Raw genomic sequence first — 59,283 nt, forward strand, 5'->3', positions numbered from 1 at the left:
CATCTGCTTGGTTGAGTTGGGTCCTTCTTTTCCTCCCTTTCGTTCCCTGCTTCTCTGTCTCCTGGAATGTACAGAAATGTTACCATACACGGGAAAGATAATGTGTCCTGGAGCCTGGCACACAGTGCTCTTTCCTATACATAGAAGGTCAGTTTTAAGCCGTGCCACCCCCTTCTCGCAGCTCCCGCCTGCCCTGAGATGCATGTGCGCAGCATTGCTCCCCAATGCCCCCCAAATAGACTACCACACATGGCTGGTGTTTCAAGCATTCCATGTTCCTCTGTAACGCTGACACTGGAGGGGACGTGAGATTCTGGACGTTTCCTCTGGTATATTCAGCTTGCAGTGTGCAGGGAGCTTCTCTTCCAGATAGAAAGTGGGACCTGGACCAAGGAGTCTGAGAATAGTCAGTACCCACAGTGCACCCCGTGCCTGCCCAGCAGACGAAGCATCACCCAGAGGAATGTTCCCTGACGATATGCCGGCAGCCTGGGCAGCTCTTAGGGCATTAACAAGGTGGCGCTCTCAGGAACTCAGCACTTGCCCGGTTCAGTCAGAGGACTCTAGAAAACTGACAGTTGGCCCGGCCAGTGTCGCTCAGTGATTGAGCATTACCCCATGTATCAAGAGGTCACTGGTTCGACTCCTGGTCAGGGCACGTGCCCAAGTTGGGCTCGATCCCTGGTGGGGGCATGCAGGAGGCAGCCGATAGATCTTCATGTTTATCTCTCCCTCTTTCTTCCCCTCTCTCTAAAAATCAGTAAAAACTTATAAAAACAACAACTCAACAGTGGTCTGGCTCACAGAAATACCCCCAAGACTTGGCAAAAAGGTGAGCCTCAAGCCACTCCACCCAGCAAAGAGGAAGTCTGCTGGTTTAGTGAGGGATACTCTGAAAGCTCACAAAACTTTCTCCCAGACAAGAGGAAGGGCAGCAGACATCACCCAGTGTGCCATGACCTAGGAGTCAGGCAGGGTGGAGAGACCGGGACCTGTGTGGTTGAGACACCTGGCAATGGGCTGAGAAAAATGTAGTTTTCCTCTTCACCTTAGTTATTCAAAAGTCCTGAGATACCAGAATATCTTCTGAGATCAGCCACCAGTGTTAAGTCCCTCCAAGGACAGAATTATTGCCACTCTATTCATTTATCTATTGTGAAGTTAATAGTTTGAGTATGAATTCTTTTGCAGTTTTGTTTTTGCTTCTGGGGGGATTTCAAAGAACTGCTGAATCATTAATTTTTTAGCTTTGCTTGCTTGCTTTTATAACTGCCTCTGGAAGCCCATTTTTTCCCCCTTGGAAGATCCTGTGTAACAAAGACTGCACAGTAGACAGGCTCCAGGAATTGGCTGCCATTGACCTAACACACCTGATGAGAGACAAGACACACCTCGACCAGCCCCAGGGAGCACAGCGCTCAGGATGCCTCTGCCACCTGCCAAGCGTGGAACCCAGCCCAGGGGGCATGAGCCAATTTCAAAGAAATTACTAAACTAGTTAAAAGACATATTTTTAATCTAGTTTTCCCATTTTATACTAAATCATTAATACAGGTCACAAATTGCATTTATTCGCAGACATCTATAAAACAATCAAAACTGTATATATCTCTCTATACAGATCTTATTAATAAATTTTATTTGGACAAGAGAACTTGTGCCACAACAGTTTTAAACAGCATGATTAAAGACTGCAGCACTCCTAAGAGTGTCACAGATATGTACAGTATGGGAAGGAAAAGATGCACCTCAGGGCTGATCATGATCCAGTTAAAAACACCTGACACACAGTATACGTGCTAATATATGTCATTCAGGTCATGACCAGCATGAAAAAATTCAGGACATAGATAACTCGGCACACGTAAATGTGTACAGCAATATGCTGCATTTATGAGTTAAAATCATAGTCTACTTTAGTGTTAGCATCAAGCCCTTATGAGAAATTAAAAAATCTCCTTTCCCATTAACACACGTCAAAAACTATTCACACTTAGGGCTGGACTGGGCGGCTAGCCACAGGCGCACAGGTCCTTGCCTGTGTGGAAACAGTGAGGCTAATACTGAAGGTCTGTCTCGTGTCCTGGCTCACAGCCGCCGTCTGGCTATAATTCCATCTATCGGTCATTAAATAAAACCAGGGGAAGAAACGCAGGTCTCTGGGAATCTCGTCCCTTCCATAAGGAAAATGCTCTGCAATTCAAGTTTCATTCAGTCAGGAAGACAGAAGGATTTAAGGCTTCGGTGACAATTACAATCCTCTGAGAAATTATTTTCCCTTAAAGTCAAGATAAGATAATAGTGTTTACTGTACTTTCTCTTGACTCTTAAAATCCCTGGTGTCGGTGTAAGCAACTTGCATCTGCAATTAAGTCTGCAAGAGAGGAAGGTCTCTCTTCATCCTCAAAGTGTCCAGCTCACACGCGTGTGGAGCACGTGTCGAACCTCGGCTTCCTAGGAAGCGGGAAGGACACCGAGGCTGAAGCTTTCTAGTAGGTTGAGGAAGCTGTGCTCATAGCATCTTCAGAAATTTTGGTGCTGGCAGGGTGGATGCTTGCAAAGTACTTGACGTCACTGTCATGATCCATCTGAAGAGCCATGATGGTTTGTTCCACAGCTTCCTGGTGACAGCTGGCCGAGGTTAGGAAATAATCTGGAAACAAATGCAGATTGCAAACAAAATCAGTCTAACTTTCAGTTTTGTTAAGCACAAGTATACAAAGTACTTAGTCATTATAAAATGATTTTCTACAAGTATAAACACAAGCTATATTGAATTATAAATAATCCAAATTGATTTTATATAAAAAAATCCCCAAGCGTAAGAGAATTATCAGATATAATTTGACTAAATCTCATGTCTCATGATGTTCAATGGCAGCGAAGCTAATAGATATATTAAAAACTTACGTGTTATAGCTATTAATTAGCTCAGTAAAAGGAACACTTCCAAAATTCCAAACATATACTGAAAACCAGTCTTCTCTAGCTGTTTTATTGTAATTGCTATTTTAAAAAATTAAATGAATTCCAAAGGAGAAAAAAGCAATATTAATTCACCCATACTCTTTGAAGTCTATTAAAAACGTCTTTCTATGATTCATTCATGAGTTCATGCATTTTAATGATATTTATGAGACATTTTGGGGGATTGTAACAAATAAAACAACCTGAATCTCAAGGAGTTATAATTTGCATCAAAGCAAATAATACGGGGCATATGTCTTCTGCATAAGAATGAAAATGAGGCCGAAACCGGTTTGGCTCAGTGGATAGAGCGTCGGCCTGTGGACTGAAAGGTCCCAGGTTCGATTCCGGTCAAGGGCATGTACCTGGGTTGCGGGCACATCCCCAGTGGGAGATGTGTAGGAGGCAGCTGATCGATGTTTCTCTCTCATCGATGTTTCAAACTCTCTATCTCTCTCCCTTCCTCTCTGTGAAAAATCAATAAAATATATTAAAAAAAAAAAAAAGAATGAAAATGAGGAGGAAACACAAACATGCCTCCTGGGTCCCAAACAACATAACAGATGTCAAGAGGGTGGGGGTGGGGCTCCAAGGGCAGTGATTTTTCAGAGTCATAAGTGAATGTGCAATATTCAAACTAGTAAGTTTTAAATTATAAAGAGTTCACTAGCAGGGCAATAATTAAAGGTCCCTTTCGTTGGCCTTATCTGTTCACATAGTCTATGAATCTCCTCCCCACCACAGACACTTTTCCTGAGTCATGTACCCACCTTTTTCTAGTAGAGTTTGTCGTAGTGTCTTTGCAAGGAGCACTCTAACATTTGGAACCCTATCGTTTGCTAAGGTTAGCAAATGTGGCATCAGATGCACAGCAAACTGTTCCATGGGAAGGCAATCATCTTCAATGACAGTCTGGCGAAAGGAAGTAACTGCTTTAGAGTTGCAAATTTAGTCTACTTAAGCCATAATACTAGCTAAGAAAAGTCTTTTAATAACAATATAATTGCTACAGATTTTAAACCAATATTCCAGGCACTTGGGAACTCAAAACAAAAATGACATAATTAAGGCCCCACTGAGAGTTTTTAAACTGCTCCACAGCCCTGGAGGTTCTCGGTCACATTCATTCTCACACCGTGCCCTACTCCACAGACCCCGAGTGCCCTCTTGGGGACAGCTTTACAAAGAGCTCGGCGGGCTTTATAAATGATTGGTGAACCAGGCAGATACCCAACTGAGGAACAGGGGATCCTATAAACAGCCAGGTGGCAAAGTTGTCCTTCAAGAATAAAGAGGGTGTTGAGAGAGATAAAGAGTAAAAGAATAAAACCTAGTTCTAGATTTTTAAAAAAGTGTCACAAATGGCTGAGTCTTTGTTTACCTGGCAGACAAAGACAAAGGCTTGACGACCAGACCACTTGGGACATCTACCAAAATTTTCTACAAGCTCATGGATGAGGTCCACGCCAAATGTTGGTGGTGTCGCCATGTGCAGCTTCTTCACCATCTCACTGACCTAGGAGAGTGAACATGGAGAAGTGAGGAATATCTTCGTTTTATGATCTTATTAAATACTTTGCTGACCTAAAATTGTAAAAATCTTAAAACATACCAACTTGTAGGAAATCCAACGAACAGAAGAAACTTTATCTGCACATAGATTCAGAGCAATGGGGCGTAAATAATCATAAACATCTCTGGCACTGTATAACTCTAGGAGTAGGATCAGCTGTCTACAAAAGTGAGTTATAAAAATACAGTTACAATTTTAAAACAAGACAAATGAAAACAGGTTGATCATCTGAATAATTTGTAATACTGGATATTACTTGTAAGATGGACACAGGCAAAGACTAGTAATTAACATGGTCTCTCATGCAGAGCATCACCTCCCATCTCTGTATGGCTGTGTCTGCAAAGCATTCCCTAGTATGTTCAATTGGAACACAAAACACATTTTTCTCATAGTAACTGTTTAGAATGTGCTGAGAAACCTCCATCTACAATCAATTATGTAAATAAGAGAGTTCTAGCCCAGCTAGTGTGGCTCAGTGGTTGAGGGATGACCTATGATCCAGGAAGTCAAGGTTCAATTCCTGGTCAGGGTACATGCCCGGATTGGGGGCTCGATCCCCAGTGTGGGATGTGCAGGAGGCAGCCAATCAATGATTCTCTCTCATCATTGATGTTTCTCTCTCTCTCTACCTCTCCCTTCCTCTCTGAAAATAAAAAAATATTTAAAAGTTTTGTTTGTAAATAAATAAATAAATAAATAAATAAATAAGAGTTCTAGCAGTGTATTACTTATTAAGTACAGCTTCTGAGGCAATGATACATTTACTAGGGATAACATAGTAAGTGGTCCTCTACCAACTTTCCCATTACGTCTGATGGGAACTAAAGACTAGCAGCATTCACCAGGCTAATTTGAGTAGATGCAATAATACTCATGAAGAAATAACCTGAACATGAATAAGAATTTTGCCTTTCAGATTTTATGTTTAATATTATTTACATTTGTAATCAACAGGAAGTGAATTGTGGTCATGGTTTCAGTAGCCAGATGTCAATCATGGTCCAAAAATATTAAATGGAAAATTCCAGGATTAAGGAAACCTTAAGTTTTAAATTGCACACCGTTCTGAGTAGTGTGATGAAATCTCGAGCCATCCTGTTCCTGCCTGCCTGGGACTGAATCATCCCTTTGTCAGCGTCTCCACACTGCACACCCTGCCCACCTGTTGTTGGTCACTTGGCAGCTGATTCTCACCCTGCCTGCTGAGGCATCACAGAGCCTGTTGTGTCCAAGGGACCCTAACTTTATTACTGGTCCCAAAGCACAAGAGTAGTGATGCTGGCAAATCGGATATGCCAAGGAGAAGCTGTTAAGTGCTTCCTTTAAGTGAAAGAGTGAAAGTTCTTGATTTAGTATGAAAAAAAATTGTATGCTGAGGTTAAGATCTACAATAAGAACAAATCTGTGAATAAATCTTAAAGACATTATGCTGAGTGAAGAAGCCAGACACAAAAAGCCACATGTTATATAATTCTATATAGAAAATGCTCAGAACAGGCAAATCCAGAGACAGAAAGTAGGTTAATGACTGCTAGAGGATGGGCATGGAGAGGGGCGAAGGTTTCCTTTTGAGATGATGAAATGGTCTAGAATTAGAGAGTGGTAACGGCAGTATAATACTGTTAACATACTATATGTCACCAACTGCAACTTTGGTTATGTGTATTTTACCACAATTAAAAAAAGAGAGAGAGAAACAGACTAAAAATAAATAAATAAGAGCAAAGAAAATTCCCTGCATTACAAGAAATGTTAAAGAGCAGGATACCAGACAGAAAATTGGATCTACACAAAGTAATGAACCCAGAAAAGCTAAAATAAATACACACCCTTCCAAAACATAGTCTAATAAACTGTGAGAACTTACTCAGCCAGTTCAGCTCGAAAACGCCAATTTCTACTATTATCTGTCACCAAAAACTCCTGAAGTTGATAAAGATATTCTCTTCTTTTGTCAATATGAAGAAGCTGAAATAACAACAACAACAAATTCACTAGGACAAAGCACAGACATTACTTCTTTTACTAGACTGCTTAAAAATGACTATAAATGTTATGGTTAATTCTTTTACAGAATACATTCAGTAGATACATTTAATGGTCTTAAAAATAGGTATTAGGTTCTTTTCCCTGATAATCCCATTTACCTTTACCTTTAAGAGTCATTACTCTCTTTTCAAAGGTTTCTTGAGCCAGCAAGTGACTTCCACTGAACTCTACAGTACCACAGCATAGCTTTATTACAGCACATCTACTTTATTCACATGACACCCTCATTATCATGAACTCTCTGAAGACAGAAATTATGTTCTTATTCACATATATATGCCCAGCAGATGGCACTATGATGGCACATAACAGGTGTTCAATAAATACAGGGTGGTGGCAAAAGTCGGCTTACTGTTGTTCATATAGAAAAAAATAATTTAATCTAAAAAATAAAAGCTTAATATGCAAATCAACTGAATGGCAGAACGACCGGTCGCTATGATGCGCACTGACCACCAGGGGGCAGACTCTTACAGACTCTTAACACAGGAGCTGCCCCCAGCCCGCAGGCCCCAGGCCAGCCAAGGCAGGTGCCAGCAGGGGGCCCCCGAATACCCCCCTGGTCGCCCTGCAGTGGGGGGCGGGGCTGGCGCCAGGCCGGCCAAGGTTTGTGCCAGCAAGGGCTCCCCCGATTTCCCCACCCGTTGCCCCACAGATCGGCCCTGATCGCTGGTCAGGACTAGGGACTCTACCCGTGCACAAATTTTGTGCACTGGGCCTCTAGTATAAGAATAAACTGTTTTGTGTATTCACAACTGTAAACCTACTTTTGCCCCACCCTTTCCTGATAGTTGCTCTACAAATATTTAAAAGTAGGTTTATAGTCAACATGGGGGAAACCCTAAAATTTTATATAAATAGAAGCAAATAAACATAAGGGTACATAAATAGATAAGAATCACAGAGTGAACTTAGTACTCTGACCATACATCTTCATGGGTTATGTTCTAAGGATAGAAAGTGCTGAAGGAAATCTTAAACATGACTTAGTTGATTTCATGCTGCAATTATTACTAGTGGAGTAATTCTGAAACTATTCCATATATGTAGTGGAACTGAAAAAAATGACTAAATATATTAACGTTATTAACAAAAGTTTTTATCATGAAAAAAATATATAAAGTGAAAAAAGGTATTAGACTAGAAGTAGAGATAACAATATCAAATTAGTCAAATTTAACGTTCAAAACAAATGACAAAAATGGATTATATTACATTACATAAAAAAGTAATTCTAGAGATCACACAAATACTAAAATATTTCCAAAAAGGGGAAGAAATAAAAAGGTTATCTTTACATGAGAAAGGCAATTAATAAATCTAGAAGGAATTATAAAAACAGAAAATCAGTCTTTACAGCCAACACAGTACCAACTGATTCAGGCAAGAACCTCATTTAGATGCATGGATGAAAAAAGCACTGGGTGAAAGATTTGGGGGAAAAGATGTTCAAAGTTTGAAAGATCACCTCATCAAGAAGTTACTAATCACAAAGGTGAAAGGTTGTTTTACAATGGAGGAAGTGAGCCAAAACTACCATAACCAAGTGACGGGACTGTGTCACCAGTAATCACAAAAGCTAACATCATGTTAGGCCTGATATGATGCATTCAGAAAACACCTGCTGACCTATAGAGATGAGTAATATTCCTGCAAAGGAAACCTGTTTAATCTGAATCTAATTGTGTAACAGTAATCAGACAATTTCAAATTGAGGGGCATTCTGCAAAACAACTGGCTTGGCCTCTTCAAAAATGCCAATGTCATTAAAAACAAAAAGTCAGGGAAACTATTCTAGATTTCAGGGGGCTAAAGATACATGATATTTAAATTCAATATGCAATTCTTAATTGGATTCTGAATTGAGGAAAAAATAGCCACGAAGGACATTAATTAGGAAAATTAGAAAAATTTCAGTATAATCTGTATAAGATACAACAACATGGTATCAATGTTTTTTAAAAAGTAGGATTACAAGGTAATTCCTCAAACCTTAGAACTACAAGAGAACCATACACAGAACAGACTGTTGGTTGCCAAAGCGGGGGGAGGGTGGGGGGGCTGACTGGGTGAAAAAGGTGAAGGGATTAAGAAGTACAAATTTAGAGTTACAAAACAGTCATGGGATATAAAGTACAGCATAGAGAATACAGTCAATAATATTGTAATAACTATGTATGTCAGCGATTTTCAACCTTTTTCATCTCATGGCACACAAATTAATTACTACGATTCTGCAGCACATCAAAAAATAGATTCTGTGCCAATATGACAAAAAAAAATGAGTATAATTTTGATTCATTCACATTAGATGACTACTGTTGTGTTGGCTACTGTCATTTTTTTATTTGACAATCTAAGGCAGCGGTTCTCAACCTGTGGGTCACGACCCCTTTCGGGGTCAAACGACCCTTTCACGGGGGTTGCCTAAGACCATCAGAAAACACATATATAATTACATACTGTTTTTGTGATTAATCACTATGCTTTAATTATGTTCAATTTGTAACAATGAAATTGGGGGTCACCACAACATGAGGAACTGTATTAAAGGGTCGCAGCATTAGGAAGGTTGAGAACCACTGATCTAAGGGAAAAGAGGTCAGTGCCCTTGACCAAATAGTAATGCTTTTAATTTTCAGTACATAGGTCTTTCATATTCTTCGTTGATTCCTAGGTATTTTATTCTCAGTGCCCTTGACCAATTATGTAATGTAACATAATTTGCATGTTTTAAAAATTCTTTGTGGCACACTGGTTGAAATTGCTGCTTATGTGGCTAGGTGGGTACTGGAAATACTGGAGGAACACTTTATGAAGTATTTGATTGTCTAACCACTATGCTATACACCTGAGACTAATAAAATTTATATTGACTATAAAGTGTAATTAAAAAAATTTTTAAAAAAAGAACTACGAGAGTGCCAATTTCAAGGCTAAAGTCTAACAACAGTATGCCAGTATCAAGCAATTTGTAAAGTTAGGGCTGTTCACCTCAGGCACCAAAGATCCCACATCAAAGGAGTGAGGACTAACCTCTAAACTTAATGTTAATGAAAATCTTTTACACATATTTAATTCATTAATTTTGAAAAAGTACAAATATTTATAAAATCTTTAAAAATGAAATTTAGCGTATTTATTTAAAATGGATTTTAGAGACAGAAAGTGGGAAGGGAGAGAGGAGAGAGAGAGAAACATTGATATAAGAAACATCGATTGGTTGCCTCTGCACTTGCCCTGACCTGGAGGACGAACTCATAACCCAGGGATGTGCCCTGACTGGGAATTGATTTCACCACCTACTTGTGTATGGGAGGACACTCCAACCAACTGAGCCACACTGATCAGGGCAGCACAATTTTTTTTTTTAATTAAAAATTAAAATGACACCAGCAAAAATGATTAGAATGGGATTTTTTTTTTTTTTAAGTCACAGCTCACCATCAACTCCTGGATGCATTTTCTTCTATAGAACGTACAGAAACTAATCTTGGTAGTAGCAGAAAATTAATATTTTAGATTTATAGTGGAATTTTAGTGTGTTTTTATGCAAAAGAATTTAAAGTTACCTTCAAAAAATCATGCAAGTGTTTAAGGACACCTATCCTTACTTCATCGAGGTCTTTTAAAAATCCATTAAAAATTGGAACCAGATCTATAGCTGTCAATTGATCTCCGAGAATAACTGCAAGCTCATGGATGGAGAAGGCTAAAGTTCTTCGAACTTTCCACTGCAGAAATAAAAATAATTGCATTAGTAAGCTAAACACAAAGTACTTAGTACTTGAACTTTTAGACAATACGGTAGTTCCCCCTTATCGGCAGTTTCGCTTTCTAAGGTCTCAGTTCCTCTGGAAAACTGTGGCAGAGGAAGTTAAGTCAATAAACCCCCGAGCCACAAAAAGTCACAGATATCCAGACACATTACCAAGGGTCAATGTTTCACACTCTGTCTCTTTCCAAGGGTGTGGTGGTGTGTGGTGCAGAGAAGAGCATGCACGCACACGTTGTTAACCTTCTCCCACTTGTACAGCGAAGCTCATAGCACTCCAAGCTCAAAACTCTGCAGTGTTAGTAATACTACAGTTCTACCAAGGTTTTTATTTTTTATTTATTTATTTTTTAAAAATATATTTCTTTATTGATTTCAGAGAGGAAGGAAGAGGGAGAGAGAGATAGAACCATCAATGATGAGAGAGAATCATTGATCGGCTGCCTCCTGCACGCCCCCTACTGGGGATTGAGCCCGCAACCCAGGTATGTGCCCTTGGCCAGAATCAAACCTGGGACCATTCAGTCCACAGGCTGATGCTCTATCCACTGAGCCAAGCCGGCTAGGGCTCTATCAAGGTTTTTAAATAGAAGCATTTATAACACTGCTTCTATGGAGAAAATGAGATCCTATAGTTTTAAGGATTAATCTACACATAAATTTTAGATAATAATACATTTATAAATCAGGAACTTAGACATGTCAGATGTGATCATTTCTAATACTTTAGATAAAAAAGAAGTCACCAAACTGTGCAACTTGAACAATGTAAAAAGAAAGTGCTTTGGTTCAAGCTCTTCTGCAGATAATTTCCTATAATACCAAGTACCTGCTAGAACATGAACAGAAATTCTATTGGGTTTTGAAGGGCAACACACTGTGCCTTCTATATGCACATGCTGTTAATGCCTTGGCTGTTTTACTCACCTGCATGTCTGATGCCAGAGTCTCGTAAGTCTCTCGTAGGCAGTGCCAGTTCTGCCTGCCAAGGGTCAGCGCCACGCCTGGAAGACTGTATGCACAGTGCTTAGCAATTTCAGTGTCGACTGTCTGTGCACGAGAGGGGTCAGTCATAGATAAATACTGATCTAATAGAGCCTGAGGCACAACGTCCTAATGAAGAGACAGGACAGGGATGCATTTTGAGCAGTTTAGATATAAGTTAGGTGAACTTATTTTTAAATATATGAATTTAACATAGCATTTGAAATAGTAAAGGAAAAACAATCTGAAATTTTCAGTTATATAACTGAAAAGAAACATGCTGAGGAGAATGCATATATAAATAAAAGCAACTCTAGAGGAAAAACAATGAATAAGATCTTAAAACAGAAAACAGCTTAAAGGACAATTAGAATTGATTTCTAAATTTAAAAGAAATATTAAAAATATGACCAGCACCTTTCAATGTTAGCAAAGATTATAAAGGTTGATGTAACCTAGTGAATGTGGTTACAGGTACTTTTATACACTATTACCAACATGTATTTTTTTAAAAAAAACACCACCACCACCTGCCTTCAGATGGAAATTTACCAATTATCTACAAAAATTTAAAGTGTATACACAGCTAGCCATTTATATAAATGTGAGACAAAGAAGAATGTATATTCAATCTTGGTTAGGTACGTATAATATAGCTTTGGAAGGATATACAAAAGAAAGGTGAAACTGGTTGGTTTGGGGGAAGCAAAATGGATGGTGTAGGAGAAACACTGGGAAGGAAAAAAAATCACTGAATGCCTTTGTACCTTTCAAATTTTGAACTATGTAAACTTATCTACTTTTAAAAAATAAATTAAAATGGAAATAAATTCATTAAAAGAATGAGACAATCTGCATGTACTGACTTGAAAATATCTCCAATATGTGGTAAAAGCATACTTAAAAGACTGAACATTTTTAAAAGACCGATTCCATTTTTAATAAACAGAACCAACAAAAATAAAGAATATATACCATTTGACCCAGGAAATCCACCTATAATAAGATTTATAGCCCTAGCTGGTTTGGCTCAGTGGATAGAGCATCACCCTGCAGACTGAAGGGTCCTGGACTCTATTCCAGTCAAGGGCACATGCCCGGGTTGTGGGCTCAATCCCCAGTAGGGGACATGCAGGAGGCAGCTGATAAATGATTCTCTCTCATCATAGATGTTTCTATCTTTCTCCCTTCCTCTCTGAAATCAATAAAAATACATTTTTTAAAAAAAGGTTTATAGTCCTAGAAGGAAATAACATGCATAATCATTATGAATGTAACACTGCTTGTAATATGACAGTGCAATGAGACCTGGAAGCATGTGAGGGACTACTGAAGTTATAGCACCTGCTCCCAATGGAGTCCTTATGTGCTCAAATGCAAAGATCTCCAAGATACAACTAAAAAAAAAGAAAGAAAGAAACAAACAAACAAAAGGCAAGACATAAACTATCATGTTCTGATGATTCCATAAGCATATTTTCCCACATTTAAAATCTCTACAACTGGAGTGCCACTTGTTATTGATGGCACTTTATTAAGCCCCCCCTCCCTTTTTTTTCATGTTTACATCTCTAAAATCAAGCTGTATCTTAGAATTCTTGGCAACTTAGGCATGATGAAATATCTTGGTATGATAATACGATTCTATTTTTCTTTGAAAAACAGAAAAGGATACATATAAACCCACAATATTTATATATCCACAATAAATTTATGAAGGAATACAGAAGAAACTGTGATTATTCTGAATGAAAAATGGGGTAAGAGGTGTGAGTAGAGAAATATTTTTGCTTATATTTTATTCTTATTTGAATTTTCTTATTGAAAGCATGGGGGCAAACTGTAATCCAGTTTTATTCTTTTGCATGTGGCTGTCCAGTTTTCCCAGCACCATTTATTGAAGAGACTATCTTTACTCCCTTGTGTGTTTCTGGCTTTGTCAAAAATCATTTGTCCATATACATGTGGATCTGTGTGTCTGTTTCTCTGCCAATACCATGCTGTTTTGATTATCATAGCTCTGTAGTATAATTTGAAGTCAGGTAGTGTGATACCTCCAGCTTTGTTCTTTTTTTCTCAGGATTGTTTTGGCTATTTGGGGTCTTTTGTGGTTCCATACAAATCTGATGATTTCTCATTCTATTTCTTTAATAAGTGACATTGGGATTTGGATGGGGATTGCATTAAATATGTATTTTGCTTTAGACAATATGGCCATCTCAACTATGTTGATTCTTCCAATCCATGAACATGGAATAATTTTCCATTTTGTTGTGTCTTTTTCAATCGCTTTTAATAATGCTTTTAATTTTCAGTACATAGGTCTTTCATATTCTTCGTTGATTCCTAGGTATTTTATTCTCTTGGTTGCAATTGTAAAAAGAATTGTCTTTCTCTGAAGTTTTGTTGTTAGTATTCAGGAAGGCATGGATTTTTGCACATTGGCTTTGTATCCTGCAACTTGACCATAATAGTTTTTTGGTGGAGTCTTTAGGGTTCTCTCTCTCTCTCTCTATAGAATCATGTCATCTGCAACAAGTGACAGTTTGACATTTTCCTTCCCTATTTGGATGCCTTTTGTTTCTTTCTCTTGCCTTATTGCTCTGGCTAGGACTTCCAGAACTATGTTGAATAAGAGTGGTGAGAGTGGACATCTTTGTCTTATACCTGATCTTAGAGGAAAAGCTTTCAGTTTTTCCCCATTGAGTATATTAGCTGAGGTACTTTATGATATTATGTTGAGGTACTTTCCTTCTATTCCTATTTTTCTGAGTGTTTAATCATAAATGGATGTTGCATTTTATCAAATGCTTTTTCTGCATCTATTGGTAAGACCATATGATTTTTATCCTTTCTTTTGTTAATGTGGTGTATTACACTGATTAATTTGCATATGTTGAACCATCCTTGTGTCCTTGAAATAAATCCCACTTGATCGTGACATACTATTTTTTTGATGTACTGTTGTGTTCTATTTGCTCGTATTTTGTTTAGGATTTCTGCATCTGTATTCATCAGAGATACTGGTCTGTAGTTTTCTTTTTTGTGTGTTACCTTTGCCAGGTTTTGCTATCAGGGTTATATTGGCCTCATAAAATGTGTTAGGAAGTATTGCCTCTTAATTTTTTGGAAGAGTTTGAGGAGGATAGGTTTTAAGTCTTCTTTGAATGGTAGAATTCACTGACGAAGCCATCTGATCCTGAACTTTTGTTTTGGGGAGGCTTTTGATGGTTGTTTCCATTTTCTTATTACTGATCAGTTACATAGAAGAAAATATATGTGCCAAATTTATAAACCTTGGTCACAGAGAACATTTTATGAACTTGACCCCAAAGGCAAGGGAAGTAAAGGCAAAAATAAATGATGGGACTATATCAAACTAAAAAGCTTCTCCACAGGGCACATCCCCAGTAGGAGATGTGCAGGAGGCAGCTGATCGATGTTTCTCTCTCATTGATGCTTCTAACTCTCTATCTCTCTCCCTTCCTCTCTGTAAAAAATCAATAAAATATATTAAAAAAAAGAAAGCTTCTGCACAGCAAAGAAACTGACAACAAAACAGAGAGGCAGACAGCCAGATAGAAGATAATATTTGCAAACAGTAGCTCTGACAAAGGTTTAATTTCCAAAATATATAAACTCAGAAAACTCAACAAACAAACAACCCAATCAAAAAGTGGGCAGAGGACCTGAAAATATACCACTCCCAAGAAGACATATGAACAGCCAATAGATAGAAGAAAAGATGTTCAAACTTACTAGCAATTAGGGAAATGCAAATCAAAACTAAAATGAGATACCACCTCACACCTATTAAAGTGGCTATTATGAACAAGATAAGCACTAACAAATGTTGGAGAGGTGTGGAAAAAAGGGAACCCTCATTTACTGCTGGTAGGAATGAACTGATACATCTACTATAGAAAACAGTATGAAGGTTCTTAACAAAATTAAGAATACAGCTACCTACCATATGACCCAGCAATCCCTTTCCTGGGTATATACCCCCAAAAACTTGAAAATATGTATTTGCAAAGATAAATGCAACCCTATGTTCACTGCAGCATTACTCAGTGGCCAAGACATGGAAACAACCAAAGTGTCCTGCAATAGAGGACTGGATAAAGATGTGGTACATATACACAATGGAAGACTACTCAGCCATAACAAAGGATGAAATACTGCCATTTGCCACAACATGGGTGGACCTTGAAAATATTATGCTAAGTGAAATCAGTCAAAAAAAGCTAAGAACCATATAATTTCACCCATATGTGGGACATAAAACTAAAACTCGTGAACACAAACCGCAGTGTGGTGGTTGCCAAAGGGAAGGAGACCCTAATATATGATGACAGGAGAAAATCTGACTTTGGGTGGTGGGCACAAGGTGCAACATACAGATCTTGTCACACAGAAATCCACACCTGAAACCTATACGATCATATTAACCAATGTCACCCCAATACATTTAATAAAAAAAAGAAAAAAGAAAGCATGCTATATTAGTCTTAATTTTTAAAACAGAACAAATTCAGTGAAAAGTAGCTTTACAAGAGGAATTAACAACAGCCACACCGAAGAAAGCACCTTTGTCACTTACTTGTACTTTAGTTCTTCTTTCCTCATCAGGGCTGAAACTACTACTAGTGCTCAAGTCTGAGTCATTATGAATGTAACGAAGGGTGGAGTCCATGTTCTGTTAGGAAAAAATATTTACTTAAAAAATTGAACTGTCTATAAGTTTCCTTCATCTAAACTATCTTACCTTTTGAGACTGCCAAAGATATAAATACATATAAGTTCTTCATGTTTTTAAAAGTTTATAAATATACATAAGGCTTCATTAAGAACTTCCCCTGCCTTAAATCAAACTTGCTGAATAGGATGCTACATGTATGAAAAAGAATTTCAGAATAAAAGTAATTAAACATTTAGAATTAATTTTGAAATGTCCCAAATACTTAAAATTAGCTTGTTTATAAAATAGTACATAGAGGACTTGGGATGTCATATGAAGTTCTTCCACTGTTTCTAGTCCTGGCTATTTCTAATTTCACAAATACACATTTTTAACAGTAAAAAAAACCCCACACAAAACAACCCCAAAATAAATGCAAAGATAGCATAGTTTTCAAATCTCCAATGATAATCGTGGTTAGGGATTCATTCTGAACCAACGATATTATACAAAATTTCTAATATACTAGATGTCATCAACCAAAAAACAAAACAGAAATCCACTAAAGTTTAAAAACCCTCTTGCCATCCCCACTGTGTGTACGTAGGTACTCTTGCCTGAGCTTTTCATCAACCCACTCTGTCTGTGACCATTTGATTCTGGCATTCAGGGGTGTAGTTCTTCTCTGTTTATAAAAACAAGGGATCAGAAATACTGATACCAAATGATGCTGGCTTGGTGGGATGTGGTAGGAAATTAAGGAAGGATCATATAGAACAGCTCCAAGTATACAGCAAAAATGATGCTAGTAACAGTACCCACCCTCACACTCCAGAGTCCAGATAATGCCACTGGCCCTCCGCAACATGGCCTCAAGTCCTGATCTTCTGCTCAGAATACTGTGTTGCTTGCTGCAGTGAAATGGTCCGATCAGAAACAAAGCACCTCTCCAAAAAAAAAAGGGAAGAGTTAATTATTCTTGATAAAGGGCTTTGTTTCCAGTAAGACTATTTCACTGCAGTAAGCTACATTAACATTGAAGCTACTAAAATGGTCATGTAGACAGGATTAGGATTTACTTTCTAAGCACTGAACATATCACCAGTCACAAAGATAGGATGTGGTGACATTTACTTTTACTTTATGCAAAAGGTAGAGCTAAGAAAATCAGCAACAAACAGAATATACTAACTAGAAAGTGATTAGCTACAACTATTCCCCAACGAACACTTCTAATTCAAACTACTCTCACTTGATAAACACTTTACTGAGTTTGTTACCTCAACAGCATCGCTGATTAAAGGCACGGAGGCATCATGATTTATTTTACAGTTTGGTTGCTCACTGACACACAGTTCATCTTGCACATCACTTCTCTTTTCTGTATCACTGGCCTCTTCGTGAGCATCCAGATTGGAAGCTCGCAGCGCGGCAGACAGCACGTCCACTTGTGCTACAGGCAGAATAGGGAAAGGATAGTAAGTGGCAGAATTACAATGTGCTTGCAAGTGTTTCTCCATTTGCATTATATATTATCAATGAAATGTGTACTTTTTGACACTGCCACCAAAAAGCTGGAAAAAAAAAACCTCTACATGGTAAATCATTAGTCCTTCAAGAGAAAAAGTAGAAAACTAATATGCTTTCATGAGATTAAAAATGCTTATCCACTACTGTACATTATTCTGCGTTAGTATGAAAAGAGAAATGCTATCTACTTTTGGAGGTGCCTCCAGTTTATTAAAAGGAGTCAATTTCAGTGTGAGTTAACTATGTTTGGGTAGTGCATAAATCGAACTTGTAAGACTTACTTACTAAGCTATTTTAGCAGAAGAGCAGTCACTTTACAAACCCTGCCAACATAAAACAATCGCAATTACAAAGATTTTTGTTGCAGTTACATTTAAACATCTCATATCTTATTCCAGTTTATTTTTCTCTAATTCTTTTTGAAAATGAAATCAATGACTTGCCCCAAACACAGATCCCAAATGAGTACTGTCTTGTTTACAACAAACCAAACTGACAACTTACCAAGTTCTTAAATCTGGCAAGTAGCACTAAGTTTTGAGTTATACCTTCTTTATGAAAGTGACTCAAAACTGAGATAAATCATTTTTTTCTGACCATGACTGCCAAAAGGGCCTAAACTGGAAAGAAATGAGATAAATCATTTTTTTCTGACCATGACTGCCATTGGGCCTAAACTGGAAAGAAATCTGTATTTTGTGAGCTTGGGCCATTTTTCCTTTTGTAGTCTATGAACCTAGCTGTGGTAACTCAAGCTGGCATCAGTAATTCTACTTGGGCACTGCTGAAATTCAATCCTGGATCAGCTTGGCAATCCCAAATGTCCTGGACAAAAACAGAAAAGCCTCAAATTCCCTGGGTAAGTATTTTGGAAAAGAGGATCTCTTACACCTACTTCATATTTTACTACTTCCCTTTTTGGCCTTTCATGTAGGATCTATTTCTGTTATAACTAAGAAAGGGCTTTCTTTTTCTGAAAAGGAATATCTCATTATTGTCCATGGAAACATTTAAAATTTTTGCTCAAAAACTTACAAGGAAGTTAAAAATCATCAATGCTTCAAGGAAGGTGAGTTAAATTGGGAAGCAAGGGCTGCTTTAAAATTTTAAAAAACCTAAGTCTTGCTCCCCCCTGACCCCCCCCTCCATGACATGCCCCACCCAACAGTGATAAGGGGAAAGAACAAGTGGCACAGAAGCTTGTAAAGCTGAAGTTTAGCCCCTGGTCAGAATTTAGTTTTCAATTTTGGCTTAAAGTTCTGCCCTTCCAAAAAGTAGACATTTTCTGCAATTTGCCACGATGGCAGATTAGAAAAGAAAAAACATCCAAAACTAAGGTATATGCCTTTAAAAACTCAAAACACCTCCTAACATACAGAAAATTAAGGCATAGTAAATTTTCAATTAACTATGAAATTAACATGGATTAAAAATGCCCTCAGATTTCAATGAAATCAAATGCTTAAGAATTCTGTAGCCAAAGCAGAAAATCCCTAGCACTGCCTAGCTATGTTTTACGATAGACCATTTGATACAGGCAATTAATGTATTGTCCCAACCTTCTGTGCTCTCTGAGGCTGGGATTTTTGTCTGGTTTGTTGCTGCTATATATTTAGTAACTAGGGGAGTATCAGGAATATAGTAAGTGCTCAATAAGTAATGATAAAATAAATAAATAAATAAATAAATAAATAAATGGCTATATTATAAAAGTTATCCTTATAAACAGAAAGAACATGATAAATTTGAAACTTTTTTGTAATTGAATTTTTTTAAAGCTATGTTTTTACTGATTTTTAGAAACATAGGAAGGGAAAGTGATAGAGAGGAACTTCATCGATCGGCTGCCTCCTGCCCGACACCTAGTGGGGATTGAGCCCACAACCCACGCATGTGCCCTGACCCTGACCAGGTGACTGGGAATAGATCTGGTGACCTCTTGGTTCATGGGCTGACACTCAACTGCTGAGACACACCGGTGGGGCAAGAACATGACAAATTTAAAACATGGTAGGTTTAAAAGGTAAATCAGAAAGAGAACTGATTAAATCACAATATAGTATTTGTGTTGAAATCTCTCAATTACAGCCTGTAAATTTACAATACAATTTTAAGCCAAACATGATAAGTATTAGCCATCTTCTGAAATGCAGAGTCATATACTGAAGCTTATATGTACATGTAGGTCTTTTTAAAAAGCAAACTATGCATATCATTTTTAGCTTGTTAAAAAAATTAAAGTAGCTATTCAATATTTCAGTATTTGTTAAGTACCTACTGCATGTCAGAAAACTAGAAGGTACTATAGTAAACACAGCAAGAATTCCCAGAACAGGCTTACAGCCTTTTCCCATAAAAATGGAGTGTAAGAAAAACAAAGTATAAAAGTTATTGAAGTTTGATCAACTGAATAAAACTTAAGTTATTAAATGATAATGAAATTTATTTAAACAAAAAGCTGAAAGCTGTAAAGACAAACATTTATCAAGAGTTGACTATCCTCAGCTATGAGTATCCTTAGTTTTAGGTGTAATTCTTTGTGTCTCAATTTTCCTCATCTGGGGGTGGAAGAGTGTAGAGAAATGGAGGGAGAATACAAAGACAAGATTTTGGTGAATATTCTAATTTATCAAACAAAACAAAACTTGATGATGCAGTTCTTGTTACATCATCAAGTTGTCGTAAAATGCAGAATGCTGGTTCAACAGGGTAAATAAAATCAACAACAGAAGCTACAATTGAGGAATGAACAAAGAAAGTGAAGCTGTAATTCTATATAATAAAAGGCTAATATGCAAATAGACCAAACAGTGGAACCACAGGTCGCCATGATGCACACTGACCACCAGGGGGCAGACGCTCAATGCAGGAGCTGCCCCCTGGTGGTCAGTGTGCTCCCCTAGGAGGAGCGCCGCTCAGCCAGAAGCCACCGCCGCTACACTAAGGATGTCCGCAGGGAGCAGGTGTAAGCTGTCAGTCAGACATCCCCCAAGGGCTCCTGGACTGAAAGAGGGCGCAGGCCGGGCTGAGGGACCCCACTCCAAGGGCACAAATTTCATGCACTGGGCCTTTAGTGTTTTCATAAAAAATAATCTACCAGGAGAGATAAAAAATAGGATATGCTATTGAAAATATTCACTCCTCGGCTCTTGCTTTTGTTTCAGAATATAACAAAAAGGAATGAACTACTGATACATGAAACAAGGATAAATTTCAAACACATTATGTTAAGTGACAGAGTAAAAAAGATGTTACTGCTTGATTCTATGTATGTGGCATTCTACAAAAAGCAAGATCATAGGGACAGAAAACAGATTAGAGGTTGTCAGAGGCTGGGCATGGAAGAAAGGACTGACTATAAAGGGGGACAAAGAATGTTCTGGTGATGAAACTGTTCTGTATCTTGACTGAGGTGGTGGTCACACACAACTGTATGTGTTTGTCGAATCTCACAGAACTGTCCATTCAAGAGGCCAAATTTTACTGATATAAATTATGTCCCAATAAACCTAAGAAAGAATGAAACTGACCATTTTCCAATTAAATTAACTTTGAACAATCAAGGATATGAATTTGCCTTTAATCAAATTATTTTCCTCCAAATGTAAAATTATAATAGGAAATCATTTAAAAATCATGATAAATTAAAGCCAAATAAAGATAACTGCTAACTTAACCACTATAATGCAATTTTCAAAGTTTGAACACAAGGTTTTGTATGTTTTAGAAGGATACTGAAGGTTATCGCTTTAGCTGCTTTAAAAATGGGTATTTACTAACATTGAGCAAAACAATAGTTTATAAATTTTAGGTTTTAGAACAAGGCCAAAAAATATCCACAAAAAGATATAAGTTCTAAAGACCTCTAATTATAGGATTTGTCAAAATTGTTTTAAATAGTATCTCAGATTTCACTGAGTAAAGTTATAAGTCATTAGGAAGCCTTAGTCTTCAAAGCGGCAGAAAGATAACATCTGCTCAGGTTCTGGACTGATCACTTCCCAAGCCTCAGCAAGTAGAATAGGACTGCTTCAGGATGTCTGGTTCCCATACAATGAGAACACATATTCCACTTAATAAGAGGCAACTTTTGATTTGAACACAGAACAACTTTATGGCTGCATTCACAAGGAAATAATGTAGATGATAAATATGTAATCCAATGGAAAAAAGTCAAAACTGAGAAAGTAAGCTAATTGACTCTTATAGATAGACATCTACAGCTCTTAAAACACATCATATTCCACAGAAAAATAGGTAATTTTTGTCAGCTGTTAATAACGCATGGTCCTTCTTTTAAAAACACTGCGTCCTCTGCTATTTTATGAAAAAGCTAATGAGACCTAGAGCAAAATAGTTAAGGCAGGACAATATTTAAAACCGCAAATGTAAAACACTGTTTGAATGACTGTGAAAATTTTAGAGATTTATGAATCAACAATTCTGTAAATACTAGTTAGGAACACAGTGATGAGCTTATCTAAATGAAATTACCTAAAAATATCGTAGTTATCAAGACAAGACATGATGACAATGATCAAATTTTTGAGAAGGCATTTTTTATTTTTTCTGGAAAAAAGGTAAGCAAACACTTTATACCAACTTTAGAATAAAGAACTTGATTAAATATTCCATACCTCTAACATCCGGATCATCAATATGTGGCTCTAGATTTTCTATCATTTCTTCAAGTTCCTTTCTGGTGGCCATAGTGATGTTTGAAGAACCTGGTATGGTTGCTTCAGGTGTTTCTTCTGGTCTCTCTGGGTTGAGTTTATTCCCAGAGCCCTGCTCAAGCTCTATATCTAGATCTATTTCAGGAAGAGGAGTCCTCCAGAAATGGAAAGAGTTGTATAATTCCTGATCTAAGAGAGCAGAATCTTGTGAACTGGTGCCAATCTCTGGCCGTAATGTAGATTTGGAGTTACCAGGTTTTTTATCATTTTCATTACTAGCTGCTTCCTGATGAGAGTCTGAGGACAAAGTACAAAGTAAAGAACTGTCCATTGGAACACTTATTTCACCTGGAGATTTCCTAGTTGTTTCAGTATGATCTTCCATGTTTTCCAGTTTGACACTGGAATTACTAATACTGGGATCTGAAGGAACATCCTCTGGCCTGATTTGTACATCCTCTGGGACTTCTTGATCTCTGATCCTTTTATTGTTTCATTTGGGGGGGAAAAATGAAAGTATAAAAATAATTACTGGAAAAAAATCAATGACAGATACTACATAAAGCATTTAAACAAGCTAAATATTACAAAGTACAGAGCATCCATACATATTGAGTAATTTGCATAAATTATTGATAATGCTTCTTTTTCCATCAGTTGTTCTGTGTTCAGAGATGTAAACATCTGTTAAGCCTAAGTCTAGATATTAAAGCATTAGATATTAGTTGGAGGCGATAACATTTAAGAATCCTGGAATCCTACAATACCATGATAATGTCAATAATTAAAAAAATAGTAGGAAGGTAAAGTCCTACAATGCATTTTAAGATAGATACATTTTTAAAGTTATTTGATTTTTAGGATTATGGCACTGCCACTCTGCTCCAATGACATAATGAGAAGCTGAGAATTAAAACCTATTTGCTTACATTAAAAAGAAAAGAAAGCTTGACCGGCGTGGCTTAGTGGTTGAGTGTTGACCTATGAACCAAGAGGTCATGATTCGATTTCTGGTTAGGCATATGCCCGGGTTCAATCTCCAATCTTGGGCGTTCAGGTGGCAGCCGATCAATGATTCTCTCTCATCATTGATGTTTCTATATCTCTCCCTCTCCCTTCCTCTCTAAAATCAATTTTAAAAATATTTAAAAATAAAAAACCTCTACACAGCATTACAAAAGGTTTTATTTACTATCTCAGAAAATATATAGAAATCCACTCAAGTGTTTTAAGTTATTTTTATTTCTTCCAGCTCTTTTCACTTTCCAGCTCTACTCCCATAGGTTTTACCAAAATGGAGCCATGACTTAATTGATAAAGACGGATGGTACAAATTCCTAAAGACCACAGATTATCGCCATTCATTATGTAAACTAAAGCACTACATTAATGTTTATCCCCTACATTTTATTAGACTCGATTAAATTTACTAATATCTATTGAGCACCTACTAGGAACCAGAAATAAAATGGATATTGAGGATTCATATGTGAAATGTAGATCTTATTCATGAGACTACAATTAGAAGCAAATAGAAAAAAAAAACGTATAAGCAAGTAATAGTCAGGTAGCATGGTAAATATATAAGTATGCACAATGAACACAGGAGATAGAAATGAGAGTTGAAATTAAAAGGCTTCAGAGGAAATGATATAAGTTATATTTAGAAGAACCAATAAATGTTTATGAGGCTAAGGGGAAGAAAATGTATGGAAAGAAGAAACAGCATATGCAAAGGTAAGGGTGATAAAGGTGGTAGAACACATTCAGAAAAGAGCAATGAGTTTATTATGGCTAAAAGAAAGAAATGATAGATGACAAGGATGAAAAACTTTGCAGAGATCACTGTATTCCATACTAAATACCTCTGGAATTTATCGTATGGGCTATAGGAAATAAGGTAGGAATTAAGAAATATACATTTTTTAGATGTTATTTTTGAAAGACCATTCTGGAAGCAGTACAGAAAATTGGTTGGAGGTGAGACAAGAGGCAGGAAACATAAAAGAGTAGGTGATAGGCAGTGATAACTTTCTGAATGAAGGCACTGTCTTTGGGGTTACAGTAGAAGTAAACACATTCAATGATGACAACACCAATAGGACTTGTTCATTTACTGCATGCTGGAGAAACAAAGGGAGGAATCTGGGAAGATATCCAGATTTCCGGCTAGAGCAACTGATTAGATACCGGTAGCACCAACTAAAAGTGGAAAATGCAAGAACAATTCAATGAGAAAGCTAATGAGTTCCAGTTTGGATAGACTGAGTTACGTGTCTATGTCAAAGGTGGTGGTGATGTCCATGGGAAACTGGTCAGACGCTGGAGACAGATTGGGAGGTCATCAAGTCAGAGGGACATGTGTAGGGCTTAAATGTAAGGCAAGAAATCTGAATGAAGGAAAACACAGCAGTAACATAGAATAACACAGAGTGAAGGCATTTTTCTTGTATAAGGGATGGTAAAGATGAGTATATGTTTAGGCTTAAAGAAAGGGTTTTAAGAGGTGAGGGAACTGGAGACATAGGAGAATGATGAAATAATGATAAAGCAATAAGAATAAGGGCTCAAGAACACAGATGGATAGATGAAGAGAAAACTCTAAGAAACATGAGAGAAGGATGGATATGTAGGTAATTTGTAAGATGAGTATGTATGTGGGGGGTGGGGGGGCAGAATTAAAATTGTTCCCTTGAAACATCATGTGCCTTTACATGCACACAATGAAAGATATTAAACAGCAGGCCTGCCAGAACTATGCAAAAGTGGAAGGTGACATTAACACCTACGTAAATCCCATACATGTTTAATAGTCAACCATACACAGTCTCATGAAAGTATCAACTTTCCTCTGATGCGGCTTTATCTAATAGCAATGTTCACATTATCAGAAACACTTTTAAAAAACACATAATTATTTTTAAAAAGTTTTAAAATAGAGATAAAAATATCTACTAAGTCATCTGAAAATATGCCACACAGTGACATTTTAAATTCTGGTGCTGCCCTCCCATTCTTTTTTATTTTTCCCCCTTCCACTCTTATTAACTGTAAAATATATAGTATGCACACATAATAAAATTCTGTTACAACTGTGAAAAGACTGAATTGCAAGTTCTTAGATACTTATCCTAGTATTGGCACTACATTAATCTAAAACTCCAAGCCTTTTAGGGACTCACATTCCTCATGTACTCCTTATTCATAAAAATGAGGAACTGGCTTAGATGGCTTATAAGATCCTTTCCCTCTCCAAAAGAGTTCTTAAAGCTAGTGCTATTAAGCAAAACAAATGTCTTCTATATGTGTATGAATTATGTAATATTTTCCAATTATGTTGTTCTTATTAAAATATATTTTTTCTTTTGTTTTAAAGAACATTAGTGGCTCACTAATGTGGCTCACTGATTGTCGACCTATGAATGAGGAGGTCTCAGTTCGATTCTTGATCTGGGCACGTACCTGGGTTGTGGGCTCAATCCCCAGTAGGGGACATGCAGGAGGCAGCCAATCAATGATTCTCATCATTGATGATTCTACCTCTCTCTCCTTCTCCCTTCCCCTCTCTGAAACCAATAAAAACATTAAAAAAAAAAAAGAACATTAGTGGAATAATTGGTAATATCTGAATAAAGTCTTTAGATTAAGACGACAGTATTGTATCTACACTAATTTCTTAATTTTGGTAATTAGACTGTGTGGTTATATATTAATGTCTATGCTTTGAGGAAATACACAGTAAAATATTTAAGAAAGTAAAAAAAGTAAAACAGTTTTCACATGTCTAAAATTTATTTTCAAAAACTCAGAAAAAATGAATAATAAAGCAAATATGGTAAAATGTTGACATTTGGAGAATCTGAGTAAAGGGTATATGAAATTCTCTTTTATTTTTGCAATTTTTCTGATATGCAAACTAAATTTTAAAAATTATAGTAACAAGGTATTATTTTGTGGGGGTAGGGAGCAAATGAGTAAAACTTATAATACTTCAACTATTATCTGATGAATTTTAGAAAGTTCCATTTAAAATATACAAAAAGAATGCAATTAAGTATATACAACTATTCCAAGGGCATGAAGTTCCTTGATCTTTATTTTTACCTTAGCATTCAAATTAAATTTTAATATTAAAATTAATTAAGGATATTAAATTTTGCCCTGGCTGCTGCTCGATCCCTGGTTGGGGTACATGTAGGAGGCAGCAGATTGATGTTTCTCTCCCCCCACCCCCCGCCCCTTCCTCCTTCCTCTTTCTTTAAAATCAATGAAAACACATTTTTAAAAAAGGAATACTACATTTTAATATCCTTAGCCTAAAAAACAAAAAGAACAGCCAAGTAATTCTACTTGACTAATGTAAAATTACTAGTTTGTACAGTTTTTAAAAGAAAAAAAAAAGATTTCCTAGTATTAAATTGGGAAGAATTATACATGTATGAATTATAGTTGCTTCAAATTGTCAAAAAATAAAAGTTCTCTAAATACAGATTTTCCTGCCTGGCTAGAGTGGCTCAGTGGTTGAGCCTCAACCTATGAACCTGGAGGTCATGGTTTGATTCCCAGTCAGGGCACATGCCCCAGGTTGAGGGCTCTATCCCCAGTAGGGGTTGTGCAGGAGGCAGCCAATCAATGATTCTCTCTCATCATTATAATGTTTCTATCTCTCTCCCCTTCCTCTCTGAAATCAATAAAAATATATTAAAAATAATAATAAATACATATTTTTCCTAGAACTGGATAAGAGTCAATGCAAGATCAAGCTGCTAGATGCCAAAATTCTGATATTCTGAATTATCAGACTTCCAAATGCCATTATACAAGCAAACATTTTTTGAAAATTGAGGAGACATGGTTCTGCATAATGAGAATTATTTCCCAAGAGATCATAGGCAATAAGAGCACCAGAGAGTAAGCCAGAAATTTCTCTCAAAAAGAACCTTAAGTTTCCTTTAGTTTATGATTAATATTCTCAGAGTTCCTGACTAGAGACCGTGGGCCTAGAAAATGAGTACTTGTACCCGTTTTTCAAGGAGAAAATGACCTATAGAACAGATGGTTAAAGAAACACTGTATCCTAAGATAAAAGCAAAGAGCACTCTCCAAGATACATCTTTCAAGTGCTGTGAATTAAATAAATGAAGTTTTAACTGTGAAATATTTCCGAATTTGTACCAATAACAATATTACTTTCATATAGTTGGCATTAACCTAAACTGACAAAAACTAGCTTAAGTGGCTCATTATTTAACGATTTTTAAAATTAAATATATTTCCTTATAATAAGTCACTCAAAATTTATTACGTGCCAACTATGTGCCAGACCAAAAGAAGGTGTTAAGAGTACGAAGATAAAAAACCACATTGCTACCCAGGATGGACTTGTAGTCTATTAGATGACATACTGAAATACACAATTAAAAAGATAGGAGTGTGTAAGAGACTGGGAGGAGGGTGGAAGGGGGGGATGGGAGATATTTGTAATACTATCAACAATAAAATTACATTTAAAATTGAAAGAAAAAAAAAAGACCTGACTAAAAATTATTCTCATTCCAGTCCTACTGACAGCCAAGATGCAAAAGCTATGAATTTCCTGAAAAAATGCAGGGATATATTCTTGGAGGTAGTGAGTCTAGAGATAGCAAACACACCGACACGGACTTTGTTAAATAAGGTACAAATGGAACAGCAGGTCTTCCCAAAAAGAAAGCATGGAGAACCAAAAGAACAATGTGTTCAAAGAATAATGTAATTGTTGGTTTGACATAATTTAGAAATGCAAGTCTGAAAATAGCCTTCTAAAGTAGCTTTTATTAACACCTTTAAAGAACCATTGAAATAGCCTACTCTGGGGTGAATGAAAGATAAATTTTGTATATAAAGTTAGATGTTTATAATTAATAAATTCTTCAAACACTGTTAAATGATATTAAATGTTTCCAGGGTCAGATGAAACAATATATAATAAATAAGTAGTAATGGAAATACATTGCCAAAACCTTATTTTGTAACACAGTTGAGAAATCTGAATTCTAGGAAACTGAGAGGACCATGAGAACAGGTATCAAGTTCTCTATCTACAGTAGCTGGTTGTTAGTAGGTGCTCAATTAATTTTTGCTCAATCGATCAATCCTAAATAATAAAACATCAGTTTAAAACAAAAGCCAGTGCAGTATTTAAGAGAGAGCAAACAAACTAATGGTTATGAGACTAATAATATATAGGACGACTCTTTTTGAAGCTAGGAAGTAAAACTATACAAAAGTTTTTACAATGTTTTTAACAAACTTCCTTAGTCAGGAATTCTTTCTTCTCTCCCCTACACCATTAACACATTTCAATAAAGTCATATAAAATAGTGAAAATCCAATATTACAAATAGTATTGGCTTGACATTAAGACATACCTCAACATACAATGGAAGAGAAATTAAGGTTTGTAGCTAAAAGATAACTACCTTTAAATAGCTCTTCCAATAATGTCCAATACTGGCAGTGAGCAAAACTATTGGCCGTGATAGCCACAGCAACTATTTTTGCCAATGAAGTTTTATTGGAACAGAGCCAAGCCCATCTGTTTATGTACTGCCTATGGCTGCTACACACTGCAAAGGCAGAACTGAGTAGTTGTGACAGAGACTGAAAACATTATTTGGCCTTTACAGAAAGTTTCCTTATCCCTATGTTATGCAATTTTCTGTAAATTTTTATTTTCACTTACTAGACTGTCTCCAGTTTTAAAAATAAATAAGTTACATCATAGCCTTTGTACAATTAGATAGGGAAAATACATACTGACTTTAAAAATGAAAAGCAGATAACAACCCCCACCCCCAATCAGTATTTTTGTCAAATTCCTTGCAGCAGCTGTTTTCGAAAGAACTGATTGTGCTTGCTAGGAAGGCAGGTTTAGAGTGATTTTTCTTCCTTTACAAAAAACAGTACCTCAGGTTTGTTTGGCTATTCAGCAGGACAGTAGGAGAACAGGCAAAAAGGTAAAACAAGGCAGCAGAGAAGAAAGGAAGAACTGCCAAATCAAAACACCAAGAAAGCAAATATCACAGTATCAAGACCTACAGAAGAAAATGTCCATTAGCATTATGACAAGGGAGGGACAAAGCACTATGGTAACTCAAGCATTATAGTAGGGGCTGTTTCAAAAACAGGTATTCAATTATTTCAAATGTACACCTGCAAAAATTTGTGCTTAATTCCCATGCACTAAGTAATGTTTGAATTGTTTTTCCCTAAGTATGTAATATAATTTAAAAAAAACTATACTCAATTAAATTTTTTAAATGCAAAAATTTTAAAAATAAAAATGAGTTGTCCTCTAAGTTTCATTTAAAAACCTGTTGCCCTATTAGTTTAATACACTTAAAATTGATATTCTAGTTACTAAGTACAGAAATTCGGTGCTAATCATTAGAATATTTTCCTCCTCAACTGAGATTACAATCATCATTCTGTAGACAGAGAATCCAAGATCCACAATTAGATAACTGATTGGAAGGAAAAATAATAGTAAGAAATGGACTATATACTAAAATATATACCTAAGTTAGGATTTATTCCTTAAAAAAACCAAACCCTTTAAGTTGTACAACCATTACCTCATATATTCTAAATGTCAACAGATTATTTCCTAGGTAATAATTTATTAAGTAAACTTATTCCAAACTATTATTGAATCCATCATTTATAGTTTTCCATGTGACTGGCTTCAAACTAAGTGTGTCACGTGCATCTTCATTTACTCATTCAATATACAAGCAACCAAAACGTTTAACAAATGTATTTAAAACTAGAACTATAAAAATATTTACCAATTTGTATAATCAAGAGAAACAGAAAATTCTCCAAAAAGAACTTATTATAAAATAGTGAAAATGAAAAAGAAAATGTTCCTAAGCAGTAAAACTGGAAGCAAAGTTTTAAAAATTTATACCTATTTTTGTCTTCTACTGACGTATTTTCTGAACTTTTGCTTTCTTCTTTAAAATACTGGCCTGAGCTTGATGGATTAGCAAAAGTAGATATGAAAGGTCCCAGAGACTGAAAAGCTGCTTGGCGAACCTAGAAGAAAAGAAAAACAGTCATGAAACATAAAAATATGGGATTATTAACAATCTACTTTCCACATACTTAATGAAGTATGTTTAAGATAATAATAAAGTTTCCTAAAAGAAACACAGATTCAGAACTATAAATCATTCCTCAGCTAGAATTTAATGTTCTTTATAAACTACTTTCTTTTTTACTTTCAATTTTCTTTTTTATCCAGGCTTGAATATTTAAACCATGAGAGTATGAATATGAGATCCTATAAAACATTTACATGGAACAAAACTAAAGAAAGTCCTGTTGTGTTCTCAGGAACAATAAGAATGAATAAAATCAAGATGCCAAACAGAAAATATAAAGCTATAAAGTCCACAAAATGTGATAAATCTGTTTAATGTTTTAGGATAGGAAAGACTGCAATTTATTCACTACAAGGAAGCAAGGCAGATGTATGGGAACTATATACATACTCATCAGAAATACAATATTGACTTAAAATATTTTTCACAAAACTCTGGAAGCATATATTACTGTTATCAATAAATGTCTCAAGTAGGAGAACTGAAAAGGTTATAGAATTTTACTTCATACTGTGTTCCTGTATTATGTCTGTAAATACGATTAAAAACCACAAGCATTTGTAAAGGAGATGTTCATGGGAGGAAATAGAAGGATGGACACAATCTGACAAAAACAACTATGATGGAGAAAAACTATAAACCAATTTCCCTGAGATTTCACCTTTTAGGCAGAGCAATACCTTTTTCAAGTTTTAAAATAAGGATTACATGAGATGTATAAATTTTACAAAGGCAAATAAATACATGTTGGTATTTAAATATTGGTATTGACCTGCTTGGAGAATTACCAAATTATTAAATTGATTTTTTTAAAAGGCTAGAATTACACTCATGATAGCAAAAAGAATAGTGTGAGCTAACTTAGATTTTTCTTCTTCTTTGTATTTCCATAAAAGCACAAAAGTAACTTTTAAAATTATATGCACGCATTTAGTCTACTCTGGATATTAAAACTGTGAGCTTGTCTCAAATAGGCATAGATTTATAGATACCTCAAATGACTGAGATTTAAGGAATCCTTCACTTTAATATATACCTCTTCCCAAATTAACAGGAAATACCACATGTTGCTCTAACATAGTAGTTAAAATTTCAAAATAAAAACTTCAAATAAGCTACAAAGTCCCTTCTAATAATCTTATACAAGATGATAATAAACACATTAAAATAGTACTAAGGCTTAAGTCTCTTCCTGTATGTAAATTTTGTTTTGAAAATGGATGTGGTGAGATCCTGAGATCAACTTCTGGCATGACAGCATAAGGAATTCCACTGGCCCACACTCTCCAGTGAAATGGGAAAAAACTCCTCCATTCAACACCTCTGGAAAAGCCCTAAAGGCAAATTAAGTAATATCCAGTCAATAAAATCCACAAAAGCTCAGTAAAAAAGTTGAGAGTCTGAGTATATGAACCAAGGCCAGCTCAGGGAGGCTGAGCTGCCATTCCAGACTGCTGTAGCCAAGAACAGTGGGCTCCCTCTCCTCCAGCTCCCAGCTGGAGGGCTTTCAGCATTTGCACCCCTGCCCTCAGCTACCTGTTGCTGAGAACAGGTCCTGGGCAAGTGCAGTGGAGTGCTGGGGGTTCCCTTCTACCTGAGGCCCATTAGTGGAACAGAGGCTCTACCTTGGACGGGGATCAGAATCCTGAGGCCCTCAAAGCCCATGCCCGAGTTGGTGAGGCTGGGAGAGATAAGACAAGGGAACCTCAAGCTGGTGAACCTCCCACTCCTACCAAAACGTTCTCATCCCAAGGGTGACTGTGGGCATGCAGACCCAAAGTTGTGCCTCCTGAAGGGGGAAATGAGAATCCACTAAAGTATTCCCTCAGTCACTAAACAAACAAATAACAATTACAAGCTCCCAAGAAGGGTATCAATACCCAAATTTGCTGCAATACATTATCTAACTAAAATGTCCAGTTTCTAACAAAAAATTACAAGGCATGGAAAGGAACAGAAAAGTATGATCCATACACGGAAAAAAAAAAATTAAGTAACAGAAACTGTGTGTGAGAGCAATAAAATGCTGGACTTAACAACAAAAAAACCACTTCAAAGCAGCCATTATAAACTGTTCACAGAACTAAAGGAAAGCATGATTAAAGAAGTAAAGGTATGAGGATAATATCATATCAAATAAAGAATACTAATAAAGAGACGGATATTTAAAAAGAGAACCAAATGGAAATTCTGAAGTTGAAAAGTATAATAGCTGAAATAAAAAATTCACTACATGAATTCAACAATAGATCTGGACTGGTAGAAAAAACATTAGTGAACTTGAGGTATATCAATATAACTTATACAAGATGAAAAACAGAGAAAAGAGAATAGGAGGAAAATAAACACGATCTCAGAATAATGCGAGACACCATTTAAGCACACCAACATATGTGTAATGGGAATACCAGAAGAAGAGAGAAGACAAAATATTTGAAGAAATAGATAATATGGATAGACCTATAACAAGTGAAGAGATTAAATTAGTAATAAAAAAGACTATACCCACAAAGAAAAGCCCAGGCCCAGATGACTTGGCTTCACTCCTGAATTCTATTAAACATTTAAAAGAGAATTATTACCAATTCTTTTTTTTTTTTTTTTTTTTTTTTTTTTTTTTAAATATATTCCATTGATTTTCCACAGAGAGGAAGGGAGAGAGATAGAGAGTCAGAAACACCGATGAGAGGGAAACATCGACCAGCCGCCACCCGCGCATCCCCCACTGGGGATGTGCCCGCAACCCAGGCACATGCCCCCGACCGGAATCGAACCCGGGACCCCCCAGTCCGCAGGCCGACGCTCTATCCGCTGAGCCAAACCGGCCTCGGCAACCAATTCTTCCCAAACCATAGAAGAATAGGAAATACTTCCCAACTTGTTCTGAGGCCATTATTACCCTGATAGCATAAATAATAAAAAGCCATAGAAGAAAAAACTACAGACCATTACCTCATATATGAATATAAAAATCCTTAACAAAATACTAGCAAAATCCAACATATAAAGAATTATTACACTATGACCAAGTGAGACATGCCAGATATTAAAGGTTAGTGTACAGGGGTAGGGAACCTTTTTTCTGCCAAGGGCCATTCATGGGCCATACAAAATTATCAACTTAAACATTAGCCTGCATATTTGGTCACCCCTAATGCCTCGGTAGGGCCAGACCAAATGACTTCGTGGGCCTTTTTTAACCTGTGGGCCAGATGTTCCCCACCCCTGGCTTAAAACCTGAAAATCAATAGATACATCATAGCAATGGAATGAACATGTTTTATATTTGAACAGAAAGTCTGTCCAGTTTAAAAAAACAAAAGTTAATACAGCTGTCTATCTATTGTCTATTCCTAGAATGAAAAATAACATGCCTTAAATAACAAATTATTACTTGAATTATGAACTCCAAATCATGTTTGCGGTAAAACGTATTATTTACAAAAATAGTAATTAAAACAAAATCCTACCCAACGTGAAGGATCACTGATCAAATTAATAAATAGTGCTGATAATTTAGTCCGTCGGATTTCTTGACATGTTGCACATGAAACCGCCATGAAGCATTCAGCACAAGCTTTCCGGACTCCCCATACGTTATCAGAACAAAGTTGAAAAAACCTAGGCAGCTATGCAAGGACAGTGTTTCGTTAGGCAGACAAACAGAGTGTAATACAGGCATACCTCATTTTATTGTGCTTCGCTCTGGCAACCCTGCATGAAGCAATTCTATTGCCACCATTTTTTCAACAGACTCAGACGATGGCTAGCATTTTTTAGGAATAAAGTATTTTTATTTATTTATTTATTTATTTATTTATTTATTTATTTAAATTAATCCCCACCCACGGATATTTTTCCCATTGATTTTTAGAGAGTGGAAGGAAAGGAGGGAGGTTGGGAGGGAGAGAGAGAAATAGAAACATTCATGTGAAAGAGACATATCGACAGTTGTCTCCCACATGCACCCCGACTGGTGCCAGGGATCAAACTTGCAGCCCTCTGACAGGGATTGAACAAACGACCCTCTGGTGTGCGGTCTGATGCTCCAACCACTGAACAACACAACACTGGCCAGGGCACAATAAAGTCTTTTTAAATTAAGGTATGTACATTTTTTCTTAGATAAAATGCTATTGCACATTTAACAGACTACAGTATAATGTAAACATAATCTTTATATGTACTGGGAAACCAAAAAATTCACGTGACTCTCTTTACCGTGACATTTACTTTATTGTGGTGGTATGGAACCAAACTCGCAAAATCTCTGAAGTATTTGTGCAGTGTTATTTCATTATCTACTTTTAAAGTGTTTTACAGTATTAGATTTTAACAAAATTTAGAAGACCTGTTTAGCATTAATACTCAGTAATTTTAAATGAAATACATCTAATTCACAAACTATTGGCTATGAAAAAACAAAATACTTCCAATAAATATAGCTTAAATGTTGTTTTTCAAGAGCTTATACCTAAACTTATTTTGCATAACAAATATTTTCAGAAACTCTCAAAGTATGTTAACTTGTACATTAAATATATATATTTTATGAATTAACTATTTAAAAAGAACCAGCTGTTGATTTGTCCCTGAAAGACTTGAGGATTGCTAATAAAGATTAATTTGAATAAATAAGAATTGATTTGTTTAATAAAAATGAGAGAGGTAAAAATTGATCAATGGTCCTTACACATACTTGCTTTTTTTTGGTTAATCGTTACCCAAGGATATTTTTTCCCATTGATTTTTTTTAGAGAGTGGAAGAGAGGGAGGGATGAAGAGGGGAAGAAAGAGAGAGAGAGAAAGAGAGAGAGAAACATGATGTGAGAGATACATGGATTGGTTGCCTCTTGAATGTGCCCTGACCAGAGCTGGGGATTGAACGTGCAACCCAGGTACACACCCATGACCAGGAATCGAACTCAAGATCCTTTGGTATGTGGGCCGATGCTCTAACCACTGAACACACACCAGCCAGGGCCATATTTGCATTTTTAACTGTCTTTATAAAAGCACAGTTCAGATTACAGAAATTTAAACTCCTAAACTCAAAGTCCTACTCCCCTCTGGTTTATATTTGTGAAATTGTATTAATAAAATCTGGGAGTAAATGTATGCACTTTAAACTTTATGTGCTATTTTGTAATGCACTACTTACTCCTTTATTACTCCTGTTTCTGTAATACTTACCAGCATTTCTTCAGTAGCTTGCTGGCCAACTACACTGCAGATATCTCCAAAGTTGGCAGCACAGACCTGACAACAAAAGCATCACTGACATTTCAAAGTATATAAGGTTCTTTAAAAATAACCCTTTATTTTTATTTTTTTAATTTGCGTTTTCTTAATTGATTTTTTTTTTTGTTTTTAGAGAGAGAGGGAGGAAGAGAAAGAGAGTCAGAAACACTGATGAGAGAGAAACATCAATCAGCTGCCTCCTGCATGCTTCCTACTGGGGATCTAGCCCGCAACCTCAGCATGTGTCCTGATGGGGAATCTAACCAGTGACCACTTTGTGCGTGGGACGATGCTCAACCAACTGAGCCACACTGGCTGGGCTAAAAATAATCTTCTAAATTTCACATATCAATATAGTAAACACTAGAACCAAGTGTTCTTAAGCAAACAAACAAACAAACAAGACTAAAAAAATACCTTTCGAACATGAAACATTCTGCAATCACAGCACATCTCACAAAACCTAGGCAGGATAAGACGCTCTGTAATGTCCTTCCCAACCATGGGAGCCATTTTGCACATTATCTAAAATAAATAAGAACAAAAATACACTGAAAATATCTTTAAACAAGGCTTTCCCAGTTAAGTTTGCTAACTTATTAGAAGCATATAACTTAAGAATATATAACATATGATATGGCATCATTATACCATTACAAAAAATTCATCTTATCTGAGTTGAAGACAGAAAAATAGATAGTAATCCCCAATAGTTACTTAATGCATAGTAAACCCAGAGAAAATCATTAAAACTTCATTTTCGTCTACAGTTTCAATCTTATTAATCATTTTTCCTGATAACTTTAAAATCAGTAAAACCCTACATTTTCTCAGTAAGAAAATAAATGTTGACTATTTAATTTAGTGGGAAAGAGTATCTATAAGAAGGATCTGGGTTTAGTATATCTATATTGCTAAGAAAGACTGAACAGAGGCAGTCCTTACTTTACAAAGTACTATTTTAAATGAAACTTGTGCATACTGGAACGACATCATTACTCTGCAAAGCCTAGGTTCCAGGGAAGGCATGTGTCAATTAATGCAGTGCTAGGCAAAGTGAGGATGAACTGTTTGAAAACCAGCCCAACAGTCTTTAAATAAATTTGCCCCACAGTTGATATAGAAAGATTTCTGATGATTTCTCATCGTTTATCTATTCATATATTCTATCTACTCCCAGCCATACAATAAGACAAATAAAAGGCATACAGATTGGAAAGAAAGCTCTACTCATATGTGACACAGTTGTCTGCATAGAAAATTCCACAGAATCTACAAAGAAGTCACTAGAACAAATAAACAAATTTAGGAAGTTTGCAGGATACAAACATGTCAGAATACAAAAATCATATTCATTTCTGTAAGTTAGCAATGAACAAGTGGAAATATCCTTAGAACTGGGGATAACACCTACATCTCCTAGACCCCAAAGCCAGTTTTGTTATTTGACTCTATGCTGTTTCTAAGAATTTCCAAGCCCTAGGTTAAAGATCCAAAGTTATACTGTACCAATGATCTATAAATATTAGAATAAATTATTCCCAAGATAGAGAACAGCTGGGAAGTCAGGGAATGAAAAACATGACAAAATAAATGTGAACCAATTGTAAGAGCATCACAAGTTTCATCCAGTGCTGTGTATAGTCTTTTTACTGTCATTACAATATTTTACTATTATTAAATCCTATCACAAACTATAGCAGAGCAAGTTAAACTCTGCTCAATACAAACCAACAATGATGCTGAAATTGATTTCCCTTCATGAGGAACTTGTGAAAAAAAAAAATCCATGTTTTAGAACCTGACAGAGGTGGTATATGTACAACATTATGAAAATACTAAGTGTTATTTAACTGGACACCTTAAATGGCTAATTGTATACTATGTGAATTTCACTTCAATAAAAATGGGATTACTGGGAAAAAAGTATCTAAACCTTAACCTATACCAGAGTATCTAACCTTATTAACTAGTACTTGAGTATATAAAAATAACAAAATCAAGGAATTTCTAAGGGAAATGGACTAGAAAGATGATCAAATTCGTCCTACTAATGTTTCAGAAGTACCATAAAATTTTGGTTTGATTTTTTTTTATATCAACAAAGATGTTTATTATTTTATTTTAGGTTTAAATAGTAAACTCTATTCCAAACAGATTTGAATAAATTTTCAGGTGAATTTATCAGTTTCCTAATTTATAATCAGAATTCTTACTATCTGAACTCAGGAACCACAGATGTGAAGTGCAACAGATATTACTATATATGCTAATTCATACCCTATTTTTTATGGTTCTCTATAAAAATATTTAACCATGTTAAAAAAAACCCAGAAAATTTACTATTATGCTTGACTTTATTATGTGCATAATGAATTAGTATCTGTATATCATTAATAACCATAATTTACATCAAGTAAAATTACTTGCTTGACTACCCTTCCCCCAAAAACCATAGTATCAAGGGCAGGATCCAAGTATTACTATTTTTTTCCTACTGTGCTTACACAATGCCTAGAAAAGTGTTCAACAGCAATTAAAGGGGGTCAAATGTTTCTTTATTCAATACAGTTTTTTTAACTGCACTGTTTTTTTCTCCCATCTTATTTTTCCATTTTGACATAGTAATATCTTACAGTTACTTATTTTCCTGCTGTATATCTTGCTTGAGCCCAGTGACAGAACCATCTAATTTCCAGTTGCTTGGCACAATATGGGGCCCACAAAAAATACACCTCTTTTCTTGTAAGCCTTTATCTCCTTGTTGCCAGTCATTCTATTTCAAATTCTAATTATTTGTGGCTACTTTGATACCTAATATATGTATAAAACCCTATAGCACATAATGTAGCAAAGTATTTATTGAGCACCTTCTATTAGTTAATATAGGACTAATTTTTACCTAATTTAAAAAATCACATTCTACTTACAGCCACAGCTTCTGTCTTCACATCGTCATTGCTATCTGGGGCAGTTAGCTCTATGAGGACAGGGCACACTTTGGTCTCCACATCAAATCGCTCAATTAACTCTTGCTCCAACAGAGCCAGCAAAGCTGCCTGACTTGTTTTTCTTACCTAGGAAAAAATTAACAGTATACGGTAAACAAAGTACAGACATGACATAGCAAAGTACATACATGATATAACTCTCTTACTTGACTTTACAAAACTGAAGACTTCTCATCTCAACTAGTAAAACCATGCAAAGAAAAACGTATGGCTATTTTCTTCAAGTACTGCAAAGACAGAACCTGGTAGATTGTGTTATAACAGAAGTGGAACAAAGAAGCCATCTTGTAAAATGTCTCACAAAGAAACTCTCTGAGGGACACCTATGAGGGAGCCAAGTGACCAAGTGAGGATACAGCTAGGAGGCATTGTCTATAATAGCATTAGGGAGACCTAGATTTGCCAAATTCTCAACACAGCTTGTCTAAGACAAATAGTCTTTTGAAAAACAGAATAACAGTGACAAACAGGAAAAAATATTTAAATGAACAGATCATTCTACATATATCATACTAGATAAATTTCCATTAAGAACATAAATGGCACTCTTACCTGATTATTCTGATCTGCAAGATATCTAACCACAATAGGTAGTAAGTATTTGGAAAAAGCATATGGGATTGAAGGCCGGTTTTCTTGACAAAACAATGCAATATGAGGCACCTGTTCCATCAGCTCTGCTCTCACAGTTGGTTCTATTGAAATGATAAAAACGTGAGCAACATTCCCCACAATAATAAAATCTTTGCCTGGGCTTGAGAGTATTTAGGAAAGGTTTACTTTCATCCTCATTATAAAAGGTCTTACAAGATGTTCTCTAACTCTGCAATCCTTTTCACAATCATATACTGGTACAGGTCAACCCTATGAGTTAAAGGAGGACCTTACCCCCAACCCAAGCTTGTATCTTCATAGTATGCACTTAGAATGCAATCATTTCCTATAGTGACTGAATGAGTTTATTCATTACCTACATTGTGCCATACTGTGCTAAAGATTAAGTATCCAAGTCACATCAACTATAATGTGGTATTATCTATAAACTCTATTTAAAAACCTCCTCGGGCCCTAGCCAGTGTGGCTTAATGGATAGAGCATCAGCCCTCGGACTGAAGGGTGCTAGGTTTGATTCCAATCAATCAAGGGCACGTACCTCAGTTGCAGGCTGGATCCTCGGGCCCAATCGATGTGTCTCTCTCACATCGATGTTTCTCTCTCTCTCCCCACCCCCCACCCCAATTCCAGTCTCTCTAAATATCAATGGAAAAATATCCTCGAGTGAGGTTTCACAAAAAATAATATATAAAAAATAAAAAAATAAAAACCTCCTCGGACAAGTCATAAGAACTGGCTTCTAATTTAGGTTTAGTCAATGAATGGAGGATTTCTAGTTAGACTTAACTAAGACTAAAAAGGTATATGATATTAAAGGAGACTATTAAAAGATTTTTTTACAAAACCAAAAAGTCCTGAAAAGACCCAAGTATATATGGCATATTTAACTATGACAAATATGGCATTTCAAATCTCTGGGTTTCAAAAGAATGAACTATTCAATAAATAATGGTAAGAAAATAAGCTAGTTATATCAGAAAAAAAGATTCCTATACTACACACCTCACATTAATTCTAGGTAAATTTAAAACCCAAAAGTTGTGTTTATTTTTAAATCAAAAGCAATGAAAGACAATATTTTTAGTGGGAAGCCCTTTCAAGGTGAACAAATCCAAAATCAACTAAGTACCAGCTCATGTCACTTTATAAAGGCTTCATTATAGGCAACAGATGCTACATTCTGAATTAAAAGGCAAAACCGCCTAAAACAAAATAATGTACAATAAAATATTAATAACTAAATATACCCCGAACCCATTGTTCAAATGAATACAAGAAAGAAAATGAATAGACAATTCATAGAAGAGATGCAAGTGACTGACAAACACACAGACATGATGGATTATCAATACAAGTCATTACATCAGACCTAATTAGAACTTTGGCACCTATTACTAATATTATTAAAGTTACCTAAAGGTAATTATGCATGAATACGTCCAGAAGAGTTTTGGATTTCAACAAACAGAAATTAATAACACATTTACTATATAAAATCATAAAAATATAATGCTAAATTTAGGGGAACAAAAAATCAAGATAAAAGTTGATAAAATAAGGCAGAACAAAGATTTAAAGATTCTAAGCTCCTTATTTGCTTAGGAAGATGGATTATATACATTAACTTTAAAGTTGTATATTGGGTCCATTATAAGATGTTTGGATTTTAATAACAGGTTTTTATTTTCTTGCTACTAATAGGTTAGACAATTTACCTAGGAAAATTTTTAAAGAAATTTCTTATTACACTAAGTTTTTCATTAGTTTTAAAAACACAAATTTGGTAAATGAAAACTTTCTCTGCATAAACATATACCTGAATCGTCAGCTAATCTGCTAATTCTTTCCAAAACAGCAATACAATCTCTTTCATCATCGCAGACTTCCCTCAATGTATCCAGCAAACTCCGGGCCACCATTTGTCTACACACACACAAAAAAAATTACATAGTGTTCAGTGGCATCAATAGTTAACATTCAGAATTTCAAAAGGCAGAATCTACATAGTTTCAAAGAAATTTTTTCATTATACATTTAATAGCATATATTAAGTCCCTAATTTCCTTTAGTGATATATGCCATCATGGATTTTATTTTAACAAGATCAAATTGAATATTCACGAAAATATTTTTCATCTTTACCCGATTTAACAAATTTCTAAAGTCACTGAAAATTCATATCAGTAATTTTCAAGTACAACAATGGGAAAATTTATTCATTCTTTATTATATAAAACATCTTTACATATTTTTACTAAATGACTTTTATACATCTATACTCAAAAAAAATTTAAGCAAAGACTTTCAGATTTCCCAGAAAAGTCTGATACAGGTGGTCTTATGACCATAAGAGAAACAATGCATTAGAAAGAGTGTTATCTTAGTCACTTGCATGTCACAATTCCCTTGAACATCATCTGGCACAAGGTAAGTATACAACATCATCTGCTGAAAGAATAAGGCACTCCTTAGGAATTTCTTTATACGAATATCAAAATTATATCTAATAGCAAAAAGCAACGGTTTCTCTTTCTTTTTTTCTTCTTCTTCTTCTTTTTTTTTTTTTGCCAAAAAGCAAAGAAAGAGTGCTATATGCTTTCTAGGATCAAGGAGCAAACAACGATAAAAGAGGCCGTGGCTATGATTATTAAGAGAACTTGGAGACTCAGACTGCTCATGTTAATAATACCTACTTTAAACTGGGTAATTTTATTTTCCCTCCTGAAATTAATGTAATAAAAACCATCCTTCCATTTCTACTTTAGTGAAAAAAATATGCACATACCTGTTAAATACGTTCTCACTTGCAGCATACTTGTCCAATCTCCCCAGTGGCGTCAACATTTCATCTTGTGAGACAAAGTCCAGGGCTGAAGGTATAATAATCACATCAGACTCTGAGCTGTAGTCATCCACACCAACTATCAGAGACATCAGAAATACTCCTTATAATACTCTGAAACTAAAAAGCACCCCTTGCCTGTCTGAAGCAGCTTAAGTAAAACTGCCCTTTATGAGTCTGGAATGGTACAAAGAATCACAAGAGAATCTTGGAATCAATTCAGAAGCCATGAACAACAGAAGGATGCTTTCTCTGCTTTTTTTTTTTACAGGTATGTTCTAAATTGCCTCTAGAAACAAAGGAGTCAAGAGGCTGTAGAAACTCTAAAGTTTGGTCACAGAGCAGTGATCAGAAAAGAGTAATCACAGAGACCTGAGAACTTACACATTCAATTAGAACACAACTTGTCCTATATAATAAAAAGGTAATATGCAAATCGACCAAATGGTGGAACAACCAGTCGCTATCACGCACACTGACCACCAGGGGCAGACACTCAATGTAGGAGCTGCCCCCTGGTGTTCAGTGCGCTCCACAGGGGGAGCGCTGCTCAGCCAGAAGCCAGGCTCACGGCTGGTGAGCACAGCGGTGGTGGCAGGAGCCTCTCCCACCTCTGCGGCAGCGCTAAGCCGTCAGTTGGACATCTCCCGAGGGCTCCCAGACTGCTAAAGGGCGCAGGAGGCTGAGGGGACCCCCCCCTCCAAGTGCACAAATGTCGTGCACCAGGCCTCTAGTAAATAAATAAAATGTCAAATACTGATAGTTAATTCTGGAATGCAGTCAAAGAAAAACATTATACACAGAAGAGAAAGACAAGAATTACAGCAAATTTCTCATCAGAAACAATACAAGCCAGAAGACTGAAAGAAAAAACAATGTCAACCTCCAACTCTATATACCCTGTAAATAGAAATCTTTCAAATATCTTTGAAATTCATATTGTTCAATGCAAAGGTGAAATAAAGATTTTTTCAGGCATACAAAAACTGACAGATATTATCACCAGCAGACCTGCATTATAAGATTAAAGAAAGTACTTCAAGAAAAAAACTATACCAGATGGAAATCTGGATTTACAACAAAGAAATGAAGAGCAACAGAAATGGTAAGTATATGGGTAAATACAAAGGCCTTCTTATTTTAAAAAATCTCTTTAAAGGATAATTAACTGTTTAAAGCAAAAAATATGTATTATAAAATAAAAAGATTAAAAATGTACTGTGAGGGCCCAGCCCTCAGTGGTTGTGCATCAATCTGTGAACCACGAGGTCACTGGTTCCATTCCCAGTCAGGACACATGCTTGGGTTTCAGGCTCGATCCCCTGTAGGGGGTGTGCAGGAGGCAACTGATCAATGAGTCTCTCTCATCATTGATGTTTCTCTCTCTCCCCCTCTTCCTTCCTCTCTGAAATCAATTAAAAAAATGTATACATTACATTGTGTGTGTATAAATTATTATAGAGGAAAATATAGAAAATTGGCAAAATGCTAACAAAGGCTGAATGTTTTGTGTAGGGCTGAAGGTTTTGTGTAGGTCTGAAAGTTTTCAAAGTAACAGTTTAGTTTAAAATAAATTATTTCATTATTTGACTGTAAGTTAGATTTATGTCCTTATTTAGTGTGGCCAGAAAAATTAAGATTCATCTCACCCAGCAAGTATGCAATAAAGGCCTACTGTGTGCTGGACACTGTGATGGCTAAAGAATAAAAATGTTACAGACCTTGAACTTACCACAATATAGTGCAGGATCGGCAACCTGTATTCAACAGGTTAAACTAGCCCATGTCTGTTTTTGTAAATAAAGTTTATTGGAAGACAGCTATGCTCATTCATTTATGTATTGTCTATGACTGCTTTTGATACCTTGGTAATAACTTGGCTATTACTTAACCAGTGGTTGGGATTGAGCCTGCAACCTGGGCATGTGCCCTCACCAGGAATTGAACCAGCAACCTTTTGTTGCACAGGAAGACACTCAACCAACTGAGCTATACCAGCCAGGACAACAAATGGTAATTTAAACAACAACAACAAAAATACAGAAATGCCTCCCATCTTCTTTTTTTGCAGCAAGTTAAAGAGCTATGTTAGATGGTACCCAGGAAAAGAATATTAAAACCTGTAAGGTCTGAGTTATACTCTAGCTTCTGCCAACATTTCACCTTTATATCTGTGACATATTGTAACTAAACTTTCTCATGTTTAACATAAAAAAAATTAATATATTAATCTATCCTCCAGTTCTTGATTTCAGTAATTCTGAGATAACTGGCTCACCAAAGGTGTAGCAAACTCAAATTTTAAAGTTTATGTGATCCTATAGAACGATATAACAAACCAATATAACATTAAACTTTTGTTTACCAATATTCCTTTGTTAGCATTAAGGCTGACCCAAAAAAGGTGAAATGTACTTTAACAAGATAAAAATAAGCAAGATTTTGCTTCTCTTAATCTGGTGATCAATATGATTAAAATGAAAGTGGGTTTAGTAATTATACAGATGTGCTTTACTACAGTAAAACCAGCAAGGCAAATGTCTAAAGAATTTAATCATTTAAACCATAAATCATAAGTTCATAAATTACTGCATCTTACCATAACCTTAGAAGTCCTTCTGTTTATAGATTGGAACATGACACTTCCAAGTATATCCCTTGTGAAACATTTATAGTTAAAATAAAGTAACACCTGGGATGTACTTAGAGTACTCTAGCTACCTCTTCCCTCACTCCCCCCATAGTTCAGATGTTATAGGAAAGGATAGATGAAAGATAAAGCTAAGTAGTGGGTATACTGAGTATATGTTGACTCATTGGCTTTTGTGTGTATTTGAAATTTCCCACTGAAAAATTCACAATATCTACTTTAAAAAGTCAACATAATTCATTTTAAACTTATAAAACAAACATCATAGATGCAGAAAAAGCAATGACAAAATCCAACATCCATTCCTAATTTCAAGAAAGCTGTCAGTAAATTCAGGGAACTTTCTCAATCTGATAAAGGGCATCTGTAAAAACAGTAAGTTGAATATCAAATTCAAAACTTTTGCTCTTTGAAATACACTGTTATGACAAAGAAAAAACAAGTCACAGACTGGAAAATATTTGCAAATCACGACAATGAAAAGACAAGTCACAGATTGGAAAATATTTGCAAGTCACAAGAGGAGACTTGTATCTGGAATATATAAAGAACTCTCAAAACTTAATAGGAAAACAATTAACCCAATAAAAAAATGGGCAAAAGATCTAAACACTTCACCAAAGAAGATATATAGATAGTAAATGAACACATGAAAAGATGAACAATATTAGTCAATAAGGAAATGCAAATTCAAACTACAGAAAAAAAAAAAACCACTACACATTTAACCAGTTAACTGCCATGATATTTTGAATTTAATTTAAAAAAGGTCCGCCTCTTGAGTCTATAAACGCTTATGGCATACAAATGGTTAATAGAATGGCTAAAATAAAGACAGCTCGCACTAAGTGCTAACAATGGTGTGGAGCACCTGGGACTCTTAAACAATGCTGGTGGAAGTGTAACATGGTACAACCACTTTGAAAAAGTTTTGCAGTTTCTTAAAAAGATAATCAGCCATTTCACTCTTAGGTATATACCTAAGAGAACGAGTACATATATTCACACAAAGAATGCTTATAGCAGCTTTATTTTTAATAGACCAAAACTGGAAACAATCCAAAAGTTCATTAACATTTTAAAGACAGAAAACAGCTGAGAAAAGCAACTTGCTCAAGATCACACAATGAATAAGTGGCAAGGGTCAGAATTTGAACCCAGGTCTGAAGATTTACAAAGCCCAGTGCTCCTTCCCCCTACACAAAACTTTCCTGGGACATATTTCAGAATTATAGAATGATAAATGCTCAAATATCAACCAAACTGATATAAAGTAGGCCAGAAAACAAGTCTGCTTCTAAATCTAAGGGGATAAGGAGCTAAGACTTGACGTAGGAGAGTCAGGGGATGGCTTTGGAGAAAGGAAATCTTAGGTGATGGGACAGAAAGATCAGTACAAAAACAGCTTCTTAGAAGTTATAGGGAATGCAGGCCTTTCAACCTCCTTAGTCAAAATTCCATAGATGTGCCACCTCACTCTTCTCCCTAAAACATTAAATTAGGTTTATTTTTCAGCTCTGGTTAGGTAGCTCAGTTGATTAAGGAGTCATCCTGATGTGCTAAGGTTGAGGGTTTGATTCCTGGTCAGAGCATATACAAGAATCAACCAATGGGCTGGCCGGTGTGGCTCTGTTGGTTCAGTGTTGTTCCATGTACCAAGAGGTCGCTGGTTCAGTTCCTGGTCGGGGCGCATGCCTGGGTTGCAGGCTTGGTCCCATGGGAAGCAGGAGGCACCCAATTGATGATCAATGTTTCTCTTTCATTGATGTTTCTGTTTTCTGTTTTTCTTTCATTGATGTTTCTATCTCTCTTCCTCTCCCTTCCTCTCTCTCCAAAAAAACAAACAAAAAATCAATAAAAACATTAAAAAAACAAACACAATCAACCAATGAATGTATGAATAAAACAAATTGATGTTTTTCTTTCTCTCTCTCTTCCGCCCTTTCTCTCTATCTAAAATCAATCAATAAAAATTTTTTAAAATTAGGTTTATTTTCAGATCCAAGCTAACAGCAAAACACCCTAATTTAAGTTTAGGGACTGCCCACCATGTAGCTGATGGCAAAAATTGTTTGCCATCAAGAAGGAAAAATCCAAAATTCCAAAATATAAGGCAAACATAGGAGTGAAGTAATAATAGTTTAATAAATATAAATTCTTTATTTTGATGAGAAGACGAACTGAGATAAAAGGACCAGAAATAAAATAAACCGGTGATCAAACATATGTAGCAGACGAATGAACTTTATCTAATAAGAGGTATTTATCTTTCATAAGCAGGAAGAATAAACAAAAACCTCTGTATTTAGATGGGTTGGTTTCTTTGTGTGCAGCTACAATCCCAGGCAGCCAACATGTATATTTTTACAAAGGGTTTCCCCTGCTTTTTCCTTCTGTTTTAAAAAAAGTCTACACGGGGAATTGTTACTCAAGGCATCATTAACTGATTCTATACACATGTGGGTATCATTAAAACCATCTTAAGCAATCTTTTCTTGGATATCAAGTATATTTAATCTAAATAAAGATTTCTCCTGTCCAGTCTTGTTGGTAGCAATTAAAACATGCTACCAAGTCCCATGACTCACTTTTCCAAATCCCCATTTAACATCATTTATAAATATCATGACTTCCAAGGGCACCTTCCTAGGATTTTTGACTGATTCCCTGGCTCCAGCACTTCCCCAGGTGGCAAGGATTTAAGAAGTTTATCAAAACTAGTTTCAGGTTTTTAAAAGTAGTTAGAGTGCAGTATAGGCAGTTACACCCAATTAGTTGTGATTCATGTAAAAGGATTCCAAAGCTTAAAGAAATATGGAAAATTCTGTGGTATGGCATATTCCATAATATAGCTCCCAAAGCTCTTTAACATCATGCTAATTACAGCTGAAAGAAAAGTTAACATAAAAATGAAATAAGCTACATTATATCCAACATCCATTCTAATTATCTCTAAATTAAACCACATGCAGCATACTAGATTACTCTTCAAGGGTATTTTAAACATGATTCAAACAAACTGCCTATGTAAGAAACTTGGGCTGCTCGATGTTATAAACTGGGCAATAAACTCTTCTTAAAAGAGACAATATTTAAAATACAATATTTTAGAATCAGGAGGCCTAGCTTAAAATTCTGGCTGCTACTTAGGAATTTTCCCCGAGAAAATAGTTTAGTCCCTTTGCATATCAGTTTACTTACTTATTTAATTAATATCAGAAATACCACAGCCTACACATCACAGGGTTGCTATGAATAATCTGTTTATGAAAGCTACTAAAAAATATTCAGTGTTCTATCATTCTTTTAAAATATTCTTCAATGTATTCTTTTCTTAAAAATGTAAATTTTAATCAAACTCCTTCAATGAAATTATTTTTATAAGCATTAACTTGTCAAATCTTACTGTATCTCTTTTTAAAATTTCTGTTTTTGATTGATTTGAGAGAAAGAGAAAAGGAGAAAGAGGGGGGAAAATACTTATTTGTTGTTCCACTTATTTATGCATTCTTTGGTTGATTCTTGTATGTGCCCTGTCCAGGGATCAAACTGGCAACCTTGTCGTATTGGGAAGACACTCTGATGAACTGAGCAACCTGGCCAGCGCAAATCTTACTATATTTTAAGTATATCTTACCTCTTTTAGAAATCTAGCAACTATTGGAAAACTGACAATAAATATTTTAAATATCTTGCCCTGGCTGGTGTGGCTCAGTTAGTTGGGTGTTGTCCTGTGCACTGAAAAGTTGCTGTTCCCATTCCTGGTCAGGGCACAGGCTTGGGTTTTGGGCTTGATTCACCCCATGACAGTACAGGGCATGTAGGAAGCTGCCAATCAATGTTCCTCTCACATCAATGTTTCTCTCTTCTCCCTTCCCTTCTCTAAAAATCAATAATCTATCCTTTAAAAAAGAAATTTAAAATATCTTTCTCTGAAAGTCTACCTGTTATTTCGCATTGCTTCCCATTATTCAAGGAACAAAAAGGGTTTACCCAACTTTGAAGTCACCTATTCCAATGGATCACTGGCTTGCTTTCACTTTGAAATTCAAAGTATGTTTCATGTGCAGTACCGAAAGTATTACTTTTAAACTAAAACACACTTTTATTGCATTATTTTCCTAAAGTTAATACCTAACAATAATTTTATTTACTTACCTTTATGATATTTTTATATGTACATACAGGGTGGGGCAAAAAATAGGTTTAAAGTTGTTCATGTGAAAAATACAATAATTAATACATAATAATACAAAAATAAACTCTGGGTTTCATGTACTCACAATTATAATCCTATTTTTGTCCCACCATGTACAATGTACCATTTTTTACATACTAGAACTTTGTTTCTTTTTCTCCCTTGGGGTATCAGTCAAGACAGTCTTTGACTAACCCTTTTACCTGTTCCACCCACTTTTCTACTGACTCTATACATAGACTTTAGGGCTTAAAATAAAACAAATCAAAACAAAAGACCTGAGACTCTTACCAAGGTCTGGCAATTCACTCCTACTCAAGATATATAGACCCTACCTAGGTCCTCTCTTAGTCCCCACAGCTGCAGATTACCAGTACAATAGCATTTATCCTCCCTTCTGCCTTAGTCTAGGTCCTGGAGGTGGTTCTGCATTTAGGAAAAACAATCAAGATTGTAGAGCTTGGCTAGAAAATAATTTCTTCCCATTTCAAGGCCAACTCAGACCTAGCTTGGAAGAAGTGGCAGGACCTGGTGCACAACTACTCTGGAGGCCGGCCTCCATACCAGTCTTGCCTGAGATAGAAAGTGGGTTCATAAGATATAGCCTAGTTGTAAGGGGAGCCCAAGCTCCATTCTTGCTGACATCTCTGGTTCTCTACCTTCTCCAGATTCTCCAGGATGTGACACGCTTTTTCATCCCCTTACCAAACATCTTGCCCTCGATCTAGGCACCATGGGCAAATTTCTCTCATTCTTTCTCCCTTCACAATAGAAGGCAAATGGTTCTTCAACTGGCCATATATTCAAAGACCCCTTGTTTCTGAATATTCTGGGTAAAGGTATTGTCAGGGTAGGGAGCTCTCCCTGGGATGTGTCACCCTGGCATAAAGATTATTTTGAGCTGCAAACAATTAAAGCCCAACCAACTCAGGAAGTGGTTTTTGTGTGTGTTTGTTTTATAGCCTCCCCCTTTTCTTCTCTAAGGGATTCAGATGGAAAAACCTGCTTCAGAAAGGGAACTCTAGGATTACCACTTAGCATACTCACTTTTGCACATATAAATTAAGTGTGGTTGACAGAAAGGATCTGTGAAAAAATCTGTTCCCTAGATTTCCCTCTGTCCTGTTGTCTCTGAGTAGCATAACAAGAATGTATTTGCTACTTTCTCAGTACCTATGAGTTGCCCTTACCTACTTCACCTTTATCCAAAATGACATCTATACCCCATTTTGCCTCATTGTCTTTGGAATTTTTATGCTTATGAAAAAATGCACATGTAAAAATCTGACTTTCTCCTGTTGATCTGCTTGTATGTTGTTTGACTTATTCGACCAGCCAGAAGAACCAACGGAGTAAGGGAAAGTTTCCAGGGCCATGAGAGTATCACCTATAAAAACTAACTACTGAGAACAATAAACAATTATTTTAATAAAGTCTTCAATGAAATTATACATATGCAAATAAACTATCTGTGCCTTCAAATGTCTAGCATTTTATCCTAAACTAAAACACACTGGAAACTAACAGAACCTTTAAAAAATTAACTGTAAGCATTAAAAGCACTTGTAAATATATATTAATTCTATACTCAACATAAGTATTTTCTTTTCTGCTCTCTTTTAAGCTTCCTTATACTTTATTCGTGATGAACATAGAATAGGCATTATTTACCAGGTACTGTTATTATTATTATTTTTTTTAGAGAGAGAGGAAGGAAGAGAGAAACATCAGGCATCGATGTGAAAGAATAACATGGATTGGTTGCCTCTCATTCGGAGATCGAAGCCGAAACCTGAGTATGTGCCCTGACTGGGAATTGAACCCACAACCTTTCAGTACACGGGACAACACTCCAACCAATTGAACCACTTGGCCAGGGCTACCAGGAACTATTCTAAGTGCTTTACATGCATTCATTTACATAAGGCACTGAACAACTCAAAAAGGTATGTAATATTTATAGGCTATTTACAAATAACAAATCTTAGGCATAGACAGGTTGAGTTACAGGAGTCTGTCCAAAATGACAATGCCAAGATTGGAACAAAGCAGTCTGGCTCTAGCATCTTGTCTATTAACTACTGTGCTAGGTTGCCTCTGACGCCTTCACTATCACACTTACATTAAAATTGCTTATAAACCACTAGAGGGCAATGGACTGGGACCATCCTTTGCACAGCTATATCCTCAGGACAGAGCAGAAGTCTTGAGGCTCATGAATAAATCATTGTTGAGTTCTTCACAGGTATGCTTTCCCCTCTAGACTATGTCCCCTAGGGTCAGACAAGACAAAAGTGATACTGCAGCTCATCCTGTAAGAGTACATGGCACAGAAATAAAAATAAATTAATATGCAGAAGTTCTTGCTCCAGACGTTCCTAAATCTCTGCTGAATGAATACATCTTCTATTTACAAAGTCTTGAAGCAAAATACAAGAATGAGAAGCCCCTGTTTCGAGACAACCACCAGAAGCACCTCTCTAAACCTAACTTTGCAAGAAATCAACAGCTGCCTTAAATAACATTATAAACTCACTCATAGGCAGGTTAGTGGACTAAGGTAAAACATGAAGTGAAATATAAAAACTGTCTACTATATGAAGACGGCTCCCTTTAGGAGCTTTCTACTGAAGAAAAAATAAAAAAGACCAAACAAAAACAAATCCATACTTAGCAAAAGGTAAGTGTGAATACGGTTCGGTTACTCTAAAAACAATCCCTCTTTTTATAGAATCCTTCTAAATAGTGAATTCCCCTTAAATCACTCAAAAAAACAACAACGACATCCCAGGAATTTAAAAATTAAGCTTGGTTTGGGCAAGGAAAACCATACTAGACAATACTAAGGATGAATTACACAGTATTTAAAAGAGCGATTTCAAACTGTAGCCATCTCTGAATCACTTATCCAAGTAAATCTCAGCATCCGGCGGGCTTTCCTCTCGCTACATCAGAAATCCTACCGCGGTCGTCACGTCAACTCGGAGCAAACCCCCCATCACCTTCGGAGGCCAGGAGAGCCCAAGGGAAACGCACAAGTCCTTCCTGACGCTATTCTGGAAACAAGGTCCAAGTGTGTCTTTCTTACACAAAAGAACCGATTCTTTTAAAACTTCCCATCTCAAGGAAACGCTGAAAATGTAATATGTACGGAGGGCTGGGTGATGTGCGAACATCTGCATGCAAGAAACTCGCCCTCCGAACAGTCGTTCCCGCCGGGGCCACAGGCCTTCTAACCGCCCCCGGGGCCGCAGGGGCCGCAGGGGCCGCGGCGCCCCAGGTGAGCGGCCCCTAGCCGGCCGGCCAGGGGGGGGGGGGCGCGGGGCCCTGCACCCCGCACCCCGCGGGCAGCTCCCGGGAAAAACACCTCCTCCATCACAGCCTCTTCCTTCCTCGGAGGGCCGAGGGGAGGAGCGCCCCCGGAAGGCACTCCATGGAGGAACGCGCACCCCAAATTCCGATTTCCAATGTCTGCCTGCCAGTTTCTCCTTCCAAAACGGGCCGCGGGGCGCTCCCGAGCCCCCGAGATGCGAGCGGGGTGGGCGCTGGGGCAGAGCCCGAGCTGAAGCGCCCCGCGGGGCACCGCTCTCCCACGGCGGCAGAGGGGGGCGCCCCGTGTCCTCCAGGAAGCGCCATGCTCCCCCCAAGCCGCGACCCCGGCCGGCCCCGGGCCACGCCTCGCCGCGCCCGTCCCCCCGCCGGGCCGGGCCCAGGCCGCCGCCGCCCGCCCTTCCTCCCGGCCGCTCCCCGCGGGCCGCCGGCGACGGCGACAGCGACAGCGGGCGGCGCACTCACATCCGTCCGCGTCCTCCTGCAGGTCCTCCTGGAGCAGCGAGAGGTCTGCGCCGGGGAGAAAAGAAAGGTCCAGTTAGCGCCCCGCGACCCGGCGCGCCTCCCGGCCACCCGCCCGCCGGCCCCGCGGCGCCTGCCCGCGCCGGGACCCGCGCCGGCCTCGGCCCCACACGGGGCGGCGGCGAACGGGCGGACGCGGGGAGGGGAGGCGCCGCCGCCGCGCCGCCCGGAGAACTGGGGGCCACGTACCCGCCATCTTGTGGTCGCCCCCTCCTCCTCGGTCTCCCGGGGATCCGGGGCTACATGGAGCGGCGCGAGCCGGGGAGCCGGTGGACGCGCGCGGGAGGGGCGGCGAGGAGGAGGGACGGGCCGGCGGGGGCGCGCGCGCGGGGCGGGCCGAGGGCCCGGGACTGGGCCGCGGGCGGAGCGGCTCCCGGACGCCGGGGGTGGGCGGGCGCCGCGGGCCTTGGGCCTCGCCCCGCCTCGCCCGTCCGCTCCGGGCGGCACCGGGGCGGCCGGCGCTCCCTCCTCCCGCCTCCCTCGCTCCGGGCCCGGCGGCGCGCGCTCACACCCTCGGCCGGAGGCGCCCTCACGCCGAGCAGCGGCCGGCCCGGGACCCTGCGGCTGGTGGCCGGAGCCGGGCAGGGCCCCCCGCGGCCCGACCCGCTTTATTGGGTCACGGCCTCGTCGGCCGCAGCCCTTCTCCGCGGGCCGGCGGGCGTTCGCGGCCCCGCGCCCCCTCCCCGGGTGGCACGTACGTGGGCGGCGATCCGAGGCCTGGCCGAGGCCGAGGGTCCCACCCTCCCGGCGGAGGAAGCGCCGCCCCCCGCGCGCCGGGGCCCGTGGGAAGCGGCTGGTAACAAAGCCCTGGGCCCGGCCGCCTGGTCCCGGGGGACCGAGGCAGCCCCGCGCCCCCCGCCCCCGCGCGGTTCGGTCGGAGACGCAGGTGATCGCCCTGCGCCCGGCTGGTCGTGAACCCGCCGAGCGGAAACCCTCCCGCCGGCGGCAGGCCCGCGCTCGGGTCTTTATGCTGCCATTGACTTAGCGGGCGGGTGGCCCGTGGTAAGAGGAGGGACGATCGCTGCCGCTCGGGATGATCGGAGGGCAGAGGAAGGCCAGGAGCCTGGCACAGCACCAGCCATGGCGGCGGTGCTCCAGGAACGGGCCTGCGATGGTGATTTTTCCCTTTAAGCAGTAGGTGCTCACCTGAGTGCCGGATCACAGAGTTTATCCTCCCCCTTTTCGCCTGTGTGTGACTGATGAGCTCAGGCTCCCAAGCCCGGAGTGAGCGCTCAGCCTAGGTCTGCTGGTTCCATTTCACACTATCCTCTCCCCCCTCCGGTTCTACTCAAGGCCTCCCATAGGGTCATCTCTTGAAGTGCAGCACGAAACAAGGACTTGTTTCAGCGACACCACTTTGGGGGCCTGGCCTCTTGAGCAGGAGAGGGAATTCTAAATAGTTCATCAGCTTGTTCCTCCCTGCATTGTGGCTTTCACCAATGAAAGATCAGTCTAAGGCAGCGGTTCTCAACCTGTGGGTCGCGACCCCTTTGGCGGTCGAAGGACCCTTTCACAGGGGTCGCCTAAGACCATCCTGCATATCAGATATTTACATGACGATTCCTAACAGTAGCAACATTACAGTTACGAAGTAGCAAGGAAAATAATTTTATGGTTGGGTCACAACGTGAGGAACTGTATTTGAAGGGCCAGAAGGTTGAGAACCACTGGAAGGAATCAGATCTGAAGTTCATAAATCTGTGTCATAAAATGGGTTCTATATATAGCTATTCCCAAAACTTCCCTCTCAGATATGGAACACATTGTATAGTAAATATTAAACTTTTAAGAGTAATAAAGATTGGAATACAATCTATAATTCCACGTGTATGTCTAATTTTGTCAAATATAGAATAATTAAAAGCAACGGCTGAAAGCTGTCATCGATTTCTCTCCTTCCCTTGATAAATGCCCTTACATGAATTTTGCTTAAAATAAAACACCAACTCTCAAAATGATGCTTTAGAAATCCACGAACTATCGACTGAAACCGGTCCCAATTGATTCAATCTGTGACAGCTTTGCTGTGATACTTGTCTTGTTGACACCTACCACTTTAGCAATTCTGGGTGGAAGGAGGGGGAAATAGGATTTGGCCCTTTCAATGGTGATCTCTAAACAACAGAATTTACCGAGCGCCAACTATTCAGCTACTGGACAGTATAATTTTCAGTGATCATGATAAAATAGAGGTTGTGTACCAAATGCTAGCCTGGGGTACATGATGACTACCTGTCTCTGGTAGCTAGACCTCAGTAAATTTTATCTCAGTATTCTCTGGGAAGGCAGCAGAGGAGGAGGGCCTGTGTAACGTCGCCTGTGTTGTTCAAAAGCGATGCATTTGGTTATCATCTTACCTCCATTATATGCCTCAGTAGGTTCCTTTAGTCAGTATGGTTTTTAGACATTTCAGTGGTTCAGCACAAGTACATTTTTTTTTTTACATTTAATTTTCTCATTCTCTACTCCTTCCTCAAAATAAGATCAATGGTTTTTAAACCAGTTTCAATGAAATGTACTGTTTCCTCCTTATGAAAATTATATGTAAACAATAGCAATCGTTATTCTATGTACCCTTACTCCAGTTTCACTTACACTAGACCATGGATACCAGAAGCTGTGTGTAGTGGTCAGAACACAACACAATGAATTCTTAACCTGCTCTGCCCCTGACAATAGACGGAGTGTTGCAGGTCAACTTTTAAAAAAGTATTATCCAAATCTGTGTCTATTAAGGCCTGAATTTTGGGAAGAATAAGTCCTCTTCCAAATGATAGTGAAAACTTTCACACTAGTGAAATATTTCCTTTATTTCACCAAGGATACTTGAAAATTAACTAATTTGGTTCTTCAAACACAAACATAATAAATATCATGGGGAAAATATTGATAATAAATAAAACATACCTGGCATTGCTTGATGCTACCCCATTTATTAATGTTTATATTGATAATGGAACCATTTACTTTTTTCTTCAGAATGATCATTCCTGAACCTGAAAGTACATAAAGGCAGATTATCAGTTATTGTTTTGAGTAATAAAAATGAATCAATCTGAAAATGAAGAAATTCAATAAAAATGCTTTTTAAACAAAATTTTAACCTTTCAGCCTAGCTGGTGTGGCTCGGTGTTTGAACGTCGACCCATGAACCAGGAGGTCATGGTTCAATTCAGGGCACATGTCCAGGTTGTGGGCTTGATCCCCAGTAGGGGGCATGCAGGAGGCAGCCCATTGATGATTCTCATCATTGATGTTTCTTTCTCTCTCTCTCTCTCTCTCTCCCTCTCCCTTCTTCTCTCCGAAATCAATAAAAACATTTTTTTTAAAAGGAAAACATTTCATTCACCTTGTTTTTTTCTTTATTTTTTGAGACAGGTTGATGGACGTCCCTCACAGAGTGTCATTCCCAAGTAAAAAGAACACAGAGTCCTTTTTATTTTTAATGTATTGCCAATCTTTTACTTGAACCCTCCTGTATACTTTTTTGATATATTTTATAAAGAGAAATATTTGTGTGAAATTTGTCTTATCTTTCCTTCCTATGTGTTTTCTAGCCCCTTTTAAAGCTTCATGTCAAGATGACATTCCAAGCCCTAGCTAGTTTGGCTCAGTGGATAGAGTGTCGACCTGCGGACTGAAGGGTCCCAGGTTTGATACCGGTCAAGGGTGCATGCCCAGGTTGCCTGCTCGATCCCCAGTAGGGGGCATGCAGAAGGCAGCCAATCAATTCTCTCTCATCATTGATGTGGTTTTTTTTTCTCTCTCTCTCCCTTTCCCTTCCTCTCTGAAATCAATAAAAATATATTTTTAAAAAGATGACATTCCAAATGTGAAATCATAGCCTTTTCTAGAGCTTTCAGTGTGGTTTGTTTTCCAAACACACTCGATCTCTGTATCTACATCAGCTAAAGATACCATCCTAGAAAAAGAAAAAAGGAAGGAAGGAAGGAAAGAAGAAAAAATAGCTACAGAACTGAGCCCCATCCAGAGTTATCCCTATTCAGGCAATAATTTTTCCATCTGCAGGAGTTGAAGGTGGCCCATAGAAGGCAACAGAACATAGGCTCTGTCCCACCATCAGTCAAGGCTGCAAGTTTCTTAGCACAGGCTTCTTCTGACAGAAAAGTGCATCCTGTTAGGACCACCACTGTAAACTGAGTATAAAGGAAAATAAACCCTGTTTCTTACCCACCCCCATCCCATGTTAATTACTTCACTGCTTTTCACTGTGTCCCAGATTAGCAGAGGCAAAAGGACTCTCCACAATTTTGTAGTTATTCCAGCGGAGGTAAGGCATCCTATGCAATTTATTCCACACATTTTAAAACAGTTAAAATGTAAAAACAATGAGCATTAAATTGATTACAATGGCAATGTTGGTTTTCTTTATACCTTTATCTTAATGCAGAAAGCATTAGTTGCAATCACATTCAAAGCAATGTGCAAGAGCCTATCCCAGTGTTGGCAGAGTGTAGAGCAGCGGTTCTCAACCTGTGGGTTGCGACCTCTTTGAGGGTCAAATGACCCTTTCACAGGGGTCGCCTAAGACCATCAGAAAACACATATATAATTACATCTTGTTTTTTTGATTAATCACTATGCTTTAATTATGTTCAATTTGTAACAATGAAAATACATCCTGCATATCAGATATTTACATTACGATTCATGACAGTAGCAAAATTACAGTTATGAAGTAGCAACAAAAATAATTTTATGGTTGGGGGTCACCACAACATGAGGAACTGTATTAAAGGGTCGCGGCATTAGGAAGGTTGAGAACCACTGGTGTAGAGTATGTACTGAGGTAAGGCTTATTATTCTGAATCTGAGTGAATGAGTCAAGTTGGTCCAGGAAAAAAACAGGCAAACCACACATTCAAACCCAGATAAACTTGGTGATTAAACTATGCCTTGATTCTAAGGTCCTTTCATACTAATGCTGCCCTATGGTTCTACGACTAAGAAGAAATTGCTTCTATTCTAATTTCATCTTTCTGTGTATCTAATTTCATCTTTCTGTGTTACCATTTGCAACAATATGGAGGGGCATAGAGGTATTATGCTAAGTGAAATAAGTCAGGCAGAGAAAGACAAATAACATGTGATTTTACTTACATGTGGAATCTAAAAAGCATAATAAGCAAACAAAATAGAAACAAACTCAGATACAGAGAACAAACTGATGATTGCCAGGTGGGAGGAGGGTCAGGAGGATCGGGGCAAAAGGTAAAGGGATTAAGAAGTACCAATTGGTAGTTACAAAATAGTCATGGGGATATAAAGTACAGCATAGGGAATATAATCAATAGTATTGTAATAACTATACTAGTATATTGTGTCAGGGGGATACTAGACTTATGGGGGGATCACTTCGTGAGTTATGTAAAAGTCTAACCACCATGCTGTACACCTGAAACTAATATAATATTGAATGTTGACTGTAATTGAAAAACTTTTAAATATTTTAAAAAACAAGGAGGAAAATAATCAAAACCACATACACACAAAAAATTACTCTCAGATTTTTCTCTTGAGCTATTGGGTGTTTCTTATTGAGGTGTTATTTATTGAGAAAAGGGCTAGGGGAGGGCAAGAGGAGGTATAATAGACAAGAGTTCATTACTGGATATGTTAAAACTGATATACCTGTGAGATAGCCAACTAGAGATGTTAAATGGGAAGTTTATTGGGTCAACGAAAGATCTAAGGAGGAGGTGAAGAAAGGAAAGTAACATGTGCAGTGACGACAGAGTATGGAACACACCGCACAGTGGAAGTCTTCTGATTCCCAGTCCTGTGTTCTTGCAACCTCATACAAATGCCTAGTCAATGACATTACGGCATCATTTAATTAGATATAAGGGCTTATTTTCATGGGTCATAATGAGAATGCACAAGCACCTCTGTATCAAATAAAAAGACATGGATGGATGAAGAGTACTGACTCAGTGTCAGGAGCACAGAAATAAGATCCAGAAGGCTTGAAATTTACTTTTAGCCTTGCCACTTACTGGTTTAATTGATAAACGAATTCATAGTGTCAGAAGACCTCTAAGATACCTATTAGTTTAAAAATTTGACAGTTCCCTAGCAATTGCTCTTTTGGGTACACAGCCTAATAATACTCTTGTACCTGTGCACAAGGAGATATGTTTATGAATCCTCACTAAAAACATTGTTTAAAACAGCAAATTTAAAGGAACTTCATCACCTGTCAAAATAATAAATAAATAAATAAATAAATAAATAAATAAATAAAATATATTTATGTCGCAGACTGCTACATAGCTGTTTAATAAAATGAACTAGAACCCTAGACAGTTTGTTCAGTGGATAGAGCGTCAGCTTGCAGACCAAAGGGTCCCAGGTTCGATTCTGGTCAAGGGCCCTGGTCAGGACTCATGCAGGAGGCAACCAATCGATATGTTTCTCTCACATCGATGTTTCTGTCTTTCCCTCTCTCTTCTACTCTTCCTAAAAATC

The 59,283-nt window shown here is 37.6% G+C and overlaps 1 protein-coding gene across 4 annotated transcripts; it reads right to left on the reverse strand.

Annotated features, from left to right (window-relative positions):
- Window positions 1-1,549: 1,549 nt before the first annotated feature.
- PPP4R1 (protein phosphatase 4 regulatory subunit 1) lies at window positions 1,550-53,087 on the reverse strand. Of its 4 annotated transcripts, none has more exons than XM_070420658.1 (20): window positions 52,984-53,087; window positions 52,738-52,782; window positions 42,038-42,173; window positions 41,069-41,175; window positions 39,190-39,332; window positions 38,557-38,703; window positions 36,044-36,151; window positions 35,579-35,644; window positions 33,856-34,014; window positions 30,190-30,317; window positions 22,200-22,720; window positions 17,313-17,485; window positions 15,955-16,050; window positions 11,295-11,417; window positions 10,165-10,326; window positions 6,411-6,511; window positions 4,580-4,700; window positions 4,349-4,483; window positions 3,738-3,879; window positions 1,550-2,653 (listed from the first exon to the last, which is right to left on the reverse strand). In XM_070420658.1, exons 1-20 carry the CDS (start codon window positions 52,988-52,990, stop codon window positions 2,490-2,492), a joined length of 2,784 nt encoding a protein of 927 aa, XP_070276759.1. In that variant the 5' UTR covers window positions 52,991-53,087; the 3' UTR covers window positions 1,550-2,489. The 4 variants fall into 4 exon arrangements, with proteins under 4 accessions (XP_070276759.1, XP_070276757.1, XP_070276758.1 ...); XM_070420656.1 differs by having other exon boundaries at window positions 10,207-10,326; window positions 11,295-11,480; XM_070420657.1 differs by having other exon boundaries at window positions 11,295-11,480; window positions 42,038-42,122; window positions 52,984-53,086.
- Window positions 53,088-59,283: the final 6,196 nt, after the last annotated feature.

The sequence above is a fragment of the Myotis yumanensis genome, unplaced genomic scaffold (assembly GCF_028538775.1).
Source record: "Myotis yumanensis isolate MYYU_CA2020_CCGP unplaced genomic scaffold, mMyoYum1.0.hap1 SCAF_7, whole genome shotgun sequence".
Classification (NCBI taxonomy): domain Eukaryota; kingdom Metazoa; phylum Chordata; class Mammalia; order Chiroptera; family Vespertilionidae; genus Myotis; species Myotis yumanensis.

What these genes read in the sequence shown, in the direction of transcription:
- PPP4R1 (XM_070420655.1), bottom strand. An exon ending in AGTGAGAACGTATTTAACAG is followed by an intron (nt 41,176 to 42,037) that starts GTATGTGCATAT and finishes GTGTGTGTGTAG; the next exon opens with ACAAATGGTGGCCCGGAGTT. An exon ending in TCAGTAGAAGACAAAAATAG is followed by an intron (nt 22,721 to 30,189) that starts GTATAAATTTTT and finishes AAACAATAAAAG; the next exon opens with GATCAGAGATCAAGAAGTCC.